Genomic DNA, 72,089 nt, shown 5'->3' with positions numbered 1-72,089 from the left:
TAGAGGGGTGGTGCCTCAAAGGGCAAAGCCCTTAAGGGCATTAGATCTTGGGCTTGTACATCTCTTTACTCTTGGATCTTGGATCTTGATCTTAACCTTTAACCCTTGACCTTTGAATTTGGATTCGGATTGGCTTTGACTTTCTTTTTAGTAATTGAAACGAATTTCACCCCAAAGTCTAAAAATGACTTTGACAAGCCAATTTATGGACCTTGGCTTTGCAATTAATCATCTTTGGATCTTTCTTGATCTTATCCAGATTTGTTTGAACCTTACCCAACATTTTTGTATGGGCATTAAAGCTCCAAACAGTACATAGCCGCCCAAACTTGTTGATCATTGACCTTTGACTCAGTCAAGGTCTATCTTGGACTTTTAAGGTTATTTCTATCTATTTTTAGCACCCTTATTGGGCTAGCCATTTGGGCATTCATGGCTAGCCATTTTGGCCGATCATGGCCCATAATTGCTTGTTGTTTGGGCCTCTTAAAGGCCCTTTATGGTCTTTATGGTGGCCTGGAGGTCGGAGCCTATATAAAGCCCAGTCCTCTTCCACTTATATTATCTCATTCTCTCCTCTCCTCTCCTTTACTCTCTCTCTCACGAGTGCTCTCTCTTCTCCTCTCCATGAGCTTTGCGCTCTCTCCTCTTTTGGTTTTTAAGGTTCAAGTTCATATTTATTCTTTAGATATAGATCCAATTGTAGTTTGAATCCAAATCCAGTTACTATTCAGATTCAGATTCAGATCCAGTTACTATTTAAATCCATATCCAGTTGCTATTCATATACAGATCTAGTTGCTATTTAGCTTCATTACTAAGATTCAGATCCAGTTGCTATCTAGATTTGGGTACTATTCGGATCCATACCCACTTGCAGTTTAGATCCATACCCATATCTGAACCCAGGATCCATGCTCAAATCGAACCTAGATCATCCCATCCAAGACAAGAGGTTGTTCAAGGTGGTTCATGTCGAGGTTATCGGTCTCACCTAGTATAGAGCATGGACCAAATTTTTTTAAATAGGCAAAAGATCAGTTGTATCATGGGAGTATAGTTGCATGAGTACCCATTGCACCAAGCACTTGATCCTAAGTAGGGCAACTATCGCTTGAAAGATAGCACGTGTATACACATGCCTTCGAGCATACCTAGTTCAAGCTCAGTTGCCTGGCCCACTAAATTAAAGCAAATTTTTCAATAATTTTCAAGTGATACTTGTGTATATGATGACTGTGAAAGTTGAAAACCAGGAGCTGCCCAAGTTGTCCCACTTTGATGGCACAAATTTCAAATGATGACAACACAAGGTGCTTATCTTACTCACTATTGCAAATGTAGTATAATGCTCACGGAGGACTGTCCTAAAGAACGAGAGGATGAAACCATTGTTGAAAACTATAAGAGACAAAAGTGAAAGCAGGATGACTTCATGTGTTGCGAACACATATTGAATGCACTCTTTGACACCCTGTTTGTCCTCTACTCGAAAGTCATTATGGCAAATAAGTTGTTTAAAGCAAGTATAAAATAGAGGATGCAGGAAACCATAAGTTTTTGGTTAATAAGTATATGGATTTCAAATTCTTTGATGATAAGCTACTGCTACCTCAAGTTCATGAGATGCAAATCTTGGCTAATTAGATCAAGCCTGAGGGTATGAACCTTGACGAATCATTCGAGGTGGCTGCAATCATTGGTAGATTAGCCCCATCTTGGAAAGATTATTGAAATAAATTAAAATATAAGAATGAAGATTTTACCTTAGAATAACTTATTAAGCATCCTAGAATCAAGGAGGAAGCTCGATCTCGAAATAAGAAAGATGAAGTAAAAGAAGTTTGTGCTAAGGTAAACATGGTTGAACACAAACCAACGTTCAAACCCAAACTTAGGAACAAGAACACAAAATTCAAGTTCATTGCTAAGATGAAAAATATTGCTTTGTGCTATACTTGTGGAAAATTGGATTACTATGCGAGAGAATATTAATATAGAAAGAAATTTTAAGGCAATAAAGCTAGTAAACCTGATGACAGACTGATGGTTGTAGTTAGTGAGATATTCATGACTAATTTGGATAACAAATACTCCTCAACATAATGGTGTAGTTGAAAATAAGAATAAAACTCTTATAGATATGATTAATTCAATGCTTATTAGTTCTGGTATAGATTATAATCCATGGGGTGATGCATTGCTTAGTTCATAGCATATCTTAAATAGAATTCTATATTCTAAGTCAAACTACACCGTATGAACTTTGAAAAAGTAGAAAACCAAATTTAAATTATTTAAAAGTTTAAATTTGTATTGCTTATGTAAAGCTTATTTAACCAAAATTAACCAAACTTGCTCCAAAAACTAAAACATATGTCTTCATTGAATATTTTCAAAATAGTAAGTCATATATTTATGGATATTGAAACCAAAGTAATTTTAGGATCTATCCAAGCCGAATTTAAAGAAGATTTAACTTTAAAATCACTTGAAGCTCTAAAATTCATTGAAAATAATCCAAAGAAAAGAATTTGTAAGCTTGAAAATCCTGAAATTCGAAAAGGTAAGAGATTAAGAAAACCAAAAGATTTTGATCCAAGTTTTCATCTCTACATAATAGACAGAGACCCTGTTTCTTTTTCGGAAGATATTCTAATGCCTCAAAATTTTAACCCAAAATTTTTGAAAGTTTTTAAATATTTTGAAAATCATCGCGGTAGGTAATGTTAGTTGAATAGGTAAGTACTGACCACTCATCTTATTATTATTTTCTCAGTTCTTATACAACCATCTTAACAGCCATTCATCGCACAAATGTTTATCAAGACTACAGTTGAGCTATAACATGCTTTAGGCAAGATTGCAGCCCATTACAACTTGTCTAAGGTGCGCCAGAAAGGTCACACCTTGCTAGTCATCGGAGCTGTTATGTAGGCTAGGTTCAAATCGACCCCAGTTTGCTGCTCCTACATGGTGTAGTCATGACCACCTATTGACCCACACAACAACTTTAGTCTGTTTGTTTGTCATGGGCAAGCGTGGCATGCATCAACACAAGAGGAGTCGACTTGGCATTGGCAAACCTCAGTCAGTGTGCAGTAGGTCATATTATTTTATGTATTTTTTCTAACATAGGTATTGATCTATATTTTTTTTCAAATACTATCCAAAACATTAGAACTTAAATATTAAGACTAGGATGATAAATAAAGAAAAATGACATGAGTTTAGCATGGTCATAGCAAGCAGAAGAGTAGAAATCAAAAACTTTAATGAAGAATTTATAATTTCAGTTTTGCACCTTATACTCATATAATAATCTCCTCAAAAAATTTCAAAATAGAAGAAAAAACATGGTATTTTCTCTAAGCAGTAACTGAAAAGGATCATGCATAACCATACCTATCTATAACATATAGATGTTTGCATGTTGTAATGCCCCAATTTTTTAAACCAAAAATTTAGATTTTTTTTTTTAATTTCTTTTACACTATTTTTAAGAAATACAATGAAAGCTCTTTTAAACACGGTTCAAGCCTTGGGTGGGTTGCAGTAACCAACTCACACATGTAAGACTAGAATTAACTTAATCAAACCATTATTTGAATTGAAATAACTCAAAGTACGAGTTTCACTTAATCAAAGTTTACAAGTTCAATGAAATGTTTAAATCATAACTAATAAAATAAATCAAGTTCTCCCAGAAGCCAAAAAAGAATGTGACTCTCTTGGCACCACCCTGAATCATCACCTGCCAACCTACTCGCTACTTTAAAATGTTAAAAGTAGGGGCATTAACAACAACTTCAATAGGAAGCATTATATAGCATGGGCATAAAAAGAATACAGCATATATCTCATGCATCTTTCCATAATCTAAAACATTTTTGATAATTTCATGTGATACAAACATGCACAACATGAGTCAAGATTTCACATAATGCAATAAAGTCACAAGCATTTTTAATTGATCAATCTTACCCACAAGTAAGAACACATGTAACCACACTTGTTAGAAATCTAGATCATAGGCAATTACAAGTATGACAATATTCACCACCAATGCATATAATAATAAAAATATGCATGGAATGCATAAACATACATAACACATGACATTGGTGTACTTGTGAACATTTTAATGCATTGTTATATTGTTTTTCTTTCTTTACCCAGGGGTACACTTCCAGGATTTAACTCTCACTCAATAGTTATTTGAGGGGTTTATTATTTTATGTATTTTAATTACCTCAAAGATTAAAAAAGTATGCAAACTTTCACTGATGATGGCTTGTGATCATGAGAACTCATAGTGAACCATGCTAAAACTTGATTCCTACTCGGTAGAGTGATGGACTACCTACCTAGGCCTTTTGATAGCCCATGTCCTTACATTCGATGATGGAGAACCCATGAAGATGTCGTTGCTTTCTGAAAGTATTAACAATACTTTTTCTGATCGTGTGTACCGACCACCCTCTCCAAGGTAGTCATGGTCTGAATAGACTACTAGGTGTTCTTTATTTAAGGTTGTTTAAGTGCTCCCAGCACTAAGGCGCTCTTAGCCTAGCCTTCCTTCGAGGACTACAACACAACATGGGTTATTTGTAGTCATTCAAGACTGAGCTCGCGATCATATCCTATATAGGTACCCTTAAGCCAACAGTATCTCTTTGAGGCTTAAGTGTATATGAGCATGACAATTATATATTTAACTTGGTGCTCATTCGTACCCATGGTTCCACTGGACCTAGCTTACCCACAAGCCAAGTGAATACATGTCTTACATGACTTACAATACATCACATGTCACATACCGCTCTACATGATTTATGAGACTCATTTCAACATAGCATGAACCATGAATAACATAAAATATCACATGTATGTCAATGCACACTACATAGCCCATCTATCATGCTGAAAACTCATATGCTAACATGAAGTCTCATATGTCATCATGCATAAATTATAAACATGCTTTCATACAAACATCACATATTAAAAAAAATATATGATTAACATTCTGTATCATAAGCAAGCATAAGATTTAAAATAAGGCAAGTTCACAATATATAATGTGTCCCACACCAGAGACTATATATATTAAAATTTTAGTGTTGTTCTCGAACATGTTACACCATCTTATCGAGCATATCAGAGAACTAAAAAAATCACAATCATAACAGACAATGTTAGATCTCATATCTAAGTAATATCTCAAAGAAAACTAATTTCATTTACCCATAGAAATTCTCAGATCAGAAATTATTTTTTTGTTTTGTCAAAACATGACAGAATTTTGCTTCACAAAGAAGCAGTCACCAGACCCAATCTGAGAAGTCTATCAAATCTTTTGGTAATAGCTATACTTGTTAGCTTTCAAATTAATCTAGTTTCACTAAAAAACTCTATCATATGAATTTTCTAGATCAAACCCTATTTGAGACACTTATAGATCTAGATTTTTTGCAGAATCCTAAATTTTTCCTTTCTTGTATGAAATTCTGGGATTCATAAATAATGAGTATGATTTTTTTATTATTTTTTTTAGATTCATCCACATAATAACCATGACATATCAAAAAATCAACTATAAATACCAAACCATTGATCTATTAGATTTTTTGTAAGATCGACTGTCAAAGTTCACTCTAATTTTTGTCTTATGCTGTAGCAGCCATAACCCTCAATTTAGTACTACAACTGAACCCCAAAAAAATTTAAAATACCACCCAGATGTATAGAATGTCTCCGAGATGTATAGAATGTCTCCATAAAAGAATTTGGCCAGAAGTGATTCAGTTTGCGGGCTATAATGTTTCTACCATAACAAGTCAGTTAGGAAAAATCATGGCAGCATGTGCATCATAATATAAATCATGCTAAATCTAATGAAAACACAAGTTTTAACATGTAATATTAATTTTCAGTCATGCATCAACCATATACACATTACATACGCACCACATAGGTTTATAGAAAATATTACATGATCATAACCATGCATCGGATCCTAAACTATCCATATAACTCATGATTTATACATATAATACCTAGTTTAAGATGCTAGCGTGCTAAATCATCATAGAACACATAGGATAAGTTTGCAGAATCATGATTCATACTGTAAACACATGAACTAAAATAAATATCCATTTGATCATTCTGAAAACAATGACATACCAATCTTAAATCACATAGGAACATGAAACCATGAGTTTTACACTACTCAATTTTTTGGTTTGGGCATTCGGACATAGTTTTACTGAAAATGTGTTTTTCAGTCTTTTTCAAAGCATGGTATTGATTCAAAATTAATTTTAAAACACTTTCATAACTCATTCCTAGTTTGATCTACCATGGACCCATAGAATCTGTAAGGCGTAGATCTATGTGCTTGCATTCGATCTATAACTATGAGTAAGATGAATCTTACCTTAACTGTGTTCCCATATGTGTTACCTCCTTCGTCTCTATCATAGCACCTTGGAACAACTTTAATGACTGCTAAAAATTTTCTCCAAGCTAGAAGCTAGGAAAAGAGAGGAAGAGAGATAAGCGTTGAAAAAGGAGAAAGAAGAGAGATATATTAGAGAGAGATCCACTAATTATAATGGAGAGGTGGTTTCTCAAACTTACCAACTTAGGGAAAGAGAGATTTACCAAACTCTCAAGGATTTCTATAAACTTCTTTAATTATCTTAAATTTTCTAATTATTTTTATTTATATAATTATCTAAAATTTCAAATGTCATGGGACCCACCTGTAGAATCTCTATGCATTCTGGAATAGCCACATGGCGTAGAAAGGGTGAAAAGGACTATAATACACTTTGCCACCTCCACAATAACTGTGGGCCCCTATGTTGACATGTGGAGCTCTACTGGGTTGAGTGTGACCCACTGAGCCCTATATACCACTCACGGCATCCTACTTTGACTATGGGTTGGGTCCAAAATACAACCCAGTCAATTTTGAAAAATATGTTTCTAAATCCAAATCAAGTTTAAGAACCCAAAATGGATACTGGTTCATTTTAAAAAACACATTTTTTGAGCCCACCTAAATCCAAAATTGCCAAATTAGATCTCCTACGAGATCTACGGTTCATAATGAATCTAACTAGAGTCCTAGCTTAATTAAAACTCTTGAATTTTGCCTAAATTTAACCTGCTTTTAACATGAATTTAACTTGAATTTAAAAGTTAAAAACAAACAAAATTTGTAGGTATTACACACACTCCCGCACACGCACGCACACATACATGCATGTACATGTGCATATATATATATATATATATATATATATATATATATATATATGCATATCTGAGCGAGTTCGGGGAAATTTTTATTGTTGTACAGGAATATTGAAACTGAACAGACTCAACCCCAAATAAGGACTAGTCCGGTCCATTTTAATATTCAAGTTCAAGTCCTATCCATAAATGGATCAGCCCCATAAAGCCAAATACCATGTTCTTTTATTTTTTCTCGATCAGTCCCAACCCAGTTAGGGACGGGCCTGAATCAGATCTAAGTACAACTCGAACTATAAAAGTCATTGGTCATCACAAATGTAAGACAATTAGCATAAAACAAGATCTAAAGAAATTATATGGCCATAATAATGCACCAAAATCAACAGGCCAAACTTGGGTCAGCCAATAAACCATAAATTAGCTTTAATAAGCAAATAAAAGATAATTTATAAAATAAAAGTTTAATCAAACTAGCAATTCTTTAAGAAAAATCTGCTGAAGGAAAATTACAGATACATCACCATGATATTATATTTCTTAGAGTTATTGACACCTCTATGTCCATGGAGATGGCTCTAGAAGGTAAATGTTACAAAGAAAGCAAAACATTTGCCCTCACAATGGCCATCGGACCTACAGATGGTCATTGAATGCAAAACAACTAGGCAGATTTCTTTCCCATGAAGTGTGATTCACAGAATTCCCACTACTTGTCATTCTGATAGCAAACTTTTTGTGACTACATAATTCTGACCAAGCTTGTTTATAATAATTTTTTTATAGGTCCAGATCAGTCCATAGTCGATCTGGGACTGATCTGGAACCTGTCACAGGTTCAAACCATGACTGACCCTTACCTGGGTCAATCCCGATATTGGTTTCACAAACCAAATCCGATCCAACTCAAATGCCTCCAAAACTTCTCGTAAGATTTTTTTTTTCTAAAACCTATCTATTCTTTTTTTTTAGAATTCGAATTTACATGGGACAAATCTGGTTTGCATCATGGTTAAACTAGATTAGGTATGATATCAGGTTTACCCAAACCGTTTTTGGGAGAAACCTTGTTTTCGCATCGAAATCAAGGTTTTTCTCAAAATTTGATTTTGGTGTTCGTCAAATCTGAATCGATATCGGTCCCAGCTATGTAAGGATCGATATACAGATTCAATAATAGGTTTTACTTGAAGTATGCTCATAAATACTAATCTTAATCCACCCATATCAGTTTAGAACACCTACATCAATCGTTGAAAATCGTCAGACATCAAACTTGCTTTTCGAGGGCTCGAAGCGAATGTCACCTCTAAACTAGGATTGTATATCTTTGATCCGCAACTCCACCAACGAAGTTCAAACCTCCAAACGCATGGAAGAAATAGGAGAGACAGGGGGAAGAAAGGAGAGAAGAGAAGAAAATTGGGGAGGAGAGAGAAAATTTAAAAAACCAAAATAAGGGGGCGTGAACCCCTCTCCTTTATATAGCTTTTAGACTTTTTTTTCCAATCCCACAAGGTTTCCGTTCCCTTAGCAAAGTTTCAGCCCAAACCTTCTTTTTAAAATTCCTAAAAATCCTAAGTCAATTTAACCTCTTCAATAGTTTTTAGAAAGGTTGAATTATTAGCTTTATGTATTTGGTAAGAACCTAAACCTTGTATTGGCCTACCTCATAAAGAGGTTTCAGCCATGGTCAAGGAGCCCACTAGGGTGGGACGTCCTACTCTAGGGAGATCCCTTTCCTAAACACTATCTTCAAAAAATATCTATGTCTTATACATAAGGCTACTTTTTCCTAAGTTTTAAGTAAGAAATTTTAAATTCATTAACTTTAGGTTTTAGAGAGGTTGCTTAATAGTATTTCAAGATTCTATTTTCATTTTTAGCAATATAGAATATCCATTAGGCGGGGTCCACGTAGGGGGATGTCCAGCACATTGGACTCCTAATTAAATTAAAATTGCCATTCCACTAGTTAATTATTTTTAATTCTCATATGGGTTTCTCTTTTGGATTTTAAATCCAATTAAGATCCAAACCCATTTAAGAAATTCAAATTAAATCCATATTTATATCCAAATTTCAAAATTCAAATCCAAATTTACACTTAATTCAAACTTAAATTAAATCTTAAATGTAACTCACATTAAATTGCACTTAAATTAAATTAAATTCTAAATATAAATTAAATCCAAATGAACTTTGAATTTAAATTCAATTTCAAACCCTAATTCAATTGTGATTTTATTTAATATATAAATTCAATTTCAAGTTGGCCCAAATTAAGATTCAATATTTCATCCAAATTAAATATAAAAATCTATTTTTTATTTAATAATTTTCAAAAAATTACAGGTGTTACACCCTCCCCTCCTTAAAGGAATTTTGTCCACGAAATTTAGTTAGGGTTACTTACAAAATAGGTTTGGATATTTTGCTTTCAAATTCTAAATTAAAGTTAAATACTCAATTCAATCTGAGGTCCAATTAGAATATCATAGGTCCATTTTCATAATTCGGTATTAAAATTATAATTATCTATGTTAAGATCCAAATAAGAATTTGAAATAATAATTTCATATTTATTCTTCAAAAATACAAAAAAAATAGGTGTTACATCCTTACCCCCCATAAAAAAAAGTTTGTGCTCGAAACTCAATACCAAATCCTTGAACTACTAAAATACAAATCATCATGCTTCCACTGTGTACTCTGATCAATAAATTTAACCTCAAAATTAATAATTATTACTAAAACAAATTTTTGTATAAGTTCTTAGGCCTTACAGTCAAGTATGTCATGTGATGTCCCTAGCATTTTTTCTTGGTTCTCAATTGCACAAACAAATTTCTATCAAACAATTACACTATAATTGTATCAAACATCAAAATGGAGCCTACTCACCAAGTGGTATCGGTCTATGTTTAAAAATCATTTGCGAATAAATTTGGTTAAAGAAATTGGGTGAGTTACAAAACTATCACACCATACACTAAATTAAATCAAGTTTTTCATTTGCATCAAATAGATTAATTCAGTCCCATGAATTTAAATTAACATCAGAGTTTATAAAATGTTTAAAATAACAAATTAGTGTCCATTCCAAAAATGCCTTGGAAAGAAAAAGGTTTGGCTCTTGACCCGCGGCAACATCCAGCCATCACAAGGCATCCTCAATTAGTGTCTGCATGTAATTTTTGGGTCAGACTCACTGAGTCCCAATAGAAGATACTAAACCAATTCAGGTAAACTGAATCAATAATATGAACATGCTTTATTCACTTTGCAATCAATCATTTAAACGGACAATCATTTTATGCATGCTTTCAATACCCATTGCATATCATGAATTAATTCATAAACGAATACTAAATTTATGCATGATTGTGACGCCCCCAAACCGCGACCTTGGAAAAACCTTTGGTTTTTTAGCAAAAAAATTTTTTTGATATAGTTTTAAATCAAACAGCGGAAATACAAAAGAAGGGGTAAGCAAAGGCCGCAAGTCTGAGCGAGCCACAGAAGTGATGCATACAAAACCAAAGTCCAAATTATACAGTGCCAAATAGTTCAAAAGTATAAAATGAGACATTATACAACATTTGATCAGTCTCTCAAACGAGAGGAAAAATCCCCTCAAACCCCAAAAGAAGAAGCCAGGTTCATCAAACTAAGTGTGGGTCCCAAGCCTTCAACTGTGCTCCATCGCATCGCAACTGAACCTATTGATCACCTATATCCCCATAAAACGGGGTCAGAACTCTTGTGAGTTGCTGAAGAACAACAACCATATATTACCATTTTAAAAGGGAAATGCATGAAGCATGGAAATAATTAATTAACAAGTATATGTGCATGTGGCAGGTAAGTGCAAGTGCTACAGTCTAAGCAACAAAAAAAATAACAAGTGCAACAGTATACAACAAACAGAACAAGGAGCTAAGCAAAGCAACTACTGGACGAGCAACTAAGGAAAACACAAGTAAGACAGTACAAGATTAGTACTAACTTAGGCAACTAACAAAGTAAGTTAGTATGTGATTGGTTAGTAATTATATTCTTCTGATTACTCCTTTGGGTACGCAAAGGAACCTCGCATTCTGTGAGACATGCACCCAACGTTTGTTATTCAAATTCTAATGTGGTAACCAGGGATGCTGCAGACCAAGTAACCTTGTGCAGGCAACACACGGCTGAGAGAAACCTCGCATAGGTAATGGATTACAATCCTCACTACTACAGAAGTGGAGGTACCTCAATAGGTAACCTCGACCTCCCTAACTCTGAGTGACTGGATGTCCCAGTAGAGTCGTACAATCTCAAAAAGTGTTTGTGCTAATACCCTATGGTGTTCAAGTCTCAACCATTCGCTATCTTGAGCACAAGACTAAAGTGTAACACTCGAGGTAAGAAATGGATAGTACATGTGTCATGATGTGCCAACATGTAAGTGCGATGTCATACCACACATAATTCTAATTATTCGCACATATATCGAAATAACAACAATGGCAGTTACGCATTCTTATGTAAACACATTGCAACACGTGAAAATATGCAAGTGAGTGTATCATTCGACATTCTTATGTGATACAAGATTACACAATGTGTAACTTGGTTATGATTGCATATATATCAAGATAAGACAGTTATCGAATACTTTGTGCATGAGCCATGATAATAAAATTCCAAGTAAATACATTCAAAATATTGCTCATAGGTCAATTTGTATAGCGTGACCATTTGCATAAAGAACTCGTGACAACAACACACATGAGTGTTGAGGAATGAAATTTTTGAACATTTGCATATGTATGGGGATTACGTTAGCATTTCTAAGGTAGTCACCGCACTTGCGAAAACTAACTATGCAAATCTATGGTTTCTGGTGAAAGCGGCCGAAATCTATAGCGATGGAAAAGGAGCACACAGGGTGGGCAGCATGCTGCTCACTACCTCGTTGCAGTAACGAGACAGCAACGGGGCCACGGGTGTGCCTCGGGCCAGCACCCACATTCGGCAGACCGAATGTGACATACACAAGGGGCAACTAAGTGTCCCACCAACGAAGTGCAAGCTGTGACCAGGAGGCCAATAGCCCACTGGTCTGGACATGCACATGTTGTGCAAAGTGTCCAGGTCCGTGCATGCTGGACAACATTTTTATAATTGCAAATTTTTTTCCCTCCCTCTACGAGAGAGAGAAAATGATTCTACGAATCAAACTCGACCAAAGTTTTAAAAATTGGTTTTAAAAATTACTCGCCTCCATTTTGAAAATTTGTGGGAAAATTCCGTGGAATGAGATCCGCCTGTCGGTATGAGGTTCAACCATTCCTGGCGCCTTTAGCAGGGGTAATTGAACCAAGGATCAAATGTGTACTTTAACTTGACTCAAATATCTAAATCATGCTCTATTTTCTTAGAATACACAGAGAATCAGGCATGTGCTATGGAATTTTGAAAAGATGCAAATTTGAGAAATATAATGTTTGCTTCGGAATTTTGAAATATGCATGGAAAATGAGTGGAAAAGGAATTTCTGGGAAAATTGTAAATTTCATTGGAAATCAGGAATTGTATTGAAAAATGAATCTTGAATGGAAAATGGATTCTTAAGAAAACTTGAACTTTGAGAAAATTGATTTTAAGATTTGGACTACTTTTATGAGAAAATTGATTTCTAAAATGGGTTTGAGAATTCTGAGAAAATCAATTTCAGCAGTAATTCATGGATTTTGGGAAAATCGATTTCTGAAAACTTGGGATTTTGAAATTTGAAAATTTTAAAACATTGAAAAGTCTTGATTTGAACTTGGGAAATACTTTGAAATGTCATTAGAGTTATGAGAAAATCAAATCCTGAGAAAGACTTAGAAGGTTCCGAGAAAATCGATTTCTCTGAAATGAAATTGGGAAATGAGTTTGAAAATGATGCAAATTGAATGAATGAATATGAATTTGAAAGAGAATTCTTTGAGGAATTGGGAAAATCCTTTTGAAATTTTGAGAAATGCAGTGCATTTTTGAAGTTAGCCTAAGAGTGTAGGCTGAATGTGGCTAATACGAAGATCACAAATTTGGGTTTTATTTGTATTCTAACTATGACCATAAATACGAATTTCACCTAGTTTGTGAACTCCCTAAGAGCTTGTGCACGTACCATTCGTGTCAACCATAGTGATTTTGGAAAATATGCATATACATCATATATCAGATATTGAAATTTTCAAAAATTAAACTATATGCAATGCAGTCCTATTCTAAGCAAAAAAAGTAACTCTTATTCCAAATATTGCATTTCTTTCTACATTGAATTGAACAAAAGAAAAGAAATAAAATAACTAAATCTTCTTCTTGAATGTTCCTGCAAAACTAGAAAACATGTTAGCACAGAAATATAGGTTTATCTGAATTTATCCAAAAATATTGGAAATTATCGGATATTATCCAGATATAAACCCTGATTCATACCCCCTTTGATATAAACATGATAAATAAGTAATAAAATTCGAAAATAAACTTGGAAATTCAAAATTAAAGTAAAAATGACCAAAATACCCCTGATGACCTTGAAATCAAGGTTTTCTAAGAGAATTTTTATAAAATTTGAAAATCAAATAAAATAAAATTAAACATAATATGATGCAATATGATGATATGCATGAAAACTTAGAGAATTAAAGATTGAAATTTCAAAATTAAGGTTAAAATAACCAAAATGCCCCTGATAGCAAGACTATGGCCTTGAAACTAGGGTTTTCTGAAATAAATTTTGTAAAAAGTTAAAATGTGAAATGCAAATGATATTAAAATTAACCTTAATATGATACTATATGCTCATTCACATGATAAAAATCCTAAAATTGCAAAATATCACAAATTACTGAATTTGACTTGATTTTCGCTTCTGAATTTAAAGATTAACTAACACATAGCAAAAGAGATTAAAATTGAGCCAAATTTGGCATGGACACATAAACTAACTCTAAAAACATAATAAAACTTGAAATCTATATTTTTGATATTTTTTTAATATGGAAAATTAATTAGAAATTCTAAAAATCAAGATTTTACCTAAAATGCTAAATCTAAACTGAATTTCAAGTACTAAACTATCATAGAAATTCCCTAAATTTTATGGGGTGACATAGGAAAGTTAGGCAAAGATTTTTATCTTTTACAGATTCTGGTTTTGACCTATGGTCGGAGCTTGACAGCTCTAGCAAGATGGATCGGAATCCGGCAACTCTAGGACTTAGGGCAGACTGATAGGTTTTAGGAAAAATTAAGGGAAAAATAGCAAACAGTAGAGAAAATGACTGACATTTTGGGAGAATGTCCCTGACAAATAGAGGAACAATTCCTATTTTGACTGTATTGGGATTTGAGCTATGGTTTAGAAAGGAACAGAGGATTATCAGAGATCTAAATCTCTGTAATTTTCAGACACTGGAATTCGAAAGACAGGGAGTTTAATCCTGAGAAAAAAACCTACAATGCTCCTAAAATTCTCTAATTTTGGGTAATGGTAGAGGGAATAATGAAAAACAATTCCTCTGTTGAAAGTTTGGACATCCAACCTACAGATTGAAGCATCACAGTGGATTAGGGTCGGCCTAGACCCTAACAGGCAGAAATCAAGATTTTCACAAGGGTCCGAGAAATTCGATTTTTAGCAGAGGCCAAACCTCATTGAAAAAATCTGGGAAAACACTGAAAAACACTAGATTCTTACAAGGATCCACTGTATTTTTTTGAGGAGGATTTGGATCGTCCATCTTGGATATCTTGGGTGTTCTTGTCTGCTAAAACAAAACCTAGAATTTCCAGAAGGGTAAAATCCCAGTTTGGGATCCGATTTATTTAATGAGGTTCTGGAACCCAACTCGATCCAAAATTTTGATAGGATATCACATAAAAAAATAATATAACTATCATGAATTTTTCAGGATTTTTAAATGAGAAATTGAATGTGAAATTATAGCTAGACTACACGCATAGATTCAAAACTTGTAATTCCTAAACAAAACTATACTAAATGAATAAAATAATCTTTTAACTAACTAAATGGACCTAAATGCAATATGAGGACTATACGAAGAATGATAAAAATGAAAACCAAAGGGAGGTACACTGCACCTTTTTTTATATAGCCGTGGGAAAGAATGATCTGATCCATTTCTCGGATGGATCTTCTTTCTTTGATCAGCACTTCATCTCATAGTGACTCGTGGAATGGATTCTATTGGCCATATGAATCCAACATTCCATTGGGTTCATATATCAGATTTAAAACAATGATAAAATGTGAAGAAAAGCATTGTTTTTACCTTGGGGAAGAGGTGCTTTACTGGAATCGGCCAAAGGAGGACTCGCTGCACCGATGGAGGGGTTGCACCAAGGGTGTAATGATTGAAATGGCTGCAACATGTGGTGGCTGGAGTAGCTGAAGCTGAAGATGGCGATGTGGATGCCTTGGTTGGGAAGAAGCTGCTACAGAGGGACAGGAGGTGCTGTTGTGCAAGGGGAGCTAGAGGTGGTGGCGTTGGAGCTGCTGCTGCTAGGCTTCAAGGTGGCTGGCTGGAACCGATTGAAGGTGGAGATGGCACCAACTGAAGGTGGTTGTGTTGCTATACCGCCACCTTGGTGTGGCTGGAGGTGGCTGGAGACACAAGGGAACCAGTCGCTAAAGCCACTAAGGGACCAAGAGAGAGAGAGAGAGAGAGAGAGAGAGCTAAGGGGCTGAGAGAGGCTCCAAGGGGGCTGGGCGTGAGATGCTTAGATTGGAGAATAGGAAGAAAAGAAAGGTCTTAAGGTGGTTGGACCAAAGAAAGGAGAAAGAAAGAAAAGAGGAAAAAGAAGAAGGAAAGAAAGAGAAGAAAGAAGGAAAGAAAGGGAGGAAGAAGGAAAAGGAAAGAAAGAAGAGAAGGAGGGAAGGAAGAAAGAGAGAAGAGAAGAGGAGGGAGGCTTGGTCGACCAAGGGGGAGAGGGAAGGAAGGAAGAAAGAAAAGAAGAAAGAAAGAAGAAGAAAGAAAGAAAAAGAAAGAAAAGAAGGAAAAGAAGAAAGAAGAAAGAAGAAAGAAGAAAGAAGAAAGAAGAAAGAAGAAAGAAGAAACGAAAAAAAGAGAAGGAAAGAAGAGAAAGAGAGAAAAGGAAATAAGGAGTGAGGGGGGTTGGCCGACTCCCTTGTGGGTCCCACAGGGTAAAAAAAAGATGAAATAAAATAAAAAGATAAAAAAAATGATTACAAGGAAAAAGATTTTTTTTTTATTTTAAAATGAAAGGGTAGATGTGAATGAAGGAGCCATCTCAGAGTGGGATCACTTTTCAAATTTGAAATTCATTTTGAAGATCATAGGGGTAGAATAGTCTTTTTTAAAAAATTTCGGACAAAACGAGTTATTTTTGGCAGTTTTTGAAACGAGATTAGAATTTGAAGTTTCATACCCTGTTGCGAAGCAAATCCAATTTAGAATTTGAAAATTTGAGTTTGAAAGAAATCCAGATTATTTTTCTTGATAAAATATTTCCAAATTTATAATTCTGGGGGTAAAAATGTCAATTTTGGAAACCCAGGGTTTTGAAATTGATTTCTGAAAACTTTTAAAACTCAATCTAAATTGAAATTTATAAAAACTGGAGTTCTGGACTTCGAAAATGAAATGAAATGTGATGAAATGCTGAGAAATGATATGAAATGATGAGAAATGACATGAAATGCTATACCATGACTGAAGAATTTTGGACATTAGACCTTGATTGACACCTGTACCAGTTCAAAAAGTGATAATTTTGATAAATTTTGCAAAATGGTTCAAGAAATGGTTTTCTGGCTCTACCGGACCAGAGTGACACTGAAAATTGGGGTGTGAGCTGGATTGAATTGAAATGAACTAGATTGAGCGGCCTCGTCCTCCAGCGCCGGCGGACGACTCTGACTCCTCTTCTTCCTCGTGTTCCTCCACGAAGTCATCCTCGTTCGAGAAGTCAAGGAGGCCCTCTGGTCCGGTAAGTAGAACGGTTTAAATCTCAGTCGGTTTAAATTTCAAACAGGGGGGAGAAAAAATTGCGTGCCTCAGGTGGGACGGTTTAAATAAAAAATTAGTGACGGAATTAGCGAGGGAATTTTTCCGTCGCTAATTAGCGACAGATTAGCGATGAAAAAATTCTCTCACTAATTCCATTGCTAATTAGCATTTTTTGAAGTGTTTTGGCGACAAAAAAATGTTGTCGCTAATCCATCGCTAATTAGCGACGGATTTAGTGAGGGAGATATTTTTGTCGCTAATTTTGCAAATATTTTGAATGTTAGCGACAAATAGTTTTCTCTTGTTAATTCGTCACTAATTTTGTAAATATTTTGAATGTTAGCGAGAGATAGTTTTCTCTCACTAATCCATCGCAAATTTACGACGAAAAAATTCATCGCAAATTTCCGTCGTTAATTAGCAATTTTCTTGTAGTGTACGGTTTCGACAACGAAAATGGCTTCCTCGGAGATCTGGTTTTTCATCTCAAGAGCTAACGTGCATTTATTTCATGTGATAATTTGGATGCATTTTTATACTTCTTAGGGGTTTTCCGTCGTCGATTTCCTGCCCCCATATGCGCAAGGGCGCGATCGTGATTGACATGTTCTGTAGGGTTCTAAACTCCCTCGACGACGAGCTCATCGGCCTTGATTACCCGAGGAGCGCCGAGAAGGTCAGGGTCTCTGACCTGATCAAGGACGCAATGCGGCAGCAATGCGTGCCCCAGATTGTGAGGGTGTGGTACGGTGTGGTCTTGTTGTACAAGAACTCGAACCCGAAGCTCGCCGCCTTCATCCTCGACACGATGCGGAGGTACGTCAATTGGATCGATATCGGCTTGATCGCGAACGACGCCTTCATCCTCGACACGATGCTCTTCGAGATTGTTCTCATCGATGGGCATCCCGATAGGTTGCGGGCGGCTTCAGCGGGCTGCATTTTGGCGATGGTCTTCAAGAGGACGAAGCCGAAGGCAAAGCTTGCACTCCTGAGGAGCCTGCAGATGAACAGGATTTTCGGGATTGTTATCGGTGACGAAGAGTCTGAATTGGGTTCTAGTTTGGGATTGCTTCTGATCGGGTATGCCGCAGAAGTATTGGAGTGTTCAAAGCGATTGGAATCGAAAGATGTCTACAATGAGAGTGTGGAACTCTTGGATGAGGTGTTGCCCTCCGTGTTCTATGTGATGCAACGTAGCGACGAGGAGACATATAACGCTCCCCCCATCGTGGGGGGGTTACGGAAGGAGAAGGGGGCGACGCCCCTTCCTCTCCCACGAATCAGATCGTGGGAGAGAGTGAACACCCCAAATTTTCCAAAAATCCAAAAATTCTCCTTTTGCCTCTGACCCCCGTCCTCTGAATAATCGGATAAATTTTTAACCAAAAACTTCATTCATCCCTTGGATTCGTTAGAATTCGGACCCAAAGTCTTAGCTCTGACCCAATTTTGATCCAAATTGGATCTGAACCCCTCTTCAAGAAAAATTTCAAAAAAAATAAAAACCCGAATTCTCAGAAAATTCTCTTTTTGCAAAAACACAAAAAAATTAGTTTTAATCTTTGATTTCTCACGAACTTTAAGATTTTATTATAAAAATACAAAAAATTAAAAAGATAATGCAATAAGCAAAAAAAATTCAGAAAGTTATGAAAAAAAAAACAAATGGGTTTAAGCTTTTTAAAATCAATTTTTCTAAAAAATCAATTTAAAACCGTTTTATGAAAAATATTTTTACGCAGAGCCTCTTTTTGGAAAACCAAAATTTTTTATAAAAGAACCCTTCTTAGGGTTTTTCTTGGGGAGACCTCGGGGAAAAAGATCCTCATCGCCCAGCCGCCTTCTCCTTCTCTCGGCTCAGCCTTCACAACCAACCCCCATCGCCCTCCATCTTCCGAAGCCCTCCTCTTCAGCCATCCGATCCCCAACGGCCTCTATCATCTTCCAGAGCCATCTCCTCCCTCTTTAAAAAGACGTAAAAGGGAAGCTCTAAAACCATCGTCTTGTACCCTACCATCTTCTTCTCCAACACCCGTTATCACCCCAGCACCCCTCCTTCACGTTCTTCTCTTCCCTTCTTTCCTCGGTTATCCTTTTCCCCTTCTTCTTCTTCTCTCTTTTTCCTGTTCCTTCCCCCCAAAAGCATAGAGTGATCGGCTGAGAAGGGAATCGGCTGTTGCTGAAAACCCTGCATCGATTTTATTACAGAAGCAAGAGGAAAGAATCTTCCTCTACCCAAGTCGATCAGCCGCTGCAGAAACACCTCTTTCTCCTAATCAGAGTGCAGATTGCGATAACAGAGGACATTGAAAGACCAAATCCATCCACCTGCAATCGGATTTTCCTCAAATCACGATAGGGTTTGGCTTCAAATAACAAATCAAACATCTCAATACCCCTTCCGGTAGCCACTACCCGTATATTGTTTCTGTTAAGCCATCTACTGCGTATCGGTGAGTTGTTGTATCTTCTTTACAACATTCATTTGCTGTTAGCACTACTGTCACCCGTTCCCCTGCACTTCACTTTACACGACACATTTCCATTCCCTTTCTTTCTGCTAAAAATTTTCTATGTAACTTATCTATCACATCCACTTAGCGTCTATTACTATCAATTTCACTATCCCTGCATTTTGAGCACCTTTACTATGCTACACTTGCACCTTGCCATTTACCTACAGTACTCATACTTGTCTCCTGCAGCACAGAATTTCATTTAAGCATATTGTGTGATATGTTTGCAGCATGTTGTTTTATGGCACATCATTCTAAAGCTCCCATTTGCACATCATTGCCATAAACCCATAGTAACACTCTTCATCATCAATATTTCTTTCCATGACATTTCACTCATTTGCTATCACAATATGCCATACCTACTGAATATGGGCTTATGAATATAAATATCATTCTTGGATGTATATATGTATCCCTCTCTCTATGCATATATATATATATATATATATACATATATATATGAGTATATATATAAATATATGTATGTATGTATAAATATAGATGTATATATATATAGGTACTCCTTTCGTTAGCCTAGAATGTACACCTTTCTTCATGTTATGAGCATTTCTTTTCATACGTATTTCTTTCCATGATACATTCCATATCTTTAGTCTATTGTCTCTACATTAACCTTATTTTGTAGGAATCTCTGGAAAATGTCGGTTTCCCTCTTAGGTTGGGATTTTATCATTTCAATTTCAATTTCAGTGTTGTAATAGTTAAATATTAAAATTTTGTCTTTTCAAGCATAAACTAGAATGAATGAGCATTGTAAATATCATAAACTGCTTATTTTCATACTTTTTTTTGCCTTTATTTCTCAAATTCTCACAATGGAGAAACACGAATGGCATGTGCACCATTTTCGTAAGAGGTAATTGATCCTAAGTTGATGATCCACATCAATGGCCATAGTCAGGGTGTGGACAAAACTTAGGATTTTTATCTTTTATGAAATAACACCGGATCCACACTGGATTCATTTTCAAAATCATCATATTTTCTTTAAATATTTTCCTCTTTTTAGAATTTAACCTGAAATCAATTCAACATATATACCAATGGCCATAGTCAGGGTATATTGAGAACTAATTTCATTTTAAATTCTATAAAAGCACCAAAATGTATCGCATTCTTCACTTGAATTTAAATGTGGTTATTATATAATATATTCAATGACCATAGTCAGGGATATATTATATCTTCAACCCCATTCCTAATTCACTTAAAGAATGAAATAGCTTTTCCAAAACCAATTTCAAATGTTTAAATTCATTCATCATGGAATTGCATCATATTTTCAAAAAATTCCTTTTCAAAAATTCCAAGTGATTCTCCTTCTTCATTTCTCAGATCAAATCTTATTCAAATCCAATTCTATCTCATTTTAATATTCAAAAGTCAAATTTCAAAGTCCAATTTGACTTTGAAATTCCAAAATCATTTTATATTTAAACTTCCAAAATTCCAACTCAATTCAAAATTTAAAGTTCAATTTAACTTTGAAGTTATCTTCTAATTCCAAAACCAAGTTCACCCCCTTATCTTTAATCAGGGTTTGAATTTGAATCTCAAAACTTAGATTTAAATCTGGGTTTCTAAAACCCAGATCCATCTTTAAAGGTCCTATTTGGACTTTTTCATAACCCAAATCCAAAGTTAAATCCGAGTCTCAACTTGGACCCAGATTTCCAGGTATCAAACTCAATTCCCCTTTTAGGATCTCAGATTACAGATCCAAATTCCATTTAGGATCCAGATCCTCATTCCACTTTGGAACTCAGATTACAGAACCAAATTCCATTCTAGGATCCAAAATCCAATCCTACATTGGATCTCAGATTACAGATCCAAATTCTATTCTAGGATCCAGAATCCAATCTACTTCGGATCTCAGATTCAGATCCAAATTTCATTCTACGATCCAGAACCCAATTCTACTTTGGATCTCAGACTTCAGATCCAAATCCACCTTAGGATCCAAAACCAATCCTACTTTGGATCTTAGATTACAGATCCAAAATTCCATTTAGGATCCAGAGTCCAACTCTACATTTGGATCTTAGACTTCAGACCCAAATTCATCTTAGGATCCAAAGTCCAACTCTACGTTGGATCTCAGACTTCCGATCCAATTCAATTTTAGGATCCAGAACCCAATTCTATATTAGATCTCTGATCTCAAATCTTAAATCCATTTTAAGATCCAATACCATTTCCAAATCTAGATTTCAAATCCAATTCCATTTTCAGATCTCGTCTGAATCCATTTCTACTTTCTATATCATTTGGATCTCTCAAGCCTGTCCTGATTTCAAATCTTAAGATTACATTTTCAAATTTCATCTTCTTCTCCTAAATCCATGATTAAATTCAAAGTCCATTTCTGACTTTGAAATTTCATTTTCTTTCATTTCAAAGCTTCAGATCTTTCTCTTTAAAATCAAGATTTATTTTCCAACTTTGAAAACTTAGAACTTCTCTGATCTATCTCAAGTTCTAAGTTAAATTCAAACATTTCTTCATTCCCTTACCAAGTTCATCTCAGAATACTTGAAAATTTCCAAAACATTCTTTTCAAAAGAGCATACATTCTTGCATTGCACAAGCATGATTCTTTGTGCATTTAGAGTTAGAATAAATTCTTAGATTATATTTAGGCAAAGCAAAAGGTATAGATTTGATCCTTGGTTCGATTACCCCTGGTAAAGGCACCAGAAACGGTCGAACCTCGTACCGACGAGCGAATCCCGTCTCTCCATTTTTTCCCGCAAATTTTTAAAAACGGAGGCGAGTAATTTTCTAAATATTTTCAAATCAAGGTCAAGTGAGACCACGCAAAATAGTTCCTCTCCTCTCTCTTTTCTTTCTTTTCTCTTCTCTCTTTCTTTTCTTTCTTTTATTCTTCTCCCTTCAAAAAGGAGGAAAATAGAGGTTGGAAAAGGGAAAGAGAAGGAAGAGAGAGAAACCACAAGAGAGGAAAAATTTTGCGATGATCACAGTTTTGGCGACCGTGATGGGACTCGTCTCCGTCTGGTCGAATTTGATGCCTTTACTTTGCTTTGATGTTATCTAAGTTTTTATTCTAACATATGTCAGCTATATTTCCATGCAAACCTTAGGAACCTAGACTCTGTCCTAAGCTGACATCATTGCATATAGGATATAAGTGTGGTTTGGTAGGACCATATTGAGGAGATTATTCCATGCTCACATTAGACTTAGGTCTTAAATACAACTCTCCTAAATTCTAGGGATTGAATGCAAAACAATGTATGCAAGTGTATGCTTCTTTTCATTTAAATTCTATCTCCTTAGGACTTGCATTAGAGCCTTCTGATTTTATTGCATGTCGATCATATTTTGAAAACCTCCCTACCTATATTTTTCCGGTCTTCACGTTGCTGGGCTGTCTCACTGAACCATAGTTCGGGAGAGAGCCTCACAACTGGACCACTTATTTGGGTTCACGCCCCCCTACCACGTACCTAAGGGCCATAGTCCGAGGTATATCGGTAGGTGCTCAAGGATGTTGGGAAGCCATTACCTTAGAACCGGAGAAATATTCTTACGCCACGTACTTTGAGCTTCGGCTTAAGTATATTGGCGTATCTTGATCGGAATCAAATTATCTGAACCCTAGAGTTAGGATTAAGGTCCTACGAGCCTTTTCAAAATTTGCATTTAGAGTCAGCTTCTAGGGAGTGCTATTTTGTGCGTCATTGCCTGTATAAATTGATTCTTTTGTAAATATTATCTTGGAAATTCTTATCTTTCAAAACCCTGGATATTTATTTCATAAAAATTCTTTTATTTTCTCAAAAACCAGGATGGTATATTTTTTATTTCTTTATTTTCTAATAAATTTCTTAAACCCTGGACATTCTTTTAAATTCTTTCCCTTATCTCTCAAAAGTCCAGGCGTATTCTTCTTCTTCTGATTTATTTAAATTCTTTTGATCCTGCCTGCAATTTTCAAAAATATTCAAGGTCTTGTCATCTTCAAAAGTACTCTTCCTTGTATATTCCATCTTCTTCATATAAAATCCTTTTTATCGAGAGATCTCTTTCATTATCTCCTTTTCTTCCAAAATTTCTGAACCTTTCATTTATTCGCCAGAAAACACCAACAGTTCCAATCATGGTTCAAACGAGAGCAGAGAGAAGGGCAGCTCAGCAGCGCGATAACAACGAAGTGGAAGAGATGAACTCTTCCAGATTGTCCCGAAAACATGATTCAGATGAGGATGATGTTGACCCGGCGATGTATAAAATCTTTCAAAAGATGATGGCAAAAATGATGTCTGAGCAAGCTGGGGCAGGTTCAAAGAAAACATCCTCTAAAACCAAGGTCAAAAGGAAGCCAGTGAAGAAGCATGTCAGGATCAGCAAGAAGAAGGTTCAGCAAGACAGCACCTCTGAAGGTACAGAGTCAGAAGATGAGGATTCCGAGGAAGAACAGTTTGTGTTCGTCCCGAAACATCTGCGACAAGTCAAGAAGGTGGCAGAGGAACCTGAATCAGTCAACAAGCCTAAAGATGGAGTCCCAGCAGAAGACTTAGTTCAAATATTGACGAAGATGGTCAAAGACCTACAGATCCGAGATAAGGGAAAGAGGGTATATACCAGACAGGACTTCTACCTTGGTTTAGATGGGGACAGCAGCTTGGAAGATCTCCCTCGAAAGTTTATTAAGTTCGATGGGTCCGACAACCCAAAGGCCCATCTCGCGATGTTCTTTGCCGAATGTGCCAGATTCAGTGAAGACAATCGGGCCCTCTTCTTGTGCTTTCCTCGCAGCTTAGAAGGCGTAGCCGCAAAATGGTACGCAGAGCACATCAACCCCGTTGAGCTACAAAATTTTGATAAAGTTGTTAATCTGTTCGTGGAAAGATTCATGTTCAACACTGAGGCACTTCCGACCCTCAATCACCTGTATAACCTGAAACAAGGAGATAAGGAAAAGGCCATAGACTTCATTCGGAGGTGGAGAGATACCTGCAACAAGATGAGAACCCCCATTTCAGAGGAGCACGCACTCCAAGTTATCCTGAACAATTTTTCTCAGCCTCATCTCCACTTACCCATCAAAATCATTCATAGAGCTTATCGAACGAGCTGAGTGGCTCGAAATGGGAATGGACAATGGAAATTATGAGGGCATCACTCTCATCAAGGGCGGCCAAGACCTCAAAAAGAAGGTGAATTATACATTCTCGGCTAATTCTGGGGGCAATGGCAGCAAAGATAACAAGACCAAACAGATGGGTCAGCAAAAGGAAACCTTCAAGCAGAATGACAAGCTAGTTCTTGCCAAGCAGAAGGAAAAGATAAAACATGAAGGTTGGGGTTATGACCGCCAATTCACTGCTCTGGAACAGTCCCTCGAGCAAGTTCTGGAGTATATGTTGAGCAAAGATATGATTAAACTCCCGAGAATTGTTGATCCTCCGGTCTCTCTGGGGAAATGGAAGGACAAATTCTGCAAGTTCCACCGGGCAGTGGGGCACGACACCGAGCACTGCTTCGTCCTAAAGAACATCATCCATGACTGCATTGATAAAAATCTTCTGATAGAGGACGAAGAAGAAGAGCAGCCCGCTGTCCTAACCAAGCCTTTCCCAGATCACTCAAAGAACTGATGATATCAAAGTTTTTCTTGCTTTCTTCCTTTTGCTTTTTCCCGTCGTCTTGTAGGGGCAAGTCAGCCCTAGTCTTTTGTGATCTTTTTGGTCACATGCTTGTAAATAGTCAAGTTCTTGTTTTCAGTAGTTACTTATAAATGAAATATGAATTTCTTTCATACCTTTGTGTTCAATTCTTACTTCTTTCGCCATATTGGGGCATCTTTTGTTAAAAATTACATTTACACTTCAAAATATTCTTTTGTCGTTAAAATCCTGTTCTTTTCCACGATACGGGACAAAATCGTGACATCATTCATGAGAGAAATGATATTACCTATGAGGGTTTTTCTCAAAAATCATGAAATTTCGAAAATCTTCATTATGATGACCAAAGAGTTCAAATACTCTTTGGTCCAACCTTTGTCAAAATCAACCCCCGAGTTGATCATGTTTTCAAAAAATAAGTTTTCGAACCATTGCATTAAAAGGTCAACCCTTGTGTTGGTCTTATCTTCCAAGATTGATTCCGAAACATTTATACCTAAAGATCAACCCTTGTGTTGGTCTTATCTTCCAAAATGGGTTTCAAATCATTTATGTTCAAAACATCAACCCTTGTGTTGGTCTTATCTTCCAAGATTGGTTTCGAAACATTGCATTCAAAGATCAACCCTCGTGTTGATCATATCTTTCTACAAATCGATTTTGAATCATTGCATTCCAAAGATCAACCCTTGTTTTGATCTCATTTTCCAAAAATTGATTTCATTACATTCAAACATCAACTCTTGTGTTGATCATATTTTCTAAAAAATTGTTTTCGAATCATTTCATTCAAATATCAACCCTCGTGTTGATCATATTTTCTACAAATTGATTTTCAAATCATTGCTTCAAAAAATTAACCCTCATGATGATCTCTCGTGAGTGATCCCCTTTCAAAAATCAAGCTCTCACAGTTAATCCTCTTTTCAAAAATGATTTCCTTGTATTCTTCTCTTACTTCTTAAGAGATCCCACAAGCAGACAGGATCAAACAAAATTCTTTTTCTTCTCAATCAACTCTTTCTTTTTATTATTTGTTTGTCAATTTTATCAGTCTTATCAATTTTTATTCATCTTTATCAATTTTGTCAATTTTATCGATCCTTCATTGATTTTGTTAATTTTTCTCGTCAAATTCTTATTTTCAAAAATTACCCTTTCAGGTTAAGGGATAAACCTGATGCCTCTTTCCCATGAGGTATTCCTTTTTTTTCCTTCTTCTTTTCCCATTCAGGATAAGGGATAATCCTGAGACCCCTCATAGGAGCACCAATGCTACCTGTGAAAATTCTTGTTCAAAATAAATTCCTTTAAATTCTTCCCCATTTTTATAAATTGTATTCAATTTCCCACTCAGGTTAAGGGATAAACCTGAATTTCCCTCTCAGGTTAAGGGATAAACCTGAACCTCGTCCCGCGAGATCCTTCTTCCTTCAGGAACAGGGATAATCCTGAAGTCTTCCATCATCTTCCAAGTATCTTTAATTTTTGTACCAAGCTTCGTCATTCTTTTAGATCTTTGTCAATCCTTGTCAATTCTTTATTACTGATTCTTTATCAATTTTATTGATTCTTTTTCATTTGTTATCAATTCTTTTAATTCTTTATCAACCCTTTATTAACTTTTGTTGAATTTGTCAATTTTATTCCTTCTTTCCCTTTCAGGTTAAGGGATAAACCTGAATCATCTTCCATTCTCATCAATTCCTAATTTTCTTTTTATCTTTTCCTTTTAAAGATTCGGGTTCTGACTCGAGTCTTCCTCTTATCTTTTCGTTTGAAGTTTCGAGTTTCGACTCGAGCTTCCCTTTGGTTCTGATTGAACCAATTGTTTTCTTTTATCTTTTATCTTTTTAAAGGATTCGGGTTTCGACTTGAGCCTTTCCCTTTATCTTTTCTTTTGAAGTTTCGAGTTCCGACTCAGGCTTTCCTTTGGTTCTGATTGGACCAATCGTTTCCTTTTATCTTTTATCCTTTCCTTTTAAAGATTCGGGTTCCGACTCGAGTCTTCCCTTTCATCTTTCCTTTTGAAGTTCCGAGTTCCTTTTGAATCCAATCTTCGCATTCAAAATCAATCATTTCTTTAGAAAACCGAGTTTCAACTCGGGTTTTTCTTTTATTATTTTTCGTTCGAAGTTCTGAGTTCCGACTCAGACTTCCTTTTGAATCCAATCCTCGCATTGGAAATCAATCATTTCTTTAGAAAACCGAGTTTCAACTCGGGTTTTTTATCTATTATTTTTCATTCGAAGTTTCGAGTTCCGACTCGGACTTCCTTTTGAATCCAATCCTCGCATTGGAAATCCATCATTTCCTTTAGAAAACCGAGTTTCAACTTGGGTTTTTCTTCTATTATTTTTCATTCAAAGTTTCGAGTTCCGACTCGGACTTCCTTTTGAATCCAATCCTCGCATTGGAAATCCATCATTTTTAGAAAACCGAATTTCAACTCGGGTTTTTCATCTATTATTTTTCGTTCAAAGTTCCGAGTTCCGACTCGGGTTTTTCCCTTTTATATATTCCATCTCCTTGAATATCCAAATTGAGTTTTATTCTCTTTAAAATCCCTTCATTACCCGTTCAGGATAAGGGATAATCCTGAAACCATTCATAGAAGCAGCGCAGCCTTCTATAATGATCCTTCCAAATCCAGTCTAACACTGGTCCTTCATCAGAATCCTTCACCAAATCCAATTCTCGTATTGGTCCTTCCAAATCCAGTCTAACACTGGTCCTTCATCACAAAATCCTTCATTAAAATCCAATTCTCACATTGGTCCTTCCAAATCCAGTTTAACACTGGTCCTTCATCAAAATCCAATGTTTACATTGGTCCTTCAAAATTCCCAATTTTCACAAATTGGTCCTTCAAAATTCCAGTTTCACGCTGGTCCTTCAAAATCCCAATTGGTCCCTCAAAATTCCAATATTTACATTGGTCCTTCAAAACAATCCAATTTTCACAAATTGGTCCTTCAAAATCCCCAATCGATCCCTCAAAATTCCAATGTTTACATAGGTCCTTCAAAAAAATCCAATTTTCACAAATTGGCCCTTCAAAATTCCAATGTTGACATTGGTCCTTCAAAATTTCCAATTTTCACAAATTGGTCCTTCAAAATTCCCAATTTTCACAAATTGGTCCTTCAAAATTCCAGTTTCACGCTGGTCCTTCGAATTCCAATTGGTCCTTCATCAAATACCAATTTTTACATTGGTCCTTCCAAATTTCGATTCTATGAATCGATCCTTCCAAAATTCCAATGTTTACATTGGTCCTTCAAAATTCCAATTTTCACAAATTGGTCCTTCCTTCAAAATTCCAGTTTCACGCTTGTCCTTCAAAATTCTAAATTGGTCCTTCATAAAATTCCAATGTTTACATTGGTCCTTCAAAATTTCCAATTTTCACAAATTGGTCCTTCAAAATTCCAGTTTTACGCTGTTCCTTCAAAATCTCAATCAGTCCTTCAAAATTCCAATGTGTATATTGGTCCTTCAAAATTCCAGTTTAGCACTGGTCCTTTACCAAAGTCTTTTTACCAAAAAAATTCCTTTGCAAAGTTTTACCAAGATTCTCTACCAAAATTCTTTACTTAACCTCATTTTTTAAGTTGGTCTCGTAAAACCCAGTTTTACTGATCAAGACTGCCAAAAATAAAAAATGTTCATCTTGAGGTCCTATCAAAATCTATGTTGAGTGATTATTTCACAAAAGGACTCTCGAAAACTTTGCCAATCTGCTAAAAATGTATTGGTTCCAATATTTTACTGCACAAAAAGAATCGCCTCAGATTACCTCTAGTATTCTTCTCAAAAGGATGAAGCTTTTTACGAAAAGGAGTGAAAATTCAAATCTTCTCTCTGTTGGTCGACCAAGAGGATGCAAGAAAGATCCTTGGTATGATTAGCAAAAGAAATATTCAATGATGTGGAAAAGCTAGAAGCGAATCGATATTGATCATAGCTATGACGCATGCTTTAAGACAACTTTCTGGCAATCAGGCAGTGGAAATATCCTGAGCGTTAAAAAGAATCCACTCAATCCATATCTCCTCATTCATTCATTCAAGCTTCAATCCAATATCCACAAAAGGGATCTCTCAATTGTCGTCAAGATGAAGGCGAATTAAGCGAGTAGACCCCCGGGGCCAAAGAAGATTTGAAACATCTCCAAGATGACGGAGTTTGTGACGGATCCTTCCAGGGAACGTTCAGATCACCGCCAAGATGAAGGCGACTGCGCTGAGCCTCCCGACCAACCCTAAAAGATATTTGATTGCTGCTATCATTTTTAACCAATGAGCCTATATAATCCCTAAGAAAAAGAAGGATCGAAGCATCTCCAAGATGACGGAGTTTGTGACGTACCCTTCCCCGAAAAAGAGAGAAAAATCAGGAAACATCCAAATGAAGGATGATGTAGAAACCCAAGAAAGCTCAATGTCCCAAAAAGAGTGCCAAAAGATCATTATGGGAAAAGCCTCAGGATATCAAACTGCCAAAATTGCCAGGAATCATCTTTTCTTATGCGAAATCCTTTCATCAATGTCTTTTCGCTACTTGCTTTTATGAAATTAAGAGTATTTCTTCTCTATTCATGTCAAGGAAATGGATAACTTCCTTGAAGAAACTCAACAACTTTAAAATTTGAATCTAACTCTAGAATCCAAGGAGTTAACCTCATTTGGAGGGAATACTCTAGGTAAAAGAGGGAATATCTTTCGCACATACGCGCACCTTTTCAAGCATTTGAATCAATTGCAATTTCATCTTATTGGCAAAAATTTTTGGTTATCAAAAAATGAAATAAATGCTCAATATATATTTTGATATAACCTAGCATTCTTTATATTTTTCAAAGAGAATTGTCTCATTCTAAATGAGGTATTTCTCCCAGTCCCATCGTGGTTCTTCTCATCAAAGAATCCATGCTTTGTATATCCATTTTCTAATAAAGATTATACCTGAACCTCGTTCCACGAGGTACTTTTCAAAAATGTCCCGTCCAGGTTAAGGGTTAAACCTGAGTCTTTTCAAAAAAATCCTTATCTTTGTCTCAACCTTGAAACTTCTTTAAAAATCTCTCCTTTTATTATTTCGGGATCTTTATCCCATCACGATTTCCTCGTTTTCTTCTGTCCAAATTATTTTCATTCTCGAGGATTTCATTCTCTTCCCAAAACCCTTTCAGAATAAGATGCAAAACCTGAAAAATAAAACTTTTTAAAGCCAATTCTTCCATACCCAGTTTAGACCATTTGACTGGGGCATTTTTAAAGAAAATTTGGCGTGTCTTCTTTGCCGCTAAGCTCGGCTTACAACCGGCTTAACAGCAAAGAGGGGCATCTGTGAACACCCCAAATTTTCCAAAAATCCAAAAATTCCCCTTTTGCCCCTGACCCCCGTCCTCTGAATAATCGGATAAATTTTTAACCAAAAACTTCATTCATCCCTTGGATTCGTTAGAATTTGGACCCAAAGTCTTAGCTCTGACCCAATTTTGATCCAAATTGGATCCGAACCCCTCTTTAAGAAAAATTTCAAAAAAAATAAAAACCTGAATTCTTAGAAAATTCTCTTTTTGCAAAAACACAAAAAAATTAGTTTTAATCTTTGATTTCTCATGAACTTTAAGATTTTATTATAAAAATACAAAAAATTAAAAAGATAATGCAAAAAGCAAAAAAAATTCAGAAAGTTATGAAAAAAAAAACAAATGGGTTTAAGCTTTTTAAAATCAATTTTTCTAAAAAATCAATTTAAAACCGTTTTATGAAAAATATTTTTACGCAGAGCCTCTTTTTGGAAAAACCAAAATTTTTTATAAAAGAACCCTTCTTAGGGTTTTTCTTGGGGAGACCTCGGGGAAAAAGATCCTCATCGCCCAGTCGCCTTCTCCTTCTCTCAGCTCAGCCTTCACAACCAACCCCCATCGCCCTCCATCTTCCGAAGCCCTCCTCTTCAGCCATTTGATCCCCAACGGCCTCTATCATCTTCCAGAGCCATCTCCTCCCTCTTTAAAAAGATGCAAAAGGGAAGGTCTAAAACCACCGTCTTCTACCCTACCATCTTCTTCTCCAACACCCGTTATCACCCCAGCACCCCTCCTTCACGTTCTTCTCCTCTTTCCTCGGTTTCTTATGTAACTTATCTATCACATCCACTTAGCGTCTATTACTATCAATTTCACTATCCCTGCATTTTGAGCACCTTTACTATGCTACACTTGCACCTTGCCATTTACCTACAGTACTCATGCTTGTCTCCTGCAGCACAGAATTTCATTTAAGCATATTGTGTGATATGTTTGCAGCATGTTGTTTTATGGCACATCATTCTAAAGCTCCCATTTGCACATCATTGCCATAAACCCATAGTAACACTCTTCATCATCAATATTTCTTTCCATGACATTTCACTCATTTGCTATCACAATATGCCATACCTACTGAATATGGGCTTATGAATATAAATATCATTCTTGGATGTATATATGTATCCCTCTCTCTATGTATATATATATATACATACATATATATATGCGTATATATATAAATATATGTATGTATGTATAAATATAAATGTATATATATATAGGTACTCCTTTCGTTAGCCTAGAATGTACACCTTTCTTCATGTTATGAGCATTTCTTTTCATACGTATTTTTTTCCATGATACATTCCATATCTTTAGTCTATTGTCTCTACATTAACCTTATTTTGTAGGAATCTCTGGAAAATGTCGGTTTCCCTCTTAGGTTGGGATTTTATCATTTCAATTTCAGTGTTGTAATAGTTAAATATTAAAATTTTGTCTTTTCAAGCATAAACTAGAATGAATGAGCATTGTAAATATCATAAACTGCTTATTTTCATACTTTTTTTTGCCTTTATTTCCCAAATTCTCACAATGGAGAAACACGAATGGCATGTACACCATTTTCGTAAGAGGTAATTGATCCTAAGTTGATGATCCACATCAATGGCCATAGTCAGGGTGTGGACAAAACTTAGGATTTTTATCTTTTATGAAATAACACCGGATCCACACTGGATTCATTTTCAAAATCATCATATTTTCTTTAAATATTTTCCTCTTTTTAGAATTTAACCTGAAATCAATTCAACATATATACCAATGGCCATAGTCAGGGTATATTGAGAACTAATTTCATTTTAAATTCTATAAAAGCACCAAAATGTATTGCATTCTTCACTTGAATTTAAATGTGGTTATTATATAATATATTCAATGACCATAGTCAGGGATATATTATATCTTCAACCCCATTCCTAATTCACTTAAAGAATGAAATAGCTTTTCCAAAACCAATTTCAAAGGTTTAAAATCATTCATCATGGAATTGCATCATATTTTCAAAAATTTCCTTTTCAAAAATTCCAAGTGATTCTCCTTCTTCATTTCTCAGATCAAATCTTATTCAAATCCAATTCTATCTCATTTCAATATTCAAAAGTTAAATTTCAAAGTCCAATTTGACTTTGAAATTCCAAAATCATTTTATATTTAAACTTCCAAAATTCCAACTCAATTCAAAATTCAAAGTTCAATTTAACTTTGAAGTTATCTTCTGATTCCAAAACCAAGTTCACCCCCCTTATCTTTAATCAGGGTTTGGATTTGAATCTCAAAACTTAAATTTAAATCTGGGTTTCTAAAACCCAGATCCATCTTTAAAGGTCCTATTTGGACTTTTTCATAACCCAAATCCAAAGTTAAATCTCAGTCTCAACTTGGACCCAGATTTCCAAGTATCAAACTTTATTCCCCTTTTAGGATCTCAGATTACAGATCCAAATTCCATTTAGGATCCAGATCCTCATTCCACTTTGGACCTCAGATTACAGATCCAAATTCCATTCTAGGATCCAAAATCCAATCCTACATTGGATCTCAGATTACAGATCCAAATTCCATTCTAGGATCCAGAATCCAATCTACTTCGGATCTCAGATTTAGATCCAAATTCCATTCTAGGATCCAGAACCCAATTCTACTTTGGATCTCAGACTTCAGATCCAAATCCACCTTAGGATCCAAAACCAATCCTACTTTGGATCTCAGATTACAGATCCAAAATTCCATTTAGGATCCAGAGTCCAACTCTATATTTGGATCTTAGACTTCAGACCCAAATCCATCTTAGGATCCAAAGTCCAACTCTACATTGGATCTCAGACTTCCGATCCAATTCAATTTTAATATCCAGAACCCAATTCTATATTAGATCTCTGATCTCAAATCTTAAATCCATTTTAAGATCCAATACCATTTCCAAATCTAGATTTCAAATCCAATTCCATTTTCAGATCTCGTCTGAATCCATTTCTACTTTCTATATCATTTGGATCTCTCAAGCCTGTCCTGATTTCAAATCTTAAGATTACATTTTCAAATTTCATCTTCTTCTCCTAAATCCTTGATTAAATTCAAAGTCCATTTCTGACTTTGAAATTTCATTTTCTTTCATTTCAAAGCTTCAGATCTTTCTCTTCAAAATCAAGATTTATTTTTCCAACTCTGAAAACTTAGAACTTCTCTGATCTATCTCAAGTTCTAAGTTAAATTCAAACATTTCTTCATTCCCTTACCAAGTTCATCTCAGAATACTTGGAATATTCCAAAACATTCTTTTCAAAAGAGCATGCATCCTTGCATTGCACAAGCATGATTCTTTGTGCATTTAGAGTTAGAATAAATTCTTAGATTATATTTAGGCAAAGCAAAAGGTATAGATTCGATCCTTGGTTCAATTACCCTTGGTAAAGGCGCCAGGAACGGTCAAACCTCGTACCGACGAGCGAATCCCGTCTCTCCATTTTTTCTCGCAAAATTTTCAAAAACGGAGGCGAGTAATTTTCTAAATATTTTCAAATCAAGGTCAAGTGAGACCACGCAAAATAGTTCCTCTCCTCTCTCTTTTCTTTCTTTTCTCTTCTCTTTTTCTTTTCTTTCTTTTATTCTTCTCCCTTCAAAAAGGAGGAAAATAGAGGTTGGAAAAGGGAAAGAGAAGGAAGAGAGAGAAACCACAAGAGAGGAAAAATTTTGCGATGATCACAGAGAGGAAGCGGGCTGCCCCCATTTGATTCAGAAGGTGGGAGGGGGTAACCGAGCAACCCCCATGGCTATAAAAGCCATGGGGGGGGATCCTCTCACTTCCCCATTCGATCACCAGAGAGGGAGCGTGTAGGGAGAATCAGGAAGAGGTGCTGCAGCCATCGTCGGTCGCCGTCAGGTGAGTCTCCCTTTCTCGTGGTTTGTCTGAATGCAGGGGGGGTCACCGGCAACCTCACAGTTGCCGGTGAGTTGCAACAAAATAGGGACAGGGAGAACCATGTCCCTGCCTTGCGATAGAAGAGAACGACAGAGGGGATCCCCCTCTGTTGTTGCTCTTGTTCGTTGTCTAAACACATGGGTCGCCGGCAACCTCACAGTTGCCGGCGAGTTGCAGCAAAACAGGGACAGGGAGAACCCTGTCCCTGCATTTCAATAGAAAAAAGAGAGTAATCGAAGGAATTTCCCTCTACTGTTGTCACCACTGAGGATGAAAATGGGGAAGGGAGGACCGCCTGCTGCAAGGAGGCAGGAGGTCTGGCCGCTGCCCTCATCATCGTAGGCATCGAACCATCGGCAGAGGTTGCAACAGTTCGACAACAATGATGTTGTCGGAACAGTTGCAGAGAAAAAAAAAATGATGAAGTGGATAGGTGTGTTGTGACAGCAGACCGTATTAATATATAACGGACCGAGTCGGGTCCGAAGTAGTTAGCAGACTGAGTCGGGTTTGTAATGGTGGACCGTTTCGGCCCAGACCGAAGGTGGACCCAATATGGGTCAGACCGACTAAGTCTACACCGAGACAAACCAGATGCGGGTGCGATTGATTTATCGAGTGCGAGGGAAAAATCGAAGTAGCAAAGACTCAATTTTTCCATTACAAATTGGATTCGGGTTTGGATCTTAGTTTAGACCCAAAACTCAAGTTGGATTCAATTAGACGACCTGATTTAAATCCAGACAAACCCTTTTCAAGCAGGTTTGGATCAAGAATACCGAATCCTTGATACAAATCATAGTTGAGTTGAGGACCTGAGTGGTCAAATGTTATTTTGAGTGTGGATCTTAAAGTAACATGGAGTAAAGATGGCATAGAGGTCATTGAAAGAGCAAAAAAAGACCATTTTGCCCTTGATATGCCTACAAAATATACAAGGCATAGCTAAGTGCCCGAAGTCAGATCTATGTGATTCTTGAATCCATGGATTCTACGGCTTGGGTAGAATCTATTAGTAGGGGATTTATGAACAAAATAGAGTCAGAGTTTGACAATTTAGTTTAAGGGTGTTTTGGTAATTTTGATGATACGAGGTATTTATTGTTTTTAGTTCAAGGGTTGTAATTGGAATTTAAAGCGTTCCAGGTAAGTGAACATTTGCAAATTCCTCCTTAGTTGAGTAAAACACATGCTAATTAGTTTAGGCATCTTTATATATGATTTCATGTGCTTCAAGTATGCTAGTTTTGTTTATTGTAAAGAGACGCTGTTTTGCATTCCTAGGAATCTATAAAGTTCAAGTGTGATGCTTAGACCTGATCATGTATAATTTCTGAGTTATGAAATAAAAGTGGCATGACATGATTGCATGTATGAGATTGATGTGTTATGTGAAAATTGAGGGTAGAGTTCCAGAATCTCAGGGTAGGTATTACCTTGGGAAATGTCACGCTTATGCCTTAGGAGGGGCATTGTAAGTGTCATGAATAAATCTGTGGTGGGTTGCCATCCTTAACAGTTCAGACATGTAAACATGTGTTAAATGTAATTAGTGGATATGCATTGAGGATTGTATAACGCACTAAATTCAAGATGTGAATGTTGAGTAAAAATTGTCTATAGGATGACCACCCAGTGTGTGATGGGAACTGTACTAGGAGGCATGGTCTAGGGTAATGTTGAGGTGTGTACCTCATGAGTGACCTGGAAATATCTTAGACGTTTCTAGGTGACCCTTAGGGGTTAAAACATTGCCCACTAGACACATGTAGGACGTAGCATGAACCACAAAACCTTGGGGGCAGGTATAGCTCCTTGAGACACCTTGGGGGCAGGTATAGCCTCCCTGGCTCTTCGGCTAGCTACCGTTTGAGTCTTCTTGCTCCCGACTTGCAACCGGAGAGCTGTTGCAGCACCTGTGTCCGTAGTCTGGGCCGGTTTGGACTACGTTGTTTGTGAGTGGTTCATAAGTCTGGCCAACATTGTAGACTCTGAGTTGTCTACATGGGTTGCTACGCCCGAGGAGGCTATGTTCGGAATAGCCAATTAGAGTAGAAGAGTTGTTTGAAAATGATAATAGAGATGCGGTAAAGGGGGTAAAACTCATAACTAACATGTGTGCATAAGTAGAAAACTAAAGTAAGACTAGGAGCTTAGAGCTCACTACAGTTGCAACGGTCGTGTCTATTTGTAAATGGAATCTTACTGGGTTGTAGACTCACCCCCTTCTTTTGATTGCAACTGTAGGTTCAGAGACTGCTGCCACCACTCACAGGACTTAGTACGACTCAGCCACATCAGAAGTATGATTTTCCTTTACTTTTTACTCTGCTTTTGTCTTTGGATGATTATGATATTGTAAATGGATGTATGGACCTTCAAGTATTGAATAAAAGAAAAAAAAATTCTCGCACGATTTTGAGTTGTTTTTGAGATTATTGAGTAATTTCCCTCTGGGAACTAACGTCCACGAACTTGGGCTCGAGAGGCCCCGGATCGGGTCGTTACAAGTGGTATCAGAGCCAGGTTTTCAATAAGAAAAACTGGATTGTAAAGGAAGAATTTTGTTAGAATTTGAATTAAGTTGAAGGTCCTAAGAGAACGATAATTACAATCATCCAAAGAAATATGTGGCAAAAGAGTCATAGGAAGGTCCTAAACTTATGAGTGCCTCTTGTTAGCAGGAATGGATACTAACAACGATAGTGACAACGAGAGCGACCGTAGAGGCAGTAGAAACTCTGGGAGGCAGAGGCATCCTGAAGTGATCCAAACAGATCAGATGGTTGTCGTTCTTTCGCTCTTCGTGACAGCCATGATGGACGTCACCAGGGCAATGGGGAGTATGACACCTCCCGTTTTTTCTTCAGCCCCAGTTTCAGTCATAATCAACAATTGGGGGTACAATGATCGAGAGGAAGAGGTAGCACCACCCCAACCATCTGTTAGAGAATCACCAGGGTCACGAGGACGTCCTCCATATAGGCACATCCAGAGAGGTTCACTGGCAAATCGAGGTGGTAGAGGAGCTGCAGCATGTTGCTCGGACTACGGCAGGTCTCATTTCGGCCAATATAGGGCAGAACCGAGCAATACTACCAGTAGCGGGAGAAGTCAGGAGCAACCTGGTGCATCCGGTCATGAGAGTGTACAAGGGTCGATGGCGCAACAAGGTAGGGGCTCTAATGTCATGAAGAATGAACAAATAAGAGAATCAGTGCAACCTTTTCGAGGAATGGCCTTACTGAGGAGAGGCAGGGGACATATGAATAGGCACACATACTTACGTGCTCTTAGCAACATGGCAGTGCCAGCACCAGTTAGGGTTCCTTCAGACTTCGAGGAAGAAGAAGAACCTACTTACACCCCTCGTACCCTGACACCTTAGTGTTTGTTTTGTTTAAATCATGTAATAAGGGCCTATGGTTGCCTAGTGAGTGTAGTAAGTAACGGGTTGTATTACGAAAGAACCCGTGAAAAGTTGTAAAAACGTTGTTTTTATTAATAAATAGTAAGTTCTTATGTCAAATGTGCAAACCTGTGTGGAAGCAAACGTAAATTTTAGTAATCACTTTATCCATATTGCAGTATGAGGACTCGTCAGGGAACATCGTACCAGTCAAGAGGTTCTCAAGTAAGCAAGAGACAAGCAGGCCCTTCTCAAGTAAGGCATGTGAGTGAGGGCTCTGCAAGGAGAAGTGTGACAAGCCCCATTGGTCATGTGTCTCCACACGCATCCGATAGTCTACCTCCAAGGAGCATGGGAGCAGAAGGTGGAGGTGCTTCACCAGTTTCACCTCGGCACGAGCGTGCTACAGTTGGTAGTGGTGTGCCTCCCGGCTATACCACAGAAAGAATTTTGTATGAGCTATTACAAAATTCACTGTATCAAAGTCAAAACCAAGTAGCGTCAGGAAGCAATTCTTGGGCCGAGAAGTTCAAGAATATGAGAGTGCCCACATTCGACGGAACTCCTGGAGGAGTAGCAACAGAGAAATGGATGATGCAAGCGGAGAAAGCACTGGATGCGATAGAGTGCCCAGAGGACCAGAAAGCATGGGTCGCGACATCAAACTTAATTGGGGATGCTGAGTACTGGTGCCGATCCATCAGAGATGTCCTGGGAAGTGGAGAGTTTGTTTCCTGGATTACCTTTAAGAACAAGTTCTACAAACAATTCTTTCCCAGGATCGAGAGGATGGAGAAAGAAGAAGAATTTAGAAAGCTCAAACAAAGAAGTATGAGTGTAGCAACCTACACCGCAAAGTTCAATTCATTATCCAAATTTGCAAAGGCTTTAGTATCTACTGAGAAGCAAAAATGCAAGCTATATGAGCGCGGGTTAAAACCTAAAATTCTGAGGATGGTGGGACCACTACAAATTCAGAGGTTCGATAGGTTGGTGGAGATGGCATCTCGGTACGAGTTTTGGGATGCTCGAACAACAAAATCGGAGATACAAGAGAAACCTAAGCAAGTGCAACAAGGACAAACTAGTTCGTCGTCCTGAAGGTTTTTCAAGAAGAGGCAAGGCAACGACAAATCTTCAAAGTCACAGGAGGGAAGAAGTGCAGAAAATAACAATAAGCAGCAGGGGAAGAAGCCTGAACAACCTGAAGCTAAGAAACCTCGATACCGAGGAGCGCCTTCCAAGGGCAACAACTGTAGGACTTGCGGCTTCAAGCATGAAGGTCGTTGTGATGAAAAGAATATTAAATGCTACAATTGCGGTCAAATGGGACACATTGCAAGGAAATGTCCCCAGCCAGTACAGTGAGAAGGAGCAAAACCCAGGGAGAAACCAGTTGCTCCAGGACGAGTTTATGCAATGACTCTGCAGGAAGCTTTGTCTAGCCCTGATGTGGTGGAAGGTACACTCCAAATTTCTGGTGTTAGTGCACATGTTCTATTTGATTCAGGTGCTACACATAGTTTCATCACCCCTATTTTTGCTGCACTATTACCTGTTTCACCAGTACCTCTAAAAATAAAGTATCAAGTAGAGACACCAGTAGGAAAGTCGGTGTATATAGATGAAGTCATCCAAGGATGTATGGTACAAGTCGAAGAACGTCTATTGTCGGTAGACCTTCTAATACTGGACTTTAAGGGAGTGAACGTTATCTTGGGCATGGATTGGTTATCTAACCATCATGCAACGATTAATTGTCGAGGAAAAAGTGTCAGTTTTCAACACCCTGAAACCTCAACTATCACTTTTCAAGGCGTTAGAAAACTTTGTAAAATCGATAATCATCTCATGTCTTCAAGCCAACCGATATCTACAGAAGGGCTGGATTGGATACTTGGCTTATATGAAGACTGAGGATGACGATAAACTTTCAGTCACAGAGGTAGAGATTGTACAGGAATTCGTGGATGTTTTTTCGGAAGAACTTCCAGGACTTCCACCGGATAGGGAAGTCGAATTCCAGATAGATCTAGCTCCAGGTACAACACCCATTTCTATTCCTCCATATAGGATGAGACCTGCCGAACTCAAAGAACTCAAGGATCAACTGCAGGAATTATTGGATATCGGATTTATCCGGCCATCGGTATCACCTTGGGGTGCACCGATCTTGTTCGTGAAAAAGAAAGATGGGTCATTGCGTATGTGTATCGACTATAGGAAATTAAATGCGGTGACAATAAAGAACAAGTATCCTCTGCCAAGGATAGATGATCTATTTGATCAACTTCAAGGTGCAGCCTGTTTTTCTAAGTTGGATCTACGTTCTAGATATCATCAGCTAAAGATTCGGGAAGAAGATGTTGCCAAGATAGCGTTTCGTTCAAGATATGGTCATTATGAATTCCTAGTCATGCCTTTTGGGCTGACGAATGCACCAGCTGCATTCATGGATTTAATGAACAGAGTATTCAAACCATTCTTGGATAAGTTCGTAGTGGTGTTCGTGGATGACATCCTTATATATTCGGCCAGTAAGGAACAACACGCAGAACATTTGAGAATCATTTTGCAAATACTTAGAGATCAGAAGATATATGCTAAGTTCTCTAAGTGTGCGTTCTGGCTTGATCAAGTGTCATTTTTGGGACATATTATCAGTAAAGAGGGAGTGATGGTGGACCCAGCAAAAGTTGAAGCGGTAACCAACTGGCCTACACCCAAGAATGCCACAGAAATTCGAAGTTTTCTTGGGTTAGCTGGTTACTACAGACGCTTTGTAGAAGAATTTTCTATATTGACAGCTCCCATGACTAAGCTCACAAAGAAAGAAATGAAGTTCGAGTGGAATGAGAAGTGCGAGAAAAGCTTTCAAGAAATCAAGAAGCGATTGACCACTGCACCAGTGTTAGTTTTGCCTTCTGTCACTGGAGGTTTTACCGTTTATAGCGATGCATCACATAAAGAATTGGGTTGCGTTCTGATGCAACATGGCAGGGTTATCGCATATGCTTCAAGACAACTAAAGGTGCATGAGATAAATTATCTAACTCATGACCTAGAATTGGCTGCAGTAGTATTCGCACTCAAAATATGGCAACATTACTTATATGAAGAACAATTTGAGGTATTCACTGATCATCAAAGTTTAAAATATTTGTTCTCCCAAAAGGAACTGAATATGAGACAACAATGATGACTAGAATTATTAAAAGATTATGATTTTGAGCTGAAGTATCACCCAGGGAAAGCTAATGTAGTAGCCGACGCACTCAGTCGAAAAGCAGAATCAGTCACAAGACTATCCATATCAAGTTTGTTGGTGAGCATCGTAGAACAAAAAGCAGAAGTACAATGTCTTCCGGGTCGACTGATGTTTGTCCAGACAACCTTAGGGTCAGAAATTTGGGACAAAATCAAAGAAAAGCAACTCCTAGATCAAGAGTTAGAAAGAATCAGGTCAACAACAAACGATGGTGAAGATCCAAATTTCAAAGTAGACGACCAAGGTATGTTGAGATTTCGGGATCGGATATGTATTCCTAAGGATGAGGAACTTAGGAAACAATTGCTTGCAGAGGCACATCATTCAAAGTATTTCATTCACCTTGGAAGTACAAAGATGTACAGGGATTTGAAGAATAATTTCTGGTGGAATGGAATGAAGAGAGATATTGCTGAGTATGTTAGTAAGTGTCTAATATGTCAGCAGGTAAAGATTGAACATCAGAGGCCGGGTGGCCTATTGCAACCACTACCTATTCTTGTATGGAAGTGGGCAGATATAACGATGGATTTTGTTATAGGATTTCCTAAGACCCGAGAGGGAATGAATGCGATTTAGGTAATTGTTGATAGACTGACCAAGTCTGCACATTTTCTCGCATGCAAGACAACGTGTTCCTTTGAACAATTAGCTCGTCTTTTCATAAAAGAGATAGTGAGATTGCACGGAGTGCCAGACTCCATTGTTTCTGATAGAGATTCGAAATTTACCTTCAAGTTTTGGCAAAGCTTTCAAGAAGCAATGGGAACTCAGTTGAAAATGAGCACAACTTTCCACCCGTCGACGGATGGGCAGTCAGAAAGAACCATCCAAACGCTGGAGGATATGTTGAGAGCATGTACACTAGAGTATCGCAATTCATGGCACGATATTCTGCCGCTAATTGAATTTTCCTATAATAACAGCTTCCAAGCTAGTATTGGGATGGCTCCCTATGAAGCCTTATATGGGAGACGTTGTAGGACGCCGCTATGCTGGGACCAAGTTGGTGAAAGAAAAACCTTAGGACCGGAATTGGTTCAGCAAATGGAGGAGCAAATCAGATTCATTCGTGAAAGACTCCATGCAGCCCAAAGTCGTCAGAAAAGTTATGCAGATAAAAGGCGACGAGAATTGGAGTTCGAGATAGGTGATCATGTCTTTTTGAGGATATCACCATTTAAAGGGGTAATGAGGTTCGGGAAGAAAGGCAAATTAAGACCTAGATTTATCGAGCCGTTTGAAATTTTGAAAAGGATAGGATTTACAACCTATCAATTGGCACTACCTCCATCCCTTTCCAGAATACATAACGTATTTCATGTATCCATGTTAAGAAAGTACGTGCCAAATCCTTCACATATACTGGATACAGTGGAGTCGGTGTTAGACATCCAAGAAGCTTTAAGCATTCGGGAAGAACCAACTGAGGTAATTGAATTTAAGAAGCACAAGCTCAGAAACAAGGTTGTCCCAATGGTCCTAGTGAGATGGAAGCATCATAGTAAAGATGAAGCTACATGGGAGAATGAGGTAGATATGCACGCACAATTTCCCCAATTATTTTCGAGAAAGATTCAGGACGAATCTTTTTATTAGGAGGGTGGAATTGTAATGCTCCCCCCATCGTGGGGGGGTTACGGAAGGAGAAGGGGGTGACGCCTCTTCCTCTCCCACGAATCAGATCGTGGGAGAGGAAGTGGGCTGCCCCCATTTAATTCAGAAGGTGGGAGGGGTAACCGAGCAACCCCCATGGCTATAAAAGCCATGGGGGGGGCCTCCTCTCATTTCCCCATTCGATCACCAGAGGAGCAGAGAGGGAGCGTGTAGGGAGAATCAGGAAGAGGTGTTGTAGCCATCGCCGGTCGCCGTCAAGTGAGTCTCTCTCTCTCGTGGTTTGTCTGAATGCAGGGGGGGTCACCGGCAACCTCACAGTTGCAGGTGAGTTGTAGCAAAATAGGGACAGAGATAACCCTGTCCCTGCCTTGCGATAGAAGAGAACGACAGAGGGGATTCCCCTCTGTTGTTGCTCTTGTTCGTTGTCTAAACACGGGGGTCGCCGACAACCTCACAGTTGCCTGAGAGTTACAGCAAAACACGGACAGGGAGAACCCTGTCCCTGCATTTCAATAGAAGAAAGAGAGTAATCGAAGGAATTTCCCTCTGCTGCTGTCACCACTGAGAACGAAAATGGGGAAGGGAGGACCGCCTACTGCAAGGAGGCAGGAGGTCTGGCCGCTGCCCTTATCATCGCAGGCATCGAACCATCGGCAGAGGTTGCAACAGTTCGACAACAATGATGTTGTCGGAACTGTTGCAGAGAAAAAAAAATGATGAAGTGGATAGGTGCGTTGTGACAGCAGACCGTATTAATATATAACGGACCGAGTCGGGTCCGAAGTAGTTAGCAGACCGAGTCGGGTTTGTAATGGAGGACCATTTCGGACCAGACCGAAGGTGGACCCAATATGGGTCAGACCGACTAAGTATAGACCGAGACAAACCAGATGCGGGTGCGATTGATTTATCGAGTGCGATGGAAAAATCAAAGTAGCGAAGACTCGATTTTTCTATTACAAATTGGATTCGGGTTTGGATCTTAGTTTGGACCCAAAACTCAAGTTGGATTCAATTAGACGACCTGATTTAGATCCAGACAAACCCTTTTCAAGCAAGTTTGGATCAAGAATACCGAATCCATGATACAAATCATAGTTGAGTTGAGGACCTGAGTGGTCAAATGTTATTATGAGTGTGGATCTTAAAGTAACATGGAGTAAAGATGGCATAGAGGTCATTGAAAGAGCAAAAAAGACCATTTTGCCCTTTATATGCCTACAAAATATACAAGGCATAGCTAAGTGCCCGAAGTCAGATCTATGTGATTCTTGAATCCATGGATTCTACGGCTTGGGTAGAATCTATTAGTAGGGGAGTTATGAACAAAATGGAGTCAGAGTTTGACAATTTAGTTTAAGGGTGTTTTGGTAATTTTGATGATACGAGGTATTCGTTGTTTTCAGATCAAGGGTTGCAATTGGAATTTAAAGCGTTCCAAGTAAGTGAACATTTGCAAATTCCTCCTTAGTTGATTAAAACACATGCTAATTAGTTTAGGCATCTTTATATATGATTCCATGTGCTTCAAGTATGCTAGTTTTGTTTATTGTAAAAAGACGCTGTTTTGCATGCCTAGGAATCTATAAAGTTCAAGTGTGATGCTTAGACCTGATCATGTATAATTTCTGAGTTATGAAATAAAAGTGGCATGACATGATTGCATGTATGAGATTGATATGTTATGTGAAAATTGAGGGTAGAGTTCCAGAATCTCAGGGTAGGTATTACCTTGGGAAATGTCACGCTTATGCCTTAGGAGGGGCATTGTAAGTGTCGTGAATAAATCTATGGTGGGTTGCCATCCTTAACAGTTCAGACATGTAAACATGTGTTAAATGTAATTAGTGGATATGCATTGAGGATTGTATAACGCAATAAATTCAAGATGTGAATGTTGAGTAAAAATTGTCTATAGGATGACCACCCAGTGTGTGATGGGAACTCTACTAGGAGACATGGTCTAGGGTAATGTTGAGGTGTGTACCTCATGAGTAACCTGGAAATATCTCAGACGTTTCTAGGTGACCCTTAGGGGTTAAAACATTGCCCACTAGACACATGTAGGACGTAGCATGAACCACAAAACCTTGGGGGCAGGTATAGCTCCTTGAGACACCTTGGGGGCAGGTATAGCCTCCCTGGCTCTTTGGCTAGCTACCGTTTGAGTCTTCTTGCTCCCGACTTGCAACCGGAGAGCTGTTGCAGCACCTGTGTCCGTAGTCTGGGCCGGTTTGGACTACGTTGTTTGTGAGTGGTTCATAAGTCTGGCCAACATTGTAGACTCTGAGTTGTCTACATGGGTTGCTACGCCCGAGGAGGCTATGTTCGGAATAGCCAATTAGAGTAGAAGAGTTGTTTGAAAATGATAATAGAGATGCGGTAAAGGGGGTAAAACTCATAACTAACATGTGTGCATAAGTAGAAAACTAAAGTAAGACTAGGAGCTTAAAGCTCACTACAGTTGCAACGGTCGTGTCTATTTGTAAATGGAATCTTACTGGGTTGTAGACTCACCCCCCTTCTTTTGGTTGCAACTGTAGGTTCAGGGACTGCTGCCACCACTCTCAGGACTTAGTACAACTCAGCCATATCAGAAGTATGATTTTCCTTTACTTTTTACTCTGCTTTTGTCTTTGGATGATTATGATATTGTAAATGAATGTATGGACCTTCAAGTATTGAATAAAAGAAAAAAAAAAATTCTGGCACGATTTTGAGTTGTTTTTGAGATTATTGAGTAATTTTCCTCTGGGAACTAACGTCCATGAACCTGGGCTCGAGAGGCCCCGGATCGGGTTGTTACAAGACAACATTCAGCACTCTGTAGTTCCTCTCTGGTTATGTCTCTACAATGAAGACATTGTCCCCATTGAAGGAGAAGCAAATGCGGCATTTGGGTCAGATACTAGAGGTGATCCGGGCGAAGATTCGTTATGATCCTGCTTATAGGGCCATAAATTCACTCAGCAAGTTTCCTTTTCTTGCAATCCTTTGAAGCTAATTTTTTGTCACAACAATTAACAATAATGGTTATTTCAATTATGTCTTTAATTAATTATTTTTTGAAAGTCCATTTTTGTTATCTCCATCAATAATGGCCCACCATTGGCATCATGTTCAAGCAGGTAAGACTTGCAGCCAATGTGTTTAGGCAATTGGGTGTGTTTAATGTTGCAGTCACTGGTCTCCTGTATTCATCTGGATGAAGTTAGGTTTCATCAGTTATTGAATGGTGAGATGGATAGGAATTATGCTTTGTTTTTAATCTCTAACAAAGCACATGTTTTTTGTTGGTTTCTATCTATACTTCTAACTTTCTTCCATAACTCTGTTAGTGACTCCAGCATGCTTTGCTTGATGCTTGAAATATAATCCAACTCACTTCTGAAAATTGTAGACTCTGGATGTTCTCCTGAAAGTTCTTCTGGTGTTCTCAAAGAATGAACAACTAAGGACCAAGGTAAATGCTCTTAACATGTGCTTTTCTATAAATTCCTGCAATGACTTTCCTCAATGTTGGAGTTTCAAAAATATGCAGGTCACCTCTTTTATTCATCGCATGGTTGACACCCTAGGAGCATCCATATTTCCATACCTTCCTAGGCATATCTTCACCAATGGTAAGTTGACACCCTAATCCCTCGTATGACTCTGCAGTTGGTAAGTTTGCTCTCTTGCCAAATCAAGAAGTTCCTTTTATTAATAGATGATGATATTGACTCCTTGGATCTTCTTTTATCCTTTTGTAGATATGTGGGCTATGGGAGAAATCATGGCAGAGTTGTTTACTCTTCATCCTCTCTTTCCTGGTTCAAGGTACTTCTCGTGGGAGCATAATGGATGTGTTACATTGTTAGTTAAGCACTCAAGAGATCATCAGACACACGAGTTTGTGCACACGTGTGCACATGCACCCCTTTTCTTTTTCACTTGGAGAATTCTCTGGTAACCATTTTAATCACAAGTGGTCAAATTAAGTTTCTAAAACATGGCATAGTTGCTTATGCTTGAAACCAGACCCAAAGTTACTTGAACACTTCTACAAGCCAACAGTGTCTGTGTTTGACACTCGGTGACACTGGCACCTGAGGATGCTTAAGTTTTTAGCTCATTTAATCTACAAGTATTCTTTATAAATTTACCTTTAGGCTTTCTTTTTTTTATTTAAACATACTTTTTATGATTAAATATGTTAATCTTGTTAAAAAGTACAAGTATCTTAATGACTTTGTATTGACCACACATTCATGGTTTTATTTGAATCCTCAAGAAAAATTACGAATGAAACACTTATGATGTTTTTTAGTCTTATGCATTGCATTACTGATATGGCACTTTCTCTTTGAAGTTTGATGTCCAAACACGCTTTACCTGCTCTCATATATATATATATATATATATATATATATATATATATATATATATATATATATATATATATATATATATATATAGTCGTACCCCCATATCTACCACTTCTCAAAATCCCTTTGTACCTGAACCTGTACATATGTGACATAGGTTGAGGATTTTTTTTTTCTGTTTACTGACTTGATTTTACAAATAGCGTAACTTTCACTTTCCTTATTGATCTGTTTGGTTGATAATTCCTTGTATATCATATTTGTGAACTTTTTGCAGTGAAGCAAATGAAATATACAAGATATGCAGTGTGATAGGTAGTCCTGATCAAAATACCTGGGTTGATGGGTTAAGACTTGCTGATTCAATCAACTATCAATTTCCACAGGTAAGATCTGATTGTATATTATTACCACTTTCAGTGTGACATGCTATCGTTTCTTTATTAGGATCCATCTATAATGCTTTTCTTTTAAAAAATTGTGATTTTTAATTTTAGTGGATGGATGTGTGTTCCGAGTTTTAATATGGGTGATCTGCTGCAATGCTTGGAGATACTTGGTCTTTATTGATTTCTTTTTTTACCCCACTGCACTCCCAAAACCCGTTAGGCCCCATAGTTTGTCACTTTCAAGGATTCACAAGGTGCTGAGACTACACTACTCCTTTCAGTATATTTGCTTTCCCTATGCTCGTGTTGTTCTTGAAATATATTTTCTTTAGTGCATGAATTTCCATCTCATGAGATGGTAGCTGTTACTTAAATTTAAGGTATAACCAGCCATTATCTTCAACATGTTGAGTATATCTTTTATTACTTATCATGTATTGTTTGCTTTTCTTGTTTTTCCATGAAGGCAGGTTTTTACTGATTGTATTTTTAGTGAAGTTTAACTTCGCCTGTGTATAACTGTTTAGTTATACACTGCCGGTCCCAAGCCTGGATAAAGGAGGAGGGTTGCGGTAGGCTAGCATAAAAACTTAGTCATACCCTATGAATATGAACCAATATGAGAATTTCGTTGGGTGTTCCCTACTAAGCGACACGCTGTACTCTATAGGCTCGGAGGCAGTGATAAATGGGCAAGGGTTGCTAGGTCGTCGCCCGGAAGCGACGTGTCACACCGGCGCCCGGGTGTGGTGTCAAATAGGCAAGTGTTCCCTCACTTTGTTGGATGGGTGGGGGTAAAGAAGTTAGTTCAAGACCATAAAATTAGGTTAGCCACTTGGAACATAGGGTCTTTAACTGGTAAGTTGGTAGAGTTAGTAGTGTTATGTGTAGGAGAAAGATTGATATTTTATGTCTACAAGAGACCAAATGGGTAGGTGAGAAGGCAAAAGTGATAGAACCTTGGGGATATAAGATTTGGTATACAAGAATAAATAGAAATAGGAATGGAGTAGTGATTGTTATGAGTCGTGAGTTTGTAAATAATGTAGTTGAGTTCCGTAGGAAGGGTGATAGGATTTTACTTATTAAATTAGTATTATGTACGGATATTATTAATATTATTAGTGTTTATGCACCTCAAGTAGGTTTAGATGATTCCATTAAGCGTCAATTTTGGGAAGATTTAGATGGAGTAGTACAAGGGATATCTTATAGAGAAAAGCTTTTCATCGACGGTGATTTTAATGGACATGTAGGCATTAGTAGGGATGAATTTGAGAGTATCCATGGAGGCTATGGTATAGGCGAAAGAAACGAAAGTGGAGAAAGGATTTTAGATTTTGGTTTGTCCTATGATATGATCTTAGCAAACACTTGGTTTAGGAAGAGGGAGTCTCACCTAGTAACATTTAAAAGTGGGGTTAATACAAGTCAGATAGATTTTTTCCTACTTAGAAAGAGAGATAGGGGTTGTTGCATCGATTGTAAGGTTATACCGAGAGAAAGTGTAGCTACACAACATAGAGTCTTAATTTTAGATCTTAAAATTAGACAATGCCACAAAAGGGATAGACATATGATAGATCCTAGAATTAAGTGGTGGGCACTGAAAGGAGCTAAACAAGGAATGTTTGTAGAGCAGGTAGTTAAGGAAGCTGATTGGTGTCTCGAGGAGGATTCAGAATCAATGTGGAATAAGATAGCAGGTGGCATGAGAAAGGTGACTAAGGTAGTATTGGGTGAGTCTAAAGGCGATGCACCGCTAGGTAAGGATACATCATGCTGGAACGAGGATGTCAAATTAGCTATTAAGGTTAAAAGAGAGTGTTATAGAAATCTAAGTAAGAGTCGTCATAATGAGAATTTGGAGAAGTATATGATAGCAAAAAAGGAAGCTAAAAAAGTAGTTCGGAACGCGAGGGAGAAGGTATATAAGGAAGTTTATGACAAGTTGGATACCAAAGAGGATGAGAAGGATATTTATAGGCTTACAAAGATGAGAGATAGAAAATCAAGGGATCTGGGTATGGTTAGATGTATCAAAGATGAAACACAAAAGGTTTTAGTCAAAGATAAGGAGATGAAGGAGAGATGAAAATATTATTTTGATAAGCTATTTAATGGAAGTCATGCTCAGGATCTTGGAGACTTGTCCATTCCTTTTCATGAGATGAATCGTGACTTCATGCGCAAGATTCAAAAGAAAGAAATTGCAAAGGCTTTGAAGAAAATGAAATCAAGAAGGGCAGTTGGCCCATATGGTATACCTATCGAGGCTTGGAAATGCTTGGGAGAGAAATGTTAGAATGGTTGACAAATCTTTTTAACAAGATTTGGCGGACAAATAAGATGCCTAATGAGTGGAGGAAGAGTACTTTGGTGCCTCTATATAAGAATAAGGGTGATATACAAGATTGCACAAATTATCGTGGTATAAAACTCATGAGTCATACTATAAAACTTTGAGAGAGGGTGATTGAGTATAGGTTGAGGAAGGTTGTCATGATATCGGAGAATGAATTTGGTTTTATGCCTGGAAGACCAACTATGGAAGCTATACATCTTCTTAGACAACTTATTGAGAGATATAGAGAGAGGAACAAATATTTGCACATGGTTTTTATTGATTTGGAGAAGGCATACGATAGAGTACCTAGAGATGTTCTCTGGTGGACAATGATGAAGAAAGGTGTTTCTCTAAAGTACATTAGTATAATTAAAGATAAGTACGAAGGAGTAGTAACCAATGTCCACACTTGTGGAGGGGTGACAACCAATTTTCCTATAACGGTTGGGTTACATCAAGGATCTGCATTAAGCCCTTTCCTATTTGCTATAGTGATGGATGAGCTTACGAGATCAATTCAAGAAAATGTGATGTGGTGTATGTTGTTTGCTGATGATATTGTTTTGATTGATGAGTCTAGAGCTGGGGTTAATGCTAAGTTAGAATTATGGAGACATACATTGGAAGCAAGAGGTTTTAAGTTGAGTAAGAGTAAGACAGAATATATGGAATGTCGGTTTAGTAAGCAACAAAGTAGTGATGGGAGTGTAGTGAAGCTTGGTGAGCAAGAAGTACCGGTGGATGATTGTTTCAAATATTTGGGATCTATCATTCAAAACTAGGGAGAAATTGATGGAGATGTAAATCATAGGATAAAGGTTGGGTGGATGAAATGGAAAAGTGCAACTGGAGTGTTGTGCGATCGTAGAATGCCATTGCGGTTAAAGGGAAAGTTTTATAGGACGACTATTAGGCCCGCTTTACTATATGGTACGGAATGTTGGGCTGCCAAGAGACATCATATTCAAAAAATGAGTGTTGCTGAGATGCGTATGCTTAGATGGATGTGTGGAAATACAATAAAAGATAAGATTCAGAACGAGGAGATACGTAAGAAGGTAGGCGTTACACCCATTGAAAATAAGATGAGAGAGAATCGTTTACGGTGGTTTGGACATATTCGGCGAAGGCCTAATGATGCTCCAGTTAGAAGGATGGAGAAATGGGAAAATATATTAGTTAAAAGAGGTCGGGGTAGGCCTAGGAAGACTTGGATGGAGATGATAGGAAAGGATATGAATGCTTTGAACCTCACCGAGGACATGGCATTGGATAGAAATAATTGGAGGAGAAGGATTCATGTGGAAGACCCAAAATGATTTTCTTTGTTGGTTCATATTGCCGACCCCAATTGTTTTGGGATGAAGGCGTAGTAGTTGTTGTTGTTGTTGTTGTTGTTGTGTATTTTTAGTGAAGTTTATTTACTGTGCTTTCATGCAAATCAGTCTACACTTATTATTTTTAGGAGTGTTATTCTTGATCTCTCCTTCCTACTTCCTTTCATCTTTTAGCCAACAACTTGAACTGAAGATATTCTTTCCAGCATCACTTTAAGCTTTGAAGGGCACTCCCAGTTGGTTGGTTCTACAAACACATGCATCTGAAAGCTTATTTCTTTGTCCTTTTTTTTACTCTGATTAGTATCCTAAAGTCTTGCATTTTATGCTTGAGTTTTTTGTCTTTTGAAAGCTTCTTTGTTGATGCATTTCTACATCAATGGATTTCTACAGCACCTCTAACAACTCCCTTTGCTAGATTGGCTCGGTCATCATCTTGGTTCAACATGAAGGTTGGTAAAATCTTGTCAGATGTCTCTTGAAGTTATTAATACAACCCTTTTAAGCTTCTAGGTCTGTCATTTGATTTGAAAGCTTGTTAGGATGTGGACTAGTATAGGCACCTCTAGAATATTCAGACATTATAGATACGAATTCAAGCTTGTTTATTTTTCATCAGGTCGTTTGCCAATGACGTTTAGGAGGAGCTAGAATGCAAAGAGTGTGTTCTTTAGAGTTCAGGCCAAACCAACTAAATTCTTCAGACTCTGGATTAGCTGATTCACTTTTAGGGTCTGCTGGGACTTCTGGAGTTTCAGAATGTTGCTTGCTTCCACAATCAACTATTTATAACTGGAGTTTTGGTCACTTGTCAACGCCCCTGTTGACCTCAGCGGATGAGAATGAAAAAACAGTGGTGAAAAGAGAAGAGAGGGAGAGAATTGATGAGTTATGGAGCCTGATTCAGAGTTTTTGCCCTTGCAGTAGGGGGGGTCTGGGGGCTCCCCCCGGTGTGGGTCCCGCTGCGCGGTTAGCGAACGGAGGGTCCAGGGAGGGCGCCCCTGGCGGGGGGGCGTAGGACGGCAGCGCCCCTCAGAAGAAATTTTTTTTGGGCTTATGTTTGAGACCCTGTGTCTTATGGATCAGACCCGATTTTTTACTAGCAGCTTAGTTAAAACTGTGTAAAAAAACCCTAATTTTTGGTTAAATGAGGACTTTGACCCTCATTTGATTAAAAAATTCAAGGCGTGTATGCCTCGGCTTGAGGCGCGCCTCGCCTTGAGGCATCCGCCTCAAGGCGTATGAGGCACACGCCTTGGGGCTCTTTTTTTTTTTAATTTTGTGACGGATTAGCGACAGATAATATCTGTTGCTAATATTCAGCAATGAATTTTTGATGTTTTGCGATGGATTATATTCCGTCGCTAAAATAGCGACGGAATATAATCCATCGCAAACCCAAATTTGTGCTTATTTAGTAACGAACTCGCTACGGATCATGTCCGTCGCTAATTCATCGCAAATTAGCGATGGAAGTAGCGACAGATAAGTTCTGTCAGATAAGTTTTGTCGCTAATTAGCAACCAGGATTATGCGACAGACGTTATACGTCGCTAATCTGTTGCCAATTCATCGCTAAACTGTTTAGCGACGGATAGTGTCCGTCGCTAATCCACGTTTTTCTTGTAGTGATAATGATATATTAAAACTAATATGCTAAGAATATAATGATAGATTTAGAATTGAACCGGATCATTCTTTTTTGGATTTATAACCCGAAGAAACAACACTTCGGCATGACGATCTGGTCATGCTGGCTCAGCCTGCCATACCTACTGTCATCATGCCGGAAGAACTCCAAAGCTCTTTTTAAATTTTTTGTATTTGTTTAAATAATGTTAAAAAATCATAAAATATAAAAAAAATCTAAAAAATGGAGAAATTTTATGAACTTAGAGAGAAACCATAAATGATGACTTATAGGGTCCAATCAAATTTTAAAACATTAATTTAATTCCTAAACCATCAAATATCAAATAAATACTATAATTATTAAAAGAACAAAAAATAAAAGAAAAACCATTTCTCAAGAAAATCGATAAAAAGTGATTATACCAAAATCGGTCGATTCAGCCCAATTCGTTTCAATTCAGAAAACATTGTGTTGATCCAAGTAAGGCTAACCAAGATCCAACCCATTTCACAAGCACTCGAGAAGACCGATTTGATCCACGCATTTCACCAATCCAAAGAGAAAGCAAATTACACCAAACTGAAAGGTCACATCAGTCTTTTTTTTTTTTTTGGTTTTTTACAAATTGGTCCCTTTAAGTTAGGGGTGGAAAAATCTGACCCGACCCGCCAACCTGCTTCTTAGCCGGGTTAGGGTTTGGCTTAAACAGGTTTGTGTCATAAACGGGTCGACCCGCCTAACCTGTTTATTAAACGGGTCATGTTCGTGTTAGGGGTATGCCAACCCGTTTGACCCGTTTAATAAACGGGTTAGGCGGCGGGTCAACCCGTTTACACGAACCCGTCAAAGAACACGAACTCAAGTTGACCTACACATCACCGGGTTGACCCGTGTGTCCTCGTGTGATCATTGAGAACTAAGAAGGGGAAAAGAAAGATAAGCTCGGGTTTTTATGCTTCAAGTTATCAAGTCGACCCGTTTAATAAATGGGTCGCCGTGTCGTGTAATCGTGTCGTGTCGACCCGACCCGTTTATTAAACGGGTTGATCGTGTCGTGTCAGGTTACCCGTTTAATAAATGGGTCGTGTTCGTGTTTGCCACATTCGACCCGTTTAATAAACGGGTCGTGTTCGTGTTGAGGTATTCTGACCTGCCAACCCGTTAACCCGACCCACCAACCCGCCGACCCGACCCGATTGCCACCCCCTACTTTAAGCTTATACAAAATAATCCCTGCCTTATGCTATTTTGCAAATCAGTAGGCATTTTCATTGATCTTTGCAAATCAGTGGTTGAAGTTAACAACTGTTTAGCGGTTAAAGGGCTAATAATTGACAATTTTGCCCATATAAAATAACCAATTTGCAAATTATAAATAAGGTAAGGCTGATTTGCAAAAGGTTAATAAAGCGCATTTTGGTGACCAGTCAGCCATGGTCAGTTTGATCATGCTCAAACTACAGCTCAGATAGAAGGACCAGTTTGCAATAACGGTGAGAAAGGCAAAGACCGATTTGCTAAATGGCAAAAGTTAGGTATTATTTTGCAAAATAACTATAAGGCAGGGAACAATTTGCAAACTAACCTCACGCTAACCCTAGTTAATTCATAACCAGGGCGTAAGGTTGCCCCCAAGAGCTCTGTAAGTACCCGTTGTCCGTATATTACGAGAGGGTGGTGTATGTTCCCCCCCGATGATTCACTGAATCCCACGTCTGTGTTCGGGGCTTTGAATGAGCACCACGTATACAAGCACATGTGGCTCGTATTCCTATGTATGTTGACATAACTTTGCATCGGACTCTGGTGTTGTTGCAAAGACTTAAGTACCCTTTCTTGCTATTCTTCTCATAAAGTGATGGTTTGAGAAAATGATAAAAATGCCTTTCATTCAAAAAAGAAAAAATAAACAGTTCAAAAAAAGGACAAACATGTCCTCCATCCAGAAAGTCGAAGATGATGTTGACTCTTCAAAGACTTCTTCTTCTTTCTCCGTAAAACACTGTAAAACCCTCTCTCTCTCTAGAGAAGAAATCAAGGGAGGATTCTTGAAAAGACTTAAGTGCCCCAAAGATGATTATTTAAGACCCAGTCTTTGCACTGCAGGATTATCCGAGAAAGAAATCTCCCCTGGAGGAGGCCATGAACATCAACCCTCTGACTCCCTTCTCTTTCTGCTTCTGTGCACATCCAGCAGAAGATCCTACATTGCTCCATCAAGCACCGACTGACCTGCACATTGACTCTTGTGGAGCCTGATTCAGAGTTTTTACCCTTACAGGAGGAGGGTTTGGGGGCTCCTCCCAGCGTGGGTATCATCATTCAACTAAATGAGTTGTAGATCCTGATTCAGAGTTTTTACACTTACAAGAGAGGGGTAAAACCTCATCTCACTCTCTCTCCCTTCTCTCTCTACTTCTGTGCACATCCAACAAACGATCCAACATCTCTCCATCAAACACCGAGTGACCTGCACACTAACTGTAGCATCGTTCAACTTGATGAGTTGTGGAGCCTGATTTAGAGTTTTTGCCCTTACAGGAGGGGGGTTTGGGGGCTCCTCCCAGCGTGGGTAGCATCATTCAATTTGAAGAGTTGTAGAGTCTGATTCAAAGTTTTTACCCATTCATATTTTAAGGCATTAGATCTCATGTTTGAACATTCACGCATGTGCAGTTTGCTTTCATCATGTTCAGTTGCTTTCTAGATTATACTTTGAATTCTGGTGCATTTTAGATCTACCGATTTGTATGTAACCAGAGCTCATTTTAATCTAAATTTTTTACTGCAACTTTATGCATATGTCTTCATGATCTCCACCAAAAATCAGATCATTCTAAGTTTGTTTGAACCACTTTAAAAATCGAGATTCAAAACCTGTTATTTTGCACCGTCAGGATTTTAGCAGAATCAAGACCAACTTGCGGGAGTGATTTCTCCCTAACCAGAGATGATCTTTCCAATCCGTAAAAAAGGTTGTTTTTTAAATTGAATCTAGTTTGTTCATACCAAATTTCAGCGATTTCTATAGTGTTTTCATACCAGTTTTGGGTAGAAAACCATAACCCTGTCACCTTGTGTCATTTTAACAGCTCAGATTTTAATCCATTTTGTTTGAATTTTATTTCCCTAATGGGAGATCATTTTTCAATTCTGTAAAATGTATTCTTTTTGTTTATGTGTCTAGTTCATTCCTGTAAATTGGCAGAATTTTTCATGGTCAATTATTATTTTATTTTGATTAAATACCCGAACCTTGTATCCAGATTTTATAAATGTTCTGATTTTGGCCCCCATATCATGACTGTTGTAGCACTTCTTCAACAAATCGTTATTTGATTGGCAATATTCTTCAGCAAATTATTGTTATGATTTTTTTGGGTCTTTAATGAGTCTCTACTATGATTTGTAGTATTTTTGGGTCTCCAACGAGCCTCACAATGATTTATAGTGTTGTTCGGTCTTTTAACTATGATTTATAGTGTTTTGGGGTCTCCAACGAGCCCCACAGCGATTTGTAGTGTTTTTCGGTCTTTTAACTATGATTTATAGTATTTTTTGGTTTCTAACGAGACCCACAGCGATTTATAGTGTTGCTGGACCTCGCTATAGCGATTTGTAGTGTTTCTCGCTAAACACTACAGCAATTTGTGATACAAATCGCTATCCGAATCAGGACCAACTTGTTAGGACCATATCTCCCTAACCAGAGATCGAATTTCAAATCCGTAAAAAGTGGTGTCTTTGTTATAAAGTTTAGTTTATTCCTGTAAATTTTTAGCGATTTCTATGGTCATTTGTTACCCCATTTGGATCTAAAACCAGACCCCTATCAGTCTACCTTATTTGAGTAACATAGGTTTTTATTTCATTTTGTAAGAGTCATATCTCCCCAACGGAAGATCATTTTCCAAATCCGTAAAAAAGGTTTTCTTACTCTATGTGTCTAGTTTATATCTGGAAAGTTTTATAACTTTTTATGCTTTTTTGATATTTCAAACCTGTTAAAATCTGAGACATGTTATTATTCCATTTTAAGTGAGTGAATGGAAGTTAATTATAACCCTTCTCAGTTTTTAACAGGTTTGAAATATCAAATGAGCATAAAAAGTTAAAAAACTTTCCAAATATAAATTAGACACATAGAGGAAAAAAACCCTTTTTACGGATTTGGAAAATGATCTTTCGTTGGGGAGATATGACTCTTACAAAATGAAATAAAAACCTATGTCACTCAAATAAAGCAGACTGATAAGGGTCTGGTTTTAGATCCAAATGGGGTATCAAATGACCATAGAAATCGCTGAAAATCTACAATAATAAATTAGACTTCATAACGAAGACACCACTTTTTACGGATTTGAAAACTGATCTCTGGTTAGGAAGATATGACCCTGACAAGTTGGTCCTGATTCGGATAGCGATTTGTATCACAAATCACTGTAGTGTTTAGCGAGAAACACTACAAATCGCTATAGCGAGGTCCAGCAACACTATAAATCATTGTGGGTCTCGTTAGAGACCCGAAAACACTATAAATCATAGTTAAAAGACTGAAAAATACTACAAATCGCTGTGGGGCTCGTTGGAGACCCCAAAGCACTATAAATCATAGTTAAAAGACCGAACAACACTATAAATCATTGTGAGGCTCGTTGGAGACCCAAAAATACTACAAATCATAGTAGAGACTCATTAGAGACCCAAAAAAATCATAACAATAATTTGCTGAAGAATACTGTCAATCAAATAACGATTTGTTGAAGAAGTGCTACAACAGTCATGATATAGGGGCCAAAATCAGAACATTTATAAAATCTGGATACAAGGTTCTGGTATTTAATCAAAATAAAATAGTAATTGACCATGAAAAAATATGAAAATTTACAGGGATGAACTAGACACATAAACAAAGAGAACCCATTTTACGGAATTGAAAAATGATCTCCCATTATGGAAATTAAATTCTAACAAAATGGATCAAAATCTGAGCCGTTAAAATGACACAGGGTGACAGGGTTATGGTTTTCGACCCAAAACTGGTATGAAAACAACAAAGAAATCACTGAAATTTGGTATGAACAAACTATATTCAATTTAAAAAACAACCCTTTTTACGGATCGGAAATATCATCTCTGGTTAGGGAGAAATCACTCCCGCAAGTTGGTCCTGATTCTGCTAAAATCCTGACGGTGCAAAATAACAGGTTTTTAATCTTAATTTTTAAAGTGGGTCAAACAAACTCAGAATGATCTGATTTTTGGTGGAGAGCATGAAGACATATGCATGAAGTTGCAGTAAAAAATTCAGATTAAAATGTTTTACGGAGAGAGGGTTTTACAGTGTTTTACGGAGAAGGAAGAAGAAGAAGATGACGATGAAAAGTTCAAACAGACATTTTTTATGGCTCAGGTTTGTTTCGTCGGATGACCATCGGGAGGAGCTTCCAAACCCTTCTCCTGTAAGGGCAAAAACTATGAATCAGGCTCCACAACAAATCAAGTTGAACGACGCTATCCACATTGGGAGGAGCCCCCAAACCCTCATCCTATAAGGGTAAAAGCTGTGAATCAGACTCCACAACTCATCAAGTTGAATGATGCTACTCACGCTAGGAGGAGCCCTCAGACCCCCCTTTTCTGTAAGGGTAAAAACTTTGAATCAGACTCCATAACTCTTCAAGTTGAATGATGCTACCCACGTTGGGAGGAGCCCCCAGACCCCTCTCCTATAAGGGTAAAAACTCTGAATCATGATCTACAACTCATTTAGTTGAATGATGCTACCCACGCTGGGATGAACCCCCAAACCCTCCTCCTGTAAGGGTAAAAACTCTGAATCAGGCTCCACAACAGTCAATATGCAGGTCAGCCGGTGCTTGTGGAGCAATGTAAGATCTTCTGTTGGATGTGCATAGAAGCAGAAATAGAAGGGAGAGAGAGTGTGAGAGGGTTGATGTTCATGGCCTCCTCCAGGGGAGATTTCTTTCTCAGATAATCCGGCAGTGCAGAGACTAGGTCTTAAATAATCATCTTCGGGGCACTTAAGTCTTTACAACCACTCCTTTTTAAGAATCGCCATTTTTTTTGGCACCAATGAAGGAGAGGGTACTTAAGTCTTTGCAATCACATCAAACTCCAACGCTAATTAATGCTGACAAACATGGGGATACGAGACACACATGCTTACATACGTGGTGCTCTTTGGGACCCTCGAGCATGAGATGTAGCTAACTGCCCTGTTCGGGGGGGGAACATATAACCTGCTTTGGTATATTACATTCCTTCCTTTCTGCTGATTCCGCAGTTCATGCTTTTCTCCTCTCTCATTCTCTTCTTCTGGTTATCTTCGTTCCGTGTGGCCTCCCTTTCAATGCTGGGGCGAAATAAGCACGAATTATTGGAAGAGAAGGTATAGAGAGCGTCGGGCTCACCTCTGGAGCCAGCGGCCGCATCATCCCCGTCTTCCACAACCTTCGGCAGGCTGTCTTCTCCCGGCAATCCCTTTTGCGGGCTCTCCTTGTGGTTCAGAGCCCCTCTGGCTCTTTTTCCTCTTTCGGTTCCGGCCTGTTTGCTTCTCGTCCGCCTTCCGGTGCCGCGAGAACCAGACTTGCTTTTCCCTGAGGCAAGACGGGTCTAGGCGAAGGAAGGCAGCGTTCAGGAAGTCGAAGTCGGAGTCGGTCATGATGAGGCGGACGCTGGCTGAGAGCGTGGAGATGGTATCGGAGCCGAAGGGGAGGAACTGTGCGTGTGGAACACCTCGATCTTCATGAATCCGAGGAGGAATTCCCTGTTTGTGAGGTCGTAGATGCCGTCCAGCGGTGACATGAAGTAAGGTTCTCTCTCTTTCTCTGCAGCTTTTCAGTTTCTCGGTTAGGGTTTCATTCACCATTGTGTTCTTCATCATTTTTTTGGCTTTCATGGTTTCTTTTCTTCATTTTTACCCTATGGTTTCCATTGAGTTTCGTGGGTCAATTTTCCCATTTTTTTAGTCTTTTTACTATTTTTCCCTCCTTTCATTTCTTTTCGTCGTTTCAAGCCATTTTCTATTATGCAGAAATGGGACCAGCATTTAATTTCAGTGTCAGATTCTTTTTTCTGACGAGTTCTAAATTTTTTTGCTTCATTTTTGTTGATATAAATTTTTTATCATCCTATCACAGTATCACTGAGGTATGCAACCAGAAATACTCAAACGAATCGGATGCTTCAAAGCACCCACAGAAAGGCAATTGTGTCTTATTCCGTTTAGAGACTTTCAAAAAGTAAATGAAATTTGTGATATACTAATGGATGAACTGATAAGACTTTTAATACCTTTGCTTTTTCTGTTGGTGGGATTGGGGTTGAGGGTTGAGTCTAGGTGGTTGGATTTGGGAATGAATTTGCAAGTTTAAGGGTTTGACCCAAAACAGAACGAGAGCCATAACGGTGGTGATAGATCACTGGCACGCGATATGAACTCTGGCCAGAAGTGCTGATGAAATAGAACATATCAAAGTTGTTGTTGCCTAAAACTAAGTCCAAGATTGATAAAGTTTCATGTTACGACTGGACTCACGTGTTCCTTGATTTCTTGAGTCCTTTTTAACATGAGCATTGTCAATAGAACACTAGTGCAAAAAGATCTGCAGGCTTGTGCCGGCGTGGTGCTTCAATCAGTCGTTTACATTCATCTTTTCTACTTGCCTTGTTGAAAATACTTAGAGAAGGTAGATGACTTCTGGTTCAGTTGTCACTTTCCGGCTTCAAAATAGGATGCTTGGAAAGGGTCCTCAGAAAAGCTACATTTGAAAGATGAGATTGGTTTCTGAGTTGGTTCTGCATAAAAAAAGTTTTTTTTTAGAGGTTTTGGCAGTTATTTGTCGGTTGTGGATTTTCCTAACAGCATTAACAAAGATAAAATATTTGCTTTGTGCTGATATAAGTGTTTCTGACGATCAAGTGTGTGGTAGTTTCTTCATTGTGCAGCCAACTCACCTGAATGGTTTGATTATGTTCTTAATAGCGTATATATCTTTGCTAGATGGGAGTTGAATACTTAGGTTACTGCTAGGATACTAAGAATGTTTGACAAAAGGGATAACCTTTTTATGTGATAAAATTGCATGAACTGTAGGATGCTGAACACATCAGATCAGTAAGGCACCTGAATTTGTTGGAGAGCTCAACTCTGTCCGCAGAATTCTCATATTAGAGGGGGAAACGAACAAGAGCTTGTACTGGTCACATTTATGATTTTGTAGTTCATTTGATCGATGAAAATGGGATGAAGAGCTATTTCCTTTATCGTCCATAAGTTGGAATAGTTATATTGAAGGTATCAAGAAAATCATGTTCAAACCTTATTTTCAGTTAATCAATACTTGGAAGTAATATGATTGTGCAGATCCTTCCTTTGTTGCTTCCTTGATACCACAAGTGCTAGTGATGAGGCCTTTCTAAGCATGGATTTTATAAATGGTCCACCCACACCTAGTTCCTTATGTTAGCTTCTAGCAGTTTTTTTTCTTAGGTGCTATGGTAGTGGACATGCAAAATGTTTGAGTACCCAACTTATGGGAAGGTCCTCCCACTTTCAGTATGGCTTGCACTGTTTCAAAATCTGCATATCTGTATGATGTTGGGATCTTCAGTGTCTGCTCTTTTATGTTTTCATGTGTTGACATCTAATTTATGTTTTCAATTTTTTTTCTTTTTCATTTATCCAGGGCTATTATGATTATTATCCATGGCCTAAACGAGCACAGGTGAGTGTGCAGGTTTGTCTTTTTCTCTTTGTTCTTGTGTTACATTTACCAATGTTAACAATTTTTGTTCAATCTCTGTATTGAGTGGAAGATATGCACGTTTTGCTAGGCAGCTTACATCTTGCAACTTTGGAGTTTATGCTGTCTATTGGATTGGTTGGTAATTTCAAAGTATTTGTGAAGTTCATGATGTGCGATTGCTAAACCCTTCAGCTATAGTGAAATTCTAGTGTTATGAGTGGTTAAGGCTTGGATTGCCATCAAGCTGTGTGGAACAGGGTTACCAGAAACACTATAGCACTCGGGGAAGCGCGCTTCCCTGAAATGCACTTCAAAAGTGCATCGCTTTCGAAACGCTTGAGGAAACGACCCTTTTAAATGGGAAGTGCACTTTCCATTTTGCTTCCTCAATCGCTTCCCACGCACTTCCCCGATCGCTTCCCACTCGCTTCTCATTCACTTCCCAATATCAGGAAGTGAATTTTCTTTTTTTTCTTTTTTTCTTTTTTTGGGGGGGGGGGGGCTTGGAGCCTTTAACAAATATTTTGCCCAATATCGGGAAAATTTTAGGTCGCTTCCCTCTTCGTTTCCTCTTCGCTTCCCATTTCGCCGTCCCGCACTTCCCGCTTCCTAAAATTTTAGAAGTACCTCGCTATCCGCTTCTCGCTCTCGCTTACCAAATTGCTTCCTGCTCCCACTCCCGCTTCTAGTTAGGAATTAATGCCATCATCTTTTATTTGACTTGACCACAATATGAATTTTAACTGTGTCACAGTGATACTAGACCAGTCAGTGCTGGTTAGGTGATCCAGAATTGATGCAGCCTGATTTTAACCACCAGCTTTTAACTGCACTCTTCAAATTATTTAGCTTCAAGTCTTTTTTAGCTATTATCAAGAATTATTAAAGTTAGCACGATGTCATGCTTTCTTTCAGAGTATCATAGATTTTAAGCTGTTTTTGAAATGATGCTAGCTGGATCATTCAGTTGTTCAGTATTTGGTTTCAGATATCTTCAATCTTCAATAATTGTTGCTGCTTAAAGATTTTAGTTCTCTTTGTTGTTGTGTCTGTCTATAAACAAATGCATTTTTTGCTTGTAACAGGTCATGATGGAAGTGAGGGGTTACATGGATACGTCCCCTCACTTGACCATGTTATTGCTGACTCTGTGAGTCCCTATGCTGCTTTAACTTTTAAATACAAATATTAGAGGCTTAGTTGGAAAACTCGTGACTCGGATTCGGATCGCCTGACCCTTGACTCGTGAGTTTACAGGTCAACTCAAACGAGTTAGGACTTAGGACTATGAATTTCTAGTGTCAAGATATTGAAAAATCAAAATCCATATTGGATAATCACTAAATTTAGCACGACATTAAGTATTCAACTATACATAATTGTTGATATTTATGATTTAAAAGCATATGATTCTTTATAACAAATATTCATTTATGAGCATTACACAGTAAAACCATAAAATGCATGATAAAAAACACATAAGAAGCATGTGTATGGTGGTCCTGAATCGGTGATTCAGTTAGGGTTCGATCTGGGATGACTCAGGTGATTCTCGAGTCAACTCGTTGGGTTTGTCAACTATGATTAGAAGATGTTAGAGAACAAAGCTTCCACCTACCGATGAATCGAAGAAAGAAGCACAAAAAAACAAAAGGAGGAAAAACAACCACACACGAAAATAAGGATTTTACATGGTTTGGCAAGAATTGCCTACGTCCACGACCACACTGAGCCTTCTTCTTTATGGATTGGGATACACAATACAGAGGAGGATGCCTCCTTAAATAGGAGTTTACAAATTTTACATGGAGTCTACTAGTGTTGCTGGATACAACAAAGAATCTCGGGTAAAATTACATAACTACCCTTCAAAATTATGGATTTATATCCAGGTAGGAAATAGGCTTCACGCTCCTCCAGCAATCTCCCACTTGGAGACTGATTTCCTTTCATCTATTACACCTTGTGACTTTCCTCCTCATGCAATCCAGAATCTCAGTGCGACACCTCCAACTACTATCCATGAATGACAATTGAGGTTGTGCACAACCTCAACTTCTCTACAATAATCGTCTTGGTCAACATGTTTGCTGGATTTTATAATCCACGAATCTTCTGAGTGTTAGTGCCCCATTTGCCAACGAATCACGAATAAAGTAATACTTCATCTGAATGTGCTTCATTCTAGCATTGCTAGATGAATCACACTTTAACTGTCATAGAAAAAGGCATTACTTCTTTGCCTTTTGCCAAACTCTTCCAAACAATGCTTCAACCATATCACTTTCTTGCTGGCTTCAGTAACAACAACATATTCAGCTTCAATGGTGGAGAGAGTCACAATCTTCTGCAATTGAGAGATCCAACTTATAGCAGTGTCACCCAAAGTATAGACATAACCTGTGGTGCTTTTACTATTGTCAACATCACCACCTAAATCTGCATCAACAAAGCCTTGTAAAATCACATCACCTTTGTCAAAACAAAGTGTTGCTTCCCTAGATATGCCATGTACCTGCTCACGACTCCCACTGCTTGAGCTATGTCTGACCTGGTACAAACTTTGAGGCATACATCAAGCTGTCAACTGTTGAAGCATATGAAACTTTAGACATGTACTCATAGTTCTCATCTAACTTAGATGATTGCTTTTTCGATAATTTGAAATGACTTTTCAAAGGAGTACTTGCGGGTTTTGCATCCTGCATACAAAACCTGCTTAACACCTTTTCAATATAGTCTGCCTGAGACAACTTCAAAGAGCCAGCTTCTCGATCTCTAAAAATTCTCATCCCAAGTATTTTCTTTACAGCTCGTAGATCTTTCATTGCAAATTCTTTTGATAATTGTTGCTTTAACTTGTTGATCTCTTGAATGTTAGATCTTGTAATGAGCATATCATCTACATACAAGAGCAAAATGATATAACAATCATCAAACCTCTTAAGGTAACAACAATGATCTATCTGACATCTCATGAAATTGTGGTTATACATAAATCCATTAAATTTCTTATACCACTGTTTGTGGGTTGCTTCAAACCATACAGGCTTTTATTCAGCTTGCACATGAGCTCTTCCTTACCCTGCACTGCAAACCCTTTTGATTGCACCATGTAGATGTTTTTCTTCCAAATCATCATGAAAATCAAATTTCACATCTAACTGCTCCAAGTGCATGTTTTCAGCTGCAACAATACTCAATACAAGTCTGGTTGTAGTTAATTTAACCACAAGAGAGAAACTCTCAGTGTAGTCAATACCTTCATTCTAATCAAATCCTTTCACAACCAGCTTTGCTTTGTATCTCTTGTTGTCATCATGTTCTTCCTTGATTCGATAAACCCATTTGTTATAAAGTGCCCTTTTGCCCCTTGGCAGTTGGGTCAAAACCCATGTCTATCTCCTTTCATTGCTAGTGTCCACTGAAAAGAATCATTAACTTGCATTGCTTCACTAAAGCATTCTAGCTCACCACCATCAGTTAAGAATATCGCTGAGTAGGTTTAGACGCTCTAGACGATCTTCTCAATTTCATCACAAGTGCGCTAGGTTCTGGTTTTCGCATAATGTTTTCAGGATTCTCCTGAACTCTCCTTGCCACATCATGTTCAGAGATCTCCTCCAATTCAACCTACTCACCCTTTCTTGTATTGTCAAATTCTGCAATAGACCTATCTTTATACAAGACATTTTTATTGAATATAGCATCTCTCCTTCTTTTGATCTTCTTGTTCTGATCGTCCTAGAATCGATATCCAAATACGTTATTACCATAACCAATGAAAAAACACTTCCTTGAGTTTGAATCCAACTTATACGTGTCATGACCAACGGAAGAGAAGGCCCTCGGTTAAGCAAGTTGTTGTACTCACTGCTTCAGCTCAAAACATTTTTGGTAATCCAACATGTATCCTCATGCTTCTGGCTCATTCGTTCAAGGTTCCATTCATGTGTTTAACAACTCCATTATGTTGTGGTGTTCTTGAAACTGTTTTTTGCATATGAATCTCATTTACCTCACAAAACTCCTTGAATTCATTGCTATTATACTCTCCCTCATTATTAGACCTCAAACACTTTATCTTCACTCCTGATTCATTTTCAACTCGGTTTTTTCACTTCTTAAAAGTAGAGAATACATCATATTTATTTTTTGAGCAAATAAATCCATACCTTTTGAATAGATTCATCAATGAAGGTGACATAATAGTGTGAGCCTCCAAGAGATAACACAGGAAAAGGATTACATATGTCTCTATGCACAAGCTCTAACTTTCCTATCTTTGATGTCCTACTAGTCTATGAAAAACTAACATTTTTTGTTTTTCGAAAATACAGTCCTCATAAAGACCAACATTCACAGACTTCAAGCCAGATAATTTTTCCTTTGATGAACATATCTTCATCCCTTTCTCATTTATATGCTTGAGTCTACAGTGCCAGATTTAGAGTCAAAAGATAAAACAGTGATTTCTACGGTTTTTCTCGTATCCATGGTCATGTAAAGGGTACTTATTTTGTTGCTTCTTGCTACAAGCATGCACCTTTGACGATTTTTCAAGATCCACCCTCAAAGGTCATAACATACCCTTCATCACCAAGCTCTCATAGAGATTAAATTTTTCTTTAAGCCTGGAACGTTATGCAACTTCCACATATTATCATTAGCAATTTTAATTTGAATATCACCCTTTCACACAATATCTAAAGGTTCATTATCAGCGAGATGAACATTTTCAAATTTTTCAGCAACGTAATTATCCATACTTTCTTTGCATGAAGTTGAATGAAAGGATGCTCCAGAATCTAAGATCCAAGATTCAATGGGGTTGGCAACACTCGGGATTAGGGCATCAAGAACTGCCTCTATTGTTGTTGCATTGAAAAAATCTACGTTTTGTTTATGATTTTGTTTCCTAGTCTCTCTTCAAGTGCTCCTTCTTCCTGTAGTTCCAGCAACTGGGACACTCTTATTTCGAGGTTTATACTAACTCCTTGCAAACTTAGACCTGCCACGATATTGACCTCGCTGATTTGTTCTTCCTCTCCCTTTAATGTTCAAGGCAAAATCGGAGGTTTCACCTGATTCCTTGCTGCGAATATCTTCACTTAGAATCAGATCTCAAACTTTATTTAGCTTTAACTTGTTTGAACCTAAAGAATTGTTCACAACAATCTCAGTCGCACCCAGCAATCCGACAGAGAGGACAACAAAATCAATTTTTGAACCTCATCTTCAAAGTTGATATCAACCGAACTCAACTGGCTCGTAGTGACGTTGAATTTGTTGATATGGTCTGCGACAAAGGCACCTTCAACTATCTTCAGATTAAACAAACAACACATTAGAAATATCTTATTTGACGCTAATGGTTTCTTGTACATGTTTGAGAGCGCTTTGATCAGACCAGCTGTGGTTTTCTCATTCTTGATGTTGAACGTGATGTTTCGGGCCAATGTTAATCGTGCAACTCCCAGCGTATATCTTTCCAACATATCCCAATCTTCCTGTTTTATATTCGCTGGCTTGATTTCAAAAATTAGCTGATGCAACTTCTTCTAATATAAATAATCTTCAATCTACATCTTTCATAAATCAAAGTCCTTGTCATTGAACCTGTCGATGTTCACCTTTCCTTTGTCTATTGCCATCGTTCTCACTCTTTACTCCAAACCGTGGTTCTGATACCAATTGTTAGGGAACGAAGCTTCGATCTACCAATAGATCGAAGAAACAAGCATGAAAAAAGAAAAAAAGAAAAAACAGACACGAAAACAAGGATTTTACATGGCTTGACAAGAATTGCATACGTCCACAACTGCACTGAGCCTTATTCTTTATTGTTTCTCCTCCAATTCTGTAGGATATGTTGTGTAAAATTTAAACGTGGAGTTGCCTATCCAAAAAATAATAATAGTAATAATAAGTAGGGGTGGGTATAAACCTAAATGGGTGTTCTATGGATGAGTTTTTAATCTTTAATTTCTTATTGATTGTTTGCATGTTTGATTGCACAGATATCATTTTTGAACAAAATAAAACTGGAAAATCCAAGCATGCCATGTTTTTTGTTTGGCCATTCAACTGGTGGAGCTGTTGTATTGAAGGTACAAACTGCATTTTCTCACGACTATTTTTTGTAAGTTTATGATCTTAAAATTTGTTACTAAGTCCATTGCAATTGTTCTTATTCATTTAGGTTGCTTTAAATCCAGATGTTGAAGAGATGGTAGAAGGCATTATCTTGACTTCACCAACATTGTGTGTCAGCCAGCTCATCCTATAGTTGGAGTTAGGGGTGGCAATCATGTCGGGTCGGTGGGTCGGGTTGGCGGGTCAGAACACCTCAACACGAACCTGGCCCATTTATTAAACGGGTCGGATGTGGCAAATACGAACAAGACCCATTTATTAAACGGGTAACTCGACCCGACACGGTTAACCCGTTTAATAAACGGGTCGACCCGACACGATTATATCTCTCTGTTAAAAGATGTTGCAAGCAGGAAATAAGAGGGGGGGGGTTATTTTAAGTAAGAAGAAGTTAAAAAGAGTTATACTTTTAGCTTGATTTAATGTTAAAAAAAATTAACTCTTTTTTCAGATGAGAACATTTAATGCTATTGCTCTCAAGTCTTGTCACCTCTGCGATTAACTTTTTACCTCTTTCTCTTTCTCATATTTAATGTTATTGCTCTCAAGTCTTGTCACATCTGCAGGACGGGTTTTAAATATTCAAAAGTGTCGTGCATATTTAAAATGGGTCGACACGATTACCAGTTTGGATTATAAACGGGTTGCGAATTTAATCATCCCAAAGAACCATTTTAAATATAAACGGGTTGCGGGTTGACGGGTTCATGTAAACGAGTTGACCCGCCCGCCTAACCCGTTTATTAAACGGGTCAAATGGGTTGGCATACTCCTAACACGAACCCGACCCGTTTAATAAACGGGTTAGGCGGGTCGACCCGTTTATGACACGAACCCATTTAAGCCAAACCCGAACCCGGCTAAGAAGCGGGTTGGCGGGTCGTGTCAGATTTTGCCACCCCTAAGAAGCGGGTTCGTGACATAGAATTGTGTGTTTGTTTTTCTTACATACGAAACAAATTAGATATGCTTTCCTTTTGAACTTGTTTGAAGTAATCACAGAATCCTAATGTTGCATCTTTTGCGCTTATGCCTCCGGTGTGCTAATTCTCTAGAAGCTTTTTCTGCATTTTGTGGATGCTGTGTATATTTTTTGATTTCTACTGTCTATCAAGCCAACTCTTATTTTTATAATTTGTAGCTTTTTTCTTTGAAGTTTGGAGAATGATTAAACATTGTGTGATTGGTTGTTAGGCAGACCCCTATCAGATGTCTCTCAAGCTCCATGTGGCAGAGGGTTTCGAACCTGGGCCTTCAGCTTGGTACAGGGCTCCGCTTACCACATGGGATACCACCTCGGTGGTGAAGGCTTCACTTTTGGCATAAAAAGATGTTATTAGTTATTGATTGTCCCTTCTGTACTCTTATCTAGGGGTGGCAAAATCTGACACGACCTGCCAACTCGCTTCTTAGTTGGGTTCGGGTTTGGCTTAAACGGGTTCGTGTCGTAAACGGGTTGACCCGCTTAACCCGTTTATTAAACGAGTCGGGTTTGTGTTAGGGGTATGCCAACCCGCCAACCCGTTTGACCCGTTTAATAAACGGGTTAGGCGGGCGGGTCAACCCGTTTACACGAACCCGTCAACCCGCAACCCATTTATATTTAAAATGGTTCTTTGGAATGATTAAATTCGCAACCTATTTGTAATTTAAACGGGTAATCGTGTCGACCCGTTTTAAATATACACAACACTTTTAAATATTTAAAATCCGTCCTGCAGAGGTGACAAGACTTGAGAGCAATAGTATTAAATGTGAGAGAGAGAAAGAGAGGGAAAGTTAATCGCAGAGGTGAAGACTTGAGAGCAATAACATTAAATGTTCTCATCTGAAAAAAAACGTTAATTTTTTTAACATCAAATCAAGCTAAAAGTATAACTTTTTTTAATTTCTTCTTATTTAAAATAAACCCCCCTGCTTATTTCCTGCTTGCAACATCTTTTAACGGAGAGATATAATCTTGTCGGGTTGACCCGACACGTTTATTAAACAGGTTAACCGTGTCGGGTCGGGTTACCCGTTTAATAAATGGGTTGTGTTCGTGTTTGCCACACCCGACCCGTTTAATAAACGGGTCGGGTTCGTGTTGTATTCTGACCCATCAACCTGACCCGCCAACCCACCGACCCCACCCCTACTCTTATCATGAGACAGTCTCTTGTATCAATGCCCATCTACAAATTTTTCTTGTGATCTGTTTCAGGTTGTGGCTCCCCTGTTCTCAGTGGTGCTTCCCAAGTACCAATTCAAGGGTGCAAACAAACGTGGGATTCTTGTATCAAGAGACACTGTTGCTCTTGCAGCTAAATATTCAGATCCCCTGGTCTATACTGGTCCGATAAGAGTCCCCACGGGCCATGAGATTCTTCGCATCACTGCTTACTTGCAGCATAACATGAAAAACGTAACAGTACCATTATTTGTTCTCCATGGGACTGCTGATACAGTCACAGACCCGTTGGCTTCTCAAGACTTGTACAATCAGGCGGCCTCCAAGTTCAAGTTGTACGATGGGTTTTTACATGATCTGCCTAAGCGGGATGAAATTGCTGCTGATATCATTGAGTGGATGAATAAACGGTTGCAGAGTCGTCGAGGTGACTGGTGACACATCCACATAGCGTACATATCGTGGCTTCTATTCATGGGCATATAATGGTTATTGCAGCATTCAGCTCGTATCATATGGAAGAAATGTGTCTTATATCTCGTGTGTAGTTATTATGTTAATGAATAAGGTATAAAATCGCAGGAAAGCCTGTGAATGAGGGCCTTCTTTTTTTGACTGACGGACAATGAGAGCATAATTCAATTCTAAGGCCCGTTGGGATGGTGGATAACAGTACCATTTTTCAATAATCCGATGCTTGGTTCTCAATTTTTGTCAGAAATTACTCAAAACGGTATTATTAACAAAAATTGGTTTCCAAAGTAATTTTTACGACGCCTCTTCCAAGTTTCACACCCCTCTTTCGCCATGTTTGCTTATAGTTACCCCTCTTTCGCCATGTTTTGCTTATAGTTTTCCATTTTCTTCTGGTGAAGTCTCGGAAAATACACCCAAAGTTTTCGCAACAGTCCGCCGGATAGGGGAGGCCCAAGCCTGCCCTGCCGCTTGGTGACAAGCACGGTCATGGTGGGTTGGGGATCTTACCTTAACACGGGTGGAGTACTCTTACCCGCCCCACCGTCAAGTGGCGGGCTACCACCCAACTTGTCCCTAACACGGGTGTGGTACTCCCACCCAAAGACCTCCCACAAAATGAACTAGGAGGTCAAAATTGGTTTTGATTTGAACCATTTTGCCCCTTTGGATTGGTTCTAGGGTCCCAAACTCGATTCAAACGGGTTTGGGCCCGGTTCTCAACCCCTTGAGGTCGAGTTTGGTCGGTTTTTCAACCAGATCAGGTCCAAACCTAGTATTTTAGTCCAATTAATATTGAACTGATCCAAACTTGGCCTAATTGGCCTCGAACAAAGCTCCAACTTGGTTTTGGGCCGGATCAAGACCAGACCCAACCACTTTATAGACTTAGATCGGGTCTAGAGCAGACCTACTAACCCCTAAACCTGATTCAGGCTCCGTCTTATCAAAATCCGGGTTCAAACACTCATAATGTACTCAATCTGATCATGATCCAACTGGATTTTAACCGAACCTAATATCTAGACATCAAAACCCAAACCCAGCCGTACTCATACCAAGCACAGCCCATTCTCGCAACTACCGACCCACCTAGGCTGACCTATATGAACCTAAACCCAATTACTGGACCTACGATAGCCCCGGGCCCACAGAGGCTTTCAGATCCATAGTCAAACCTTCCTTGAGGTCGAGTCAGACAACCTTTAGCATCTCCACTGGTACCTCATCAGAGAAAGAGAGGGTGCAGCCAAAGGCCCCACCCCCTTGTACTTATGGCAAGAATCACCCTCAACAAGTGACATGAGGTGACCCAGCAGTGGAGTTCACCGACATGGACGATGAGGTATTTTTGAACG

The 72,089-nt window shown here is 38.1% G+C and overlaps 1 pseudogene; it reads left to right on the top strand.

Moving 5' to 3' along the window:
• The first annotated feature begins 59,929 nt into the window (after nt 1-59,929).
• On the top strand, nt 59,930-70,695 carry LOC149828748 (caffeoylshikimate esterase-like; annotated as a pseudogene).
• The last annotated feature ends 1,394 nt before the right edge of the window (nt 70,696-72,089 follow it).

The sequence above is a fragment of the Nuphar pumila genome, chromosome 9, assembly GCF_984573655.1.
Source record: "Nuphar pumila chromosome 9, dmNupPumi1.hap1.1, whole genome shotgun sequence".
Classification (NCBI taxonomy): domain Eukaryota; kingdom Viridiplantae; phylum Streptophyta; class Magnoliopsida; order Nymphaeales; family Nymphaeaceae; genus Nuphar; species Nuphar pumila.
This window is presented reverse-complemented; position numbering and strand designations above follow the sequence as displayed.